Below are 72089 nucleotides of genomic sequence, written 5' to 3' on the forward strand. Positions count from 1 at the left end.
TTCAAAGACACCATACTTAAAGACGTAAAAATACTTGAATGCAAGCAATTGCATTCAGTATCACACGAAGGAGATAAAAAAGTTTATCGACTGTCTGACTCATTTCGAGTGACTTTCGCTGGGTCTGCGCTGCCCAACTATGTCATTATCGATAAGATTCGTCTCCCTGTTCGCCTTTTTATCCCTCGTGTAATGAATTGCCTTAATTGCAAACAGCTTGGCCACACAGCCACTTACTGTTCCAATAAAGCACGGTGTGGCAAATGTGGGGGTTCTCATCAAGAGGATACATGCAATGAAAATTCAGAAAAATGTTTAATGTGCGGAGAAAACTCACATGAGCTCTCTGCATGCCCCATTTATAAATTGCGTGAGGATAAAATTAAACGATCCTTGAAGGAGAGGTCTAAGCGCTCCTATGCAGAAATGTTGAAAAATGCTACCCCTAAACCCATCTTCTTAGAAAACACTTACACATCTCTATTTTCGGAACAGTCTGACTCTGACGGAGCGTGCGAAGGTACATCATTTGTTTTACCCGGAAATTCCAGAAAAAGAAAACAGTCTTCTTTTCCCAAGCTGCCAAGAAAGGGCCTTAAAATTTCTCCACCAATAGATAAACTGCGCGCAAAACCGAAAAATTCCGATTCAAAACCGAAATCAATTCCGCCCGGTTTTGGGAACGTACAATCCAAACAGAACACCATTACTGGCAATAATAAAATTTCGACTTCCTCTGAGCCTCAGCCAGGGGTAGGATTATTGAAATTTTCTGAAATTGTTGATTGGATTTTTAAAGCATTCAATATTTCTGAACCACTAAAGAGTATACTTTCAGCTTTCCTCCCAACAATTAGAACATTTTTAGAGCAGCTGATTGCTCAATGGCCCATCCTTGCAGCGATTGTATCTTTCAATGGGTAATTCACCTCCTCCAATGAAAGATTCCATCACTGTTTTACAGTGGAATTGCAGAAGTATCATACCTAAAATTGATTCCTTAAAAATTTTACTGCATAATTTAAAATGCGATGCTTTTGCTCTATGTGAAACATGGCTTACCTCAAACATTAATTTCAACTTAAATGATTTCAACATTATTCGCCTAGACCGAGACACCCCGTATGGAGGAGTGCTTCTAGGAATTAAAAAGTGCTATTCTTTCTATAGAATTAACATCCCCTTGTTTGCGGGCATCGAGGCTGTAGCTGTCCAAACGAACATTAAAGGCAAAGACATGTCTATCGCTTCTATATATATACCTCCCAAAGTTCAAATTGGACAACGTCAAATTTTTGAGGTAGTGGAATCCATGGCTGCTCCGCGTCTGATACTGGGAGACTTCAACTCGCACGGAGTATTGTGGGGTTCCCTCTACAATGATAATCGATCCTCTTTGATATACAATGTTTGTGACGAATTTAATATGACAGTTTTAAATACTGGCGAAACAACACGCATCCCCAGACCTCCTGCACGTCCAAGTGCATTAGATCTATCTCTGTGCTCGACATCACTTCGGTTAGATTGCACGTGGAAGGTTGTACCTGATCCTCACGGTAGCGATCATTTGCCAATCGTTGTTTCAATTAACAGTGAATTAGGCCTCACGAATTCAATCAATGTTCCTTATGACTTAACACGAAATATTGATTGGAAAACATACGAAACGTTAATTTCCACTTCTCTTGCTTCGACAGAAGAGCTACCCCCTACCGAAGAATATGAATTCTTAGCGGGTTTAATTATTGAAGCAGCAGAACAAGCCCAAACGAAATGCAATCCTAGAATGACAATAAATAGACGGCCCCCTAATCCTTGGTGGGACAAAGAGTGCTCTGATGCATATGAAGCTAAACAAGTTGCCTACAAAGAAATTATGAAACAGAAAGGGGGTATACGTGAGAACTTTGAAAATTATTTCATTTTGCAAAACAAATTTGACAGTATACGTCGTGCCAAAAAATCTAGTTATTGGAGAACCTTCGTTAATGGCTTGTCAAGAGAAACATCAATGAGTACTCTTTGGAACACAGCCAGAAGAATGAGGAATCGAAACGTGACTAATGAAAGCGAAGATTTTTCGAATCGTTGGATATTTAATTTTGCCAAGAAAATTTGTCCCGATTCTGCTCCTGCGCAGAAAATCACTCGCGATGCTCCCACAAGTAACGATTTTTATAGATTCGCCTTTGACAATGATGGAATTCTCAATTGCACTCCTCTCATGCAACAATAATGCTCCGGGACTAGACAGAATTAAATTCAACTTGGTGAAGAATCTGCCTGACCTAGCAAAAAGACGCTTGTTGAATTTATTCAATAAGCTTCTTGAGCAGAACATTGTCCCGCACGACTGGAGACAAGTGAGAGTTATCGCAATTCCAAAACCGGGAAAACCAGCCTCCGATCATAACTCGTATCGACCGATTGCAATGCTATCCTGCATCAGGAAATTGTTGGAAAAAATTATCCTACGACGTCTCGACAATTGGGTTGAGGCGAACGGCTTGCTATCAGATACCCTGTTTGGTTTTCGGAGGGGAAAGGGAACGAATGATTGTCTGGCGCTACTTTCGTCAGAAATCCAACTCGCTTACGCAAAAAAAGAACAAATGGCGTCTGTGTTCTTAGACATAAAAGGAGCATTCGACTCAGTCTCCATTGATGTTCTCTCGGAGAAGCTACATCAATGTGGTCTTTCACCGATATTAAATAATTATTTATACAATTTATTGTCAGAAAAGCACATGCATTTTTCATATGGCGATTTGGCGACACTCAGAATATGTTACATGGGCCTCCCACAAGGCTCTTGTCTAAGCCCCCTTCTCTATAATTTTTACGTGAATGACATTGATAATTGTATTGTCAGCCCATGCACTTTAAGACAACTTGCAGATGATGGCGTGGTTTCTGTTACAGGACCAAAAGCTATAAATTTACAACAACCATTGCAAGATAGCTTGGATAATTTATCAATTTGGGCTTTAAAGCTGGGCATCGATTTCTCTACGGAGAAAACAGAGTTGGTCGTTTTCTCAAGGAAGCGTGATCCAGCTCAGCTTCAGCTTCAGTTGGTTGGTAGAACGATAGCCCAAGTCATGACCTTTAAATATCTCGGAATTTGGTTCGATTCTAAAGGTACATGGGGAGGCCACATTAGGTATCTGATAAAGAAGTGCCAACAAAGGATAAATTTTCTGCGAACAATAACTGGATCATGGTGGGGTTCTCATCCAAGTGACATGATAAGATTGTATCAATCAACAATACTTTCAGTAATGGAATATGGGTGCTTCTGTTTCCGTTCAGCTGCGAACACTCACATTATTAAACTGGAACGGATACAGTATCGTTGTTTACGAATCGCCTTAGGTTGCATGCAGTCGACCCATACGATGAGTCTTGAAGTACTAGCGGGAGTTCTTCCTTTAAAAGACCGATTCTGGGATCTCTCTTCTCGTTTACTTATTCGATGTGAGGTTATGAATCCACTGGTAATTGAAAATTTTGAAAGACTTGTCGAGCTTCAACCCCAAACCAGATTCATGACAGTGTATTTCAATCACATGTCACAAGAAATAACGCCTGCTAGGTATGTTCACACATACGTCAATATACTAGATATTCCTGAATCCACTTTATTCTTCGACACGTCCATGCAAGCAGAGATTCGTGGAATTCCGGATCATCTACGCTCGCGGGAGATCCCTAAAATATTCACAAGTAAATATCAACACATAGACTGCCTTAAAATGTTTTACACTGATGGGTCACGAATCAGTGAGGCCACTGGTTTCGGTATTTTCAACAATAATTTTTCAATTTCTCTCAAACTTGCAGAACCCGCCTCTGTTTATATAGCGGAACTAGCAGCAGTTCACTATAGTTTTCAAATAATTAATAATTTACCCCCGAACCATTACTTTATCCTCACTGATAGTCTCAGCACAATTGCAGCTCTACGCTCAAAGAGGATTGATAACCACGATCCATTCTTTTTGGGGAAGATACGAGAATCTCTGAGTAACCTGACAAGAAAATGTTATAAATTTACCCTAGTGTGGCTCCCCGCCCATTGCTCTATTGCGGGCAATGAGAAAGCTGATAATTTAGCCAAGATTGGTGCACTAGATGGTGAAATATATGAAAGACCCATCGCTTACAATGAATTTTATAGCGCTTCTCGACAGAGGACACTTGCTAGTTGGCAAACATCTTGGGACAATGGAGATATGGGACGATGGCTACACTCAATTATCCCTAAAGTATCAACGAAGGCATGGTTCAAAGGATTGGATGTAAGTCGGGACTTCATCCGTGTGATGTCTAGGCTCATGTCCAATCATTATACTTTAGATGCGCATCTCCGTCGTATTGGGCTCGCTGAGGGTAATCATTGTGCTTGTGGAGAGGGTTACCATGACATTGAGCATGTTGTATGGACCTGCACTGAATATCGTGAAGCCAGATCACAATTAGTAGATTCTTTACAAGTCCGAGGAAGACCAATCCATGTTCCTGTTAGAGACATCCTGGCGTATCGCGATCCTCTATACATGGAACTTATCTATCATTTTTTAAAAACAGCGTCTGTCCAAATTTAATTAAATTCATCTCCTCATACTCTCATCCAAGGCTAATCATTCACCATTTAAAGTGTCCTAGAATATTTAGTTTTTAAATTTAGACAATAACAGAAAAAAAGTAAATAAATACACCCGAAAATATTAGATCATTATGAAATACAACAATGTAAGGAAAAAAGCAAACAATAAAGTGATTTCAGTGTTAGTTTTAGACAAAGTACTAGTATAGTTAAAATTAGTCTTAAGGATTTTTGTAACGTGCTATGTAAAAAAAGAAACTGGCGTAAAAAGCTTTTGCAAATGCCGTGTCAAATAAACGTATGGAAAAAAAAAACAGCAAGCATTTCTGCACCACTTCAGTCATGAAGCTCTGACCCTTCCATCAATGAACAAGAAATTTGTTTTTCTTGGTCGCAATGCAGGAGGAATGAAGAACGAAGAATCCTTAGCGAAGAATGGCTAGTGGCGATTATCACCTAAGCCATTCGTGTGCCGATCCGAACGATGCGTGAAGATGAACATTGCATGAATGGCTAAATTCAATAAACAACGATGCGAACAAGCAGCGAACAGCAGTCATCAGATTCGGATTTTTTGTTTGTTTGTATTATTCATTTTCGATGATTCTGTGCTTTCGTGTGACGAACGGCGCAGCGTTATTCGAGGCATGGGTGAATGACACGACGAATATCGCATCGATGATGAACGAATGAACTAGTTCGGCGAAGAATATTTGCAACATTGCTTCAGCGTCATTTGGAATACTTATTCCCAAAAAGAGGACAGATTAATATGTGCCAGTTCTATGATCAGACGACACGATTCTGAATACAATGCCCAGAAATCACTAAAAAACACATCTACGACAAACCATTACCTCAGACCCGTGCGCAGAAAATTCTCAAAGGGGGGGTTGATTTTTTAACGTTTATTTTAAAAGAAACGTATAGAAACCCTCAAACTTTGAAGATTTTTTCAGAGGCCAGGACCTAGTCTTGAGAACCAAACGACTCTACTCAACAAATTGGGTAAATGTTTGTTATCGAGAAGGAGTCATCAAAAGACACCGCTACATAGTGGTCGGAAACCCCAAAAACGTGAACTTAATTTCTAGTGAAAGGCCAAACCATCGAATATATTCACAGGGTATCTTTGGAAGAATTGTTCGTAAGTATATTCCCCACAACATTTTTAAAAATTAAAATTAGGCATGGCTTACTACGATCAAATTAAAAAATTAACTTTTTATGCTAACGAGGTAGAAAGTTCGACAAAGTTTTAGAGATGCTCGTAATAAAGAATTTTGTTGAACTAATTGAACTTGTAGGATTTAATGTTATCGATTTGTAAAGCGTTTTCTATGGCAACACTCTCAAATTTAGTTTTTTTTTTAAATAACTATTTCCACTGTAACTTTTCGTGCAATCCGTGCTCCAGACAAATGTGGAGGCATTAAAACCACATAATATTGTTGAAGTCTGTAAGAAAAATACCCAAATAAAAAAACATTACAAAATGAGCTTAAAACCTTCTTACCTTTATTATGCGTAGTCCGGACATTGAAAATAGTGCCTGCACGTCCATTTTGGTTTGCACTTTTCTCTCTTATACGCAGTTGAACTTGGTGTAGAAAAATTTAAAATTCTTCAATAACTCTAAAACGAACGACTATTTTTACAAGAGCTGTGGGCCGCGCCGCCGATTTCAGGTACAATTTTTATATGCAGTGTTCAATAATATTTGCACGAAAAGTCACAGCGAAAAAATCTAAATTTAAGTGTCCCTTTGAAAACGCTTTATAAATCGATAACATTAAGTCCTACAAGCTCAAGTTGTTCAACAAAATTCTTCATTATGAGTATTCCTAAAACTTTGTCGAAGACACCAACTTTCTACCTCGTCAGTATAAATAGTTAATATTTCTAGTTCAATCATAGTAAGCCATGCCTCAATTTAATTTTTATCAGATTGTGGGGAATATTCTTACGAACAATTCCTCCAAAGATACCCTATGAATATATTCAATGGTTTGGCCTCTAGTGACGTTTTTGGCATTTCCGACCACTGTGCGTTGCCTGGTGGCTCGTGGTGGATTCGGATTGGTTTGTAGTAGTTGTTAAGCCAACCGACTAAACATAAACCTCTTGTATCTCGTAATCCTCATCCATCCGGGGCAACCGTTGAGTACTGCTTTAGTAAGGATTGTGTTCTTCCTTATTTTGTTTTGTGTTAATCGTCATGTTTTTATCCATAGCTACTTTTCCTTACTTGCTGTCAAACCTTCGCGATATATCTCACCTGCTCAGGTCGGCTGCAAATATCGTATCCTGTTGAGACATGAACCGATCCGGGGATGTCGACCACCTTCGCCGGGTTTCTTATCCTTCTATATGCTAGTCGTTCCTATTTATCTAATAGCTGGTGCTGAGAACTTCTTGGCGGCAGTATTTCACCCTATACCGATGCCCATTTTCGCGATTCATTTCGCTGCCACTCTAACGTAATAATCATCGTCGGTAAAATTTCTCTAGACAACAATATCCCGATTTTCTCCAACTTCGTGTTTTTCCTCCTTAACTGCCGTTGTTAGCCTGCTGACCGACATCTGCTGTCTACTCACTACTTTTGCTAATATAGTAGCTTGCCGAAACGTTAACCGATCCTTCACAGTAGCCGTCCAACTTGACATACATCCCTTTCCAGCCACCCTCGCAAAGTTTCGTCCTTGGTTTCTTCATTGACTTGTTTCTAAAGTGACCGAACTTAAATGACATTTTATGTGTCCAAACGGTTTGCAGTATATTTTTTTCCTGGACAGGAAGATAATAAATTTTTAAAAGTAATTCAAAACGCTCATGGGGAGGGGGGTTTGAGACCCCCCCCCCCCGTGCGCACGGGCCTGCATTACCTGAACCACAAACGGTTGCCAAATTCAACAGCAGTTATCGTTGCTAACAACATTAAAGTCTGCGGCAGCAAGAGTTTCCCTGCCGCGAAATGAAGTCAACGTAATAAAGTTGATTACTCGAAATTTAGCGGATTTCCGGGAAGGTTGCTTTATTTTATTTTATTTTATTTTATTTTACTTTTTTATTTATCGCAAATATATAAAAGACCCACAGATGCGTTAAGCTAATGTAGTGCGCAATGTCAAATAAACGAATTAAATAAAACAAGGCAAGTTTTCCAAAATGAATAGCTTCCCTGCACTTCCAGTGTCATCAGCCCGTTTAAGGGTTACACCACTGTAGAACACGAAAAAATAGGCATACTTCAGGAATTTTTGTAGATGCAATAAAGAGATGAATCGAAATCTTGTCAAACAGGATTTATAATGCTAGTTATGAAGTACAAAAAAAAATTTCATGTGATTTTGTTACAAGATAGCGGCAGTGCAGCTTTTTCCTCGAAAATACCTCTTTTTAGGAAGGGTTCATGGCCGTAAACCTATCTCCCGCTTAATACTAAAGTTTTTTCGATCTCTTATAACAATATCGAGCGACGTGCGTAGGATTTTTTCGATATTTTGTTTTTCGCAAAATAGCGCTTTTTTAGTGAAAAAAAACTCAGCGTTGTCATCAAAATTGACTCAAAATTACTGATTAAAAAAAATTAATAAATAAAAAAATTAATATCCTACGCACGTCGCTGGAGAAATTAATTTTAAATATACTGTAAAAATTTCTCAACCCGCAAAAATCACTTGTTCGAGTTAGATTTTCGGCCAGCTCAAAAATGTGATTTCGAGAAAAACGCGGTTAAAGTTTTCAATACGCTCGGGGAATACATAAGAAGCGTTGCGGTTCAATTGAAAATTATTGTCGCCTGTGGTTTTTTGGTATATCAGTTTCAAGATCCTAAGCACATTTTAGATCAACAAAAAAACCTTCGATTTTTTTAAATTCTACATTCATTAATTATAGTTTCATAGTTTAGTTTTAGCTTAACTGAGCCGTGGGGATTTTATAAAGCAAAAGTGCCATGGGTTAAAATGTAAAAGTATGTGTTCGTTGGATCCAGTGCACGCACATGATGATCGTTTTAATAGCCATTGATCCCATTCAGCATTTCTTCACCATCTCCTTCGAATATGTCCATTTTGTTATCGCTGCTGTTGACTAAGTTCGTAGCCCTTTGGTTTTTACACATGCGTACTACGGTTAATTGTTTCATCTTCTTTTACATTTACTTTTTCGTTTCCGATGCTGGCTTGTACTTTGGAGGTGTACTAGGGCTTTCCATGGTAACGCTTACCTTAATAAAGTTAGACAAAGTACACTGATTTTTCAGCCACTTTTACAGCCACCTGGTGGTGGGTCCACCGACAAATTGTCAATAAGTATAAGCACACAGAAAAAAATACAGCTATTTTATTTTGATTTCACCGGCTCATGGGACACTTTGTGGGCAAATATATACGTTTGGCGGCAGACAGTAGTCAACAACAACCCACAATGGTTCAAGCATGTTGGAGATGGACGCGCGATCACCTTAATAGTTTAATTTTAGCGAAACTGGCATCAAGACGTGTCCAGCGCGAGTCTTGCAGCTTTTCATAGGGAACCGATCATTTCTAAAAACGACGTACTGATGTCCGAATCGCCGAATAGATTTGAGCATTCAGCCAGATTCTTAAACAATCAAGAAAAAAGAAAAAATTAGTCATTAATCCGCGTACATTTCGGTAGTACATAGGAATATTACTTTGAGCAGCGCTGCTGGAATGCGAGAAATCGTCAGGTACCGCAGGTTCATTAGCATTATTATACTCGCCTGAGATATCAAGCAGGAATCCCCATCTGCCAGCACCAGCCTCAGAGATAGGACGATTATAAAGAAGTAGGTTAGCGGAGGGCATGTCTGAGTCGGATTGCACGGGAGCTTCCTCAGTGCTTTTTATTAGTCCATACGGGTTCGTTGTATCATTCGCATTAGCTTTGGAGCAACATCGACTACCCAATTCAATAGAATCATTTTGTCGTTTACTGGACGAATACTACAGAATCAGTCCCTGTGGAATACGCATAAAATCTTCTGCTTATGGAACCATTGTTAACCTTAAAACAGCGAAATAATGAAGGTCATCTGATGCCATAGTTTTGACCTTGCTGTTAAAAACATGTACAGAAAAAAATAGTTCGAATTTCTGGGTCTTTCGTTGAATTCACGATATCATTCTGTACAGTTACTTAGTCCACTTGGTTTGCCGCATAACGCCCATTTGATATAAACAGCTGTTCGTTTTCAGCATTTTTGGGTCTTCTTCAGATTCCGCTTGACAAAGATAGAAAAAAAATGTTTTGCTTTCCGCGCCGCAGCTACAAATAGCCTGCCGAAATTTTTATCACAACTTCTAACAGCTTTCCCCTTCGGATTTCCGAAATTGAATTTCATCAAAATTGTCGTGTACAGACTTAGAGATAGTGTTTTGGCCATCTTATCTTATTTTTTATATTTATCAATTGATGGCTGAAAGTATCTATATTGGTAAAATGTTTTTTGATTAGTTCCATCGCTACACGGCTTTGAACGGCCCGATGTCCTGAGCGTTGACGGACGCTCAGAAACAAGTTCATCGCGCGCTCTAAACCAAGTTACTATACCGACTGTCCCGATGGTACCAGAGTTAGTCCACATTAATTCTAAAGATGGCAGTAGTGTTCATTGGTGTGTTTAAAAGCTTCCAGTATGGCCTTACCAACAAATTTAGTGATCTCGTGAAATCAGAGTATTATTAATGATTTTTTACAGCCAGCCAAAGTGGAAAAATCATGCGAAAAAACGTTACTTTATTTTCAAGTGGCCGCCATTTTGTTTCTATAACGAAATTTCTTCATGTTTTGCCTTTCTCATATAAAGAAAGGCTATGCAATCACTGTAAAAATCGACTTTTTAACCGAGGCCCGGAGGGCCGAGTGTTATACACTATTCGATTCAGTTCGTCGAGATCGGCAAATGTCTGTGTGTGTATGTATGTGTGTATGTGTGTGTGTCATTTAAACTCACACAATTTTCTCAGAGATGGCTTAACCGATTTTCGCAAACTTAGTTTCATCTAAAAGGTATAACGCTCCCATGAGCTGCTATTGAATTTTTAGTTGATCCGACTTCCGGTTCCGGAGTTACGGGTTGAAGAGTGCGGTCACACAGCAAATTCCCATATAAACTGGTACCACCATGATGTTAAAATGATGTAAAACATTAAAATTGATGTAACCTTACTCTAGTTTGCGGGTCTGGATCACTAATGATCAATTAAAGCAGCTTTGACCACATTGGCCACCTATGACGGTCCATGACACCCCCGGGGAACTCGCCATGTTCCTAAGCTAATACCACACCCATTCCCCAACGAATTCTCTACTGATTTTTACAAACTTGATTTCAAATGAAAGATACAGTAATACCATTGACTGCTGCTGAATTTCATTCGGTTCTGACTCTTGCTTCCGGAGTTACAGGAGTGTTAGTAAGGATACACTGGAATTTCCCATATAAATCGGTACAATCGTAATACCTCAGAGGCTAAAAACTATTGAAATGGTCACCAAATTACTTCTAATCGCTGATCTAGATCACTGATTGCCAATCAAACATTCTTTGAATATATTGTCCACTATCGACGATTCCGGAAGTCCGAAATTCCGGGCATATTCCACAATTAAAGTCACATCGGTTCATCGGTGATGACTGAACCGATTTTCTCAAACCAAGTCTCAAGTGGAAGGCAAAATATGCAGTTGAGTATTGCGTCGCCGCCCCCCCCCCCCCTCCCCGCCTTGCCCTTACACCTCTCTCCTTCATCACTCCCCTCCTCATGGACCACCCTCACGCCCGCATTTCCTTCATCCACCCCGTATACCGAAATAAGATGAAGGATTTCTGACGCATCCTCCACTCCCACTCTACTAACCCCCCATTCCCTACACGTTCAAACCCATTCCACCAACCTTTCCAAATTATAATCACATGAAGATAACATTGAACTCATGCTTATTAAACTAATTAAATATTATTCTTTTGCCTTTCTCATATAGAAAGGTTATGCAATTGCTCCAAAAACCGACTTTCTAACCGAGGCCCGGAGGGCCGAGTCTCATATAACATTCGACTCAGTTCGCCGAGATCGCAAAATATCTGTGTGTATGTACGTGTGTATGTATGTATGTATGTATGTATGTATGTATGTGTGTATGTGCGGATTTGTTAACAAAATGTACACGTCGGTTACTCGGAGATGGCTGAACCGATTTTTACAAAGTAAGATTCAAATGAAAGGTATAATATTCCCATAGGTTGCTATTGAATTTCATTTTCAACCGACATCTTGTTCCGGATTACGAGTTGAAGAGTATGGTTACAAAACAAAATTTGTTGATTTGTCCACATCGGTTTCTCGGAATTTTCTGAACCGATTTTGACAAACTTGATTTTAAATGAAAGGTCCATCAGCTGCTTTTGAATTTTGTGTGGATCCCGAGTTCTGGTTCCTTAATTACAGGGTGATACATACGATCACGCAGCAAATCCCGATTCTAACGAATTCTGCGATGAATGTAAAAAGGTGAATTTTTTTCCAAAATGTAAACACAACTGTTGAATTTGTAGATCTAGATCACCAACAGTCATTCAAGGTCTCTTTGGCCACACTGGCCACCATCGACGTATCCGGAAGCATCCAAATTCAGAATAACGGTTATATTGGTTTCTCGAAAATGGCTAGACCGATTTGATCAACTTAGTCTCAAATGAAAGGTGTTGCGTCCCCGGAAACTGATATTAAATTCCATCTCCATCCGACTTCCGGCTCCGGAGTTACGGGTTGTGGAGTGCGATCACATAGAAAACTCCGATTCAAACCGATATTTCAGTTCAATATTACCGTGGCTGTTTTTTCTTTTACAAAATTTTGGAACTCGAATAATGATTTATTTTCCTGTATATAGTTGTCATGTGATGTATAATAATAAAATGTAATATATGCATTTAAAAGCTGATTCATGATTGAGAAAGGCACGATTGCACCGCTAGGTGGATTAAAATAGGTTTTTCAATTAAATATTAATGTAGCTGTTTTTTCTTTTACAAAATTTTAGAACTCGAATAGTGATTTTTTTTCTTGTATATTTGTCATGTCATGTATAATAATAAAATGTAATATATTCATTTGAAAACTTTTAATGAATATAAACAACGCAAACATTCACGTGTTCATGATTGAGAACGGCACAATTGCACCGCTAGGTGGATTAAAACAGGTTTTTCTATTATCATCCTACCCATCTGAAGCCTTTGGTTAGAGCAGCGTCTGCCATCTTTGCTCAACGCATTTGCTCAAATTTTGTTGCGATAATTGGGTTACTCGATTAGAGTTTTTGCTGCACTCAAACAGAAGATTTTCACCATTCTCAAGACAATTTTGTTATTATATTGGCTTTTAATAAGAATCGAATGACCTTAAGGCTAAAACCTAAAAGCAAAGAAGCTGAAATAATAAAATTAATAATGAAATAATGTGGTACCTTCCCTAATAGGGCAAAAATAGGTACCTAACCCCATTCAATATGTATTGTGGTATTTATTAAATTGTTGTGATTAGATATTAGATATTGTTGCTACATATTACGCATCTCTCGCCTGATTTTTTTACGAACTCCCCAATTCTCTGTGCAATTATTTGAAAGCTGTCGTTATTATGGTTGAGGAACGTCAAATGTGGGATTCATGGTTGCTACGTATACTGTAGTAAACAATTACAGTTAAGTTTTTGTACGATGAAGCGTTCATTTTCGACAGTTTTTTTGTTATTTTATGGCAACAATGACTTCAATTGTTCTGGTGTGAATTTGGTTATTTTCAGTGGTGTGTATGAAACAATGCGAAGGGGATCAAATCTCCACGAATTTGAAGGGATCAAGTGAACCCATAGCATCTATTTTAGCAAACTTTAGCAAATATAGTTGAACAAAAAAATCAGCTCAATAATAACGTATTCATATAATTGACATTCTCCTGTAATTCTATATGCAAAAGTATAGTATGTAGTGGGTGACTTTATCAATTGTATAAAAGTTTGAAAATTTAGAAAATAAATCTTCTTCAGTTCTTCTGAGATTTTTTTCTTTAAATCGGTAAAAATTCGGTAACACATGTTTAATTTATTTTTTTTGTGTTAAAGAAACTTATGTTTAGATAAAACTACGCAACTTTCTAGTATATTCGATTAATGTATTCTGATCCGCCTTTGAGTTACAATGATGGGTTCAAGTCTCCCCGGGGATCAAGTGTCCTCAGTCTCCCCTACAGAAAAAATAGTTAGCTTAGCTTCCGGTTCATTGAATTCGAATTTCTGGGCCTTTCGTTGAATTCCCGATATCATTCTGTACAGTTACTTAATCTACTTGGTTTGCCGCAAAACGCCCATTTGATATAAACAGCGGCTCATTTTCAGCACTTTTAGGTCTTCTTCAAATTCCGCTTGACATTCATAGAAAAAAATGTTTTGCTATCCGCGCCGCAGCTACAAATAGCCTGCCGAAATGGATATTTTCATTGCAACGTCTGACAGCTTTCCCCTTCCGATTGCCGCAATTGAATTTCGTCAAAATTGTTGTGTACAGACGTCGAGATAGTGTTTTGGTTCATCTTATCTTTTTTTTATTTTATCAATTAATGGCTGAAAGTATCTATATTGGTAAAATGTTTTTTGATTTGTTCCGTCGCTACACGGCTTTGAACGGACCGATGTCCTGAGCGTTGACGGACGCTCAGAAACAAGTTACTAAACCGACCGTAGGTAACTCTGGTAGTCCACATTAATTCTAAAGATGGCAGTAGTGTTCATGGTGTGTTTACAAGTTGCCGGTATTGCCTTACCAACAAGTTTAGTGATCTCGTGAAAGCAGAGTATCATTAAAGATTTTTTACAGCCGGCCAAAGTGGAAAAATCATACGAAAAAACGTTACTTTATTTTCAAGTGGCCGCCATTTTGTTTCTATAATGAATTTTTTCCTGCTTTTTAGGTTGGGGCGCCTCTATGGAATGTAATCTTCAAGATCGTTTATGTGTTCTGCTTGTAGACTATGAATTGCGACCAGTATCGTGCCCTAAGATGAGGTCGGTTTCCAAAACACCTTTTGCTGAAGTCGCCATTTCTGACATTTTTAACACCTTACACTCGAAAATTTTGATTTTATAGATGAAACCTTTATAAACATTTTGCAGAATAGCGCACATGTCTAAGTCAATTAACATCTTCAAAAAAAATCAGTGGCATTCATAAATAGGCTTGGTACTATGTACCTACTAGCAGAATCAAAGTAGGATAGGATGAGTGGAAAAGAATCACGTGAAATCAATGAATTGATCGAACGTAAATAATAAACTTTCGTTGTGCTTTACATAGATTCGCGTAAATTTGTTGCTAAGAAAGTTTTCGTCTATGCGCAACGAAAGCACTGATTGCTATCATGCAGGCTACACATGCAACATTCGCCTCAAACATTGAACCCAATTGAACGATGTTCAGTTGTACAATGCTCGAATCAAACAACTGTGTGTACTCACACACATGTCCGCACACGAAAGGAAGGTCCACACAAAGCAAAATGAATCAACGCTGTTGATGATGATGGGTAGTACCGCGACGCTATGTTAACCTTGTTTGCACATGGTACTCAACTGTACGAGCGATTTTGTGTACCATTAATGCGTTTGATATTGTACATATAAGTGTGCTCGAGATTAGCACAACATAAAAGAAAGCATGGTGTTTGAACGGACAAGCTCAGTCGCGTGTTGAACGACTCTGCGTAGCGTACCTCCACAGCTAGCGCATCGGACTTTTCACGCAGCTACACTGGCTGCGCAAACACGTAGCGCAGTGATTAGCTGGCCAAACTGGTTCCTTAAATAGTCGATGACGACGTCATTCATAGAAGCATTGTGCGCAAGGCACATAGATCTGTCGTGCCAGACTTGGGAAGCGCAACCTTCTGTGTGCAAATGCGTGGTATTTTGACAATGTTATACATTATTTAAATTTTTAATGCCATGATATCGAAAATCTTTGGGTTTATCTATGGAATCTATTCTTAGAAGTATTTCGGGGTGATAGGTGCAAAAAATTTGACAATTTACTATGAGATTGCTGAATTATATGCGTTTAAAACCTGACCACTTTTCGTTACATATCGTTTTGTTGAATTTGCAAAGTGCACCCCCATATCGAAAATAAAGACGTAGTCCTACGTCAAAAAATTGAAGTAATTTAGTAAAGATTATAGGTTTGGTCAAATGCAACACAAAGTTGCGTTTGATCAATTTAATATCCCTCAAAATCTTGATTTATCGGAAGAATAAAACTGTATTTTTGGTACCTTCAGCACTATAAAATTTCTACACTGTCTCTTTCCAGTCGATTTTCTATCTTTCAATTGTTCTGGAAAGAAGAAGAATAAATCTTGACGGCGATGTGTTATGTTGTGTTGCTTTGTTGAAAAAACTGTGCGGTTTTAGGACAATAATATGAAAATAAGCATCATTTTGCGAATTTTTGATAAAAAAAATTGATTACTTAACATTTTCTTTATGAATCATCTTAACCCCAACAAAAAAATTAGAGAGAATATTTATTTCCGCATCTAACGACCTGTTTATCATCAAAATCAGTTGAAAAATTATGAATTTTTAATTTATTCTAAATTATAAACTTACTCGCATGAACTTTTGAGGGACGGTCTCATATAAAATTTACAAAAATTGATTTTTTTTTGCTCATTCACGTATACATTCAAAAGTATGTGTCTGAGCTTTGAACATGAAATTGGAAAAAAAATAACGGAAGATATAATTATAGAATCCTATAGAGCGAAACAGTACCTCACTAACCCCTTAAGAGTTCATACGAATAAGTTTTTGGTTGGCAAAAAAAAATTATGACTCCGCCATTTTTCAACCGATTTTGATGATAAGTCATTGGATGCGAAATTGAATGTTCTCTCTAAATTTTTATTGAGACATTGACATTCCTTTAGAACAATTTTCATAATTTTCATGGAAAAATTGCAAAATTATGGTATTTTTGAAATTGTTATCCCAAAACTGCAAAGTATGTTTGATAAAAGGATATAACATTAAAAAGGTCATTTCTTCTTCTTTCCAGAATACTTGAAAAATTAGAAAATCCGTTCAAAATTGACTGCGTAGCATTTTTTTTAAATGCCAAAAGTTCCAAAAAATCGTTCCTTTTGCTATAAATTAAGATTTTGCGGGTATATAACAAAATTTGGGGAGATATCATTCTATATTTATAATTTAAATAGATAATAATCAAATTGATCATTCTTTATTCCATGAGCTGTTCTTCAAGTCAAATATGTTCTTATTAGAAAATGGTAACATGCAAGTAATGAGCATGAGCATGATGACCGGACAATAGTTGCTACTCCGTGATTGACCAGAACTAGCTAAATTGCACACTGAATCAACGAATGGGGCCTGGGAGTGGCAATCCATCCTAAATGTGCACGTTTCGAGAGTTTTATACTTTTGAATGCCAATAACGGCTCCGGCCACAACCTTACAGTCATCGGGGAAGGGAAAGAATGAGTGTGTGAATAGAAAGGAAAGCAGACAGCCGAATAGAACAAATCGTTTGTCAATTGGCAAAAGATGTGAATGAATGGAGTGTGTTTGAAACCAATTTATGCGTCCGACGATGGCTGAAGCGTAGTAGGTCGAAACGTTACGTAACAAAAGGAATTTAATTTCTAATTTCACCGAGAAAATTCAACAAACTGAATACATAACACATAAAAAAAGAAAGAATGTTGGTGTAACAAACGTATTTGTTAGTAGAATGAGGTAAAGAGTACCACAAATCTGGATTCGCCTTGATGAGTGATACGACTACGCTACTCTCAGTAGTGTAATCATTTGTTTATTACTCTGGGCAGCCGTCTGCCGAGAATCCATGATAGATTTATCGTTAATTGAATTAATTTTGAAATGCTCGGTTTATAAAAAAAAGCAACTTCAGCTCCGGACAACCGACAGTCGGGAGTGTTGCATATGTTAAATAAATCAAACGGTAGGTGAACGATTTTATTATTCATTCCGGCGAAACAAGGCATTCCAAAAACAATACAATATAATGAAAATCGATTATAATACACGCATTATTTATGGTGTATAAATTTTGGTATCAATTTTAATGACAATTGTGTACTGGCTTCTTTCTACACAGACGATTGATGCTTATGTTATAATTATTCGCGCGCATTGTTATGCTATCTAAGGCACATTTTAATACCTAAAACGACCAACTTTGTACGACATGTGCGCGGTATTTTAAAAAACTAATTACTAGAACAAGATTGAAAACCATAATGAAAAAAGATGGTTAACGTGACAGTCATATAATGCATACACTACTCCAAAACATACGCAAGTACTCCATACAATAAGATCAAATAATATAATTTGTTGATGATTTAATGGACTAAAACTAAACCAATGAATATGACTATTAAACATTTGTTCTTCGTACCGATACGACAGCCGATAATTGGTAACAGGTTTTGGTTCTTCTTGCGAATTGTTAATTCTCAACCCTCATACATAATTAAAAAGCCATCATTCACTCAGACAAGACCATGCGTATTCCCCGCGCGCATTATATATCCAGTTGAGTAGTTTCTCTGTTGGTCAAATAATCACTCAACAAACAAAGAAATTAGTTTGCTCGGTCTAAGGAAATGTCAGCTCGATTGGCATCAACCGGCGGATACGTGTTTATTGGTTGCATAACCGAGGTGGAGTTTCTTAATCCGATGTGTTTGTTTCATTCATTCAAATAATGAAAATTTCTTCCATTTTATAGAGCAAGCTAATGAGTTGATCGAGTTTAGTTTGCTTAAAGCGCATTTCTACAAGATCAAAAAAGTGTAAAAATTCACTCTCCTAGCACTCGACGACATCGCCACAGAAAAATGATTTTCTTTTAGTTATACATCAACATGATAGTTTTGCCAAACATGCATTATGCCGTTCATCCATTATGCCTAACATTTGATTTATTCGAAACCCGAACCCGAGAATTCCAAATTTGAAATCCTGGAACCTGAACACGAACCTGAGAAATTTGAATTTACAGAACTTGGACCCGGGTCCGAGTTTCGTGTCCAAAAACGCGAACTCAATCATTTCTACTGGCAACACTGGATTCCGCTTGAAATATGCCTTATAAAATGGACAAAAAACGGTAATAACCATTGTTGTATGTGTATTTTGGTAGCATATGGTCTAACATTTAATGTTTTGAAATAATTTAGGATGAGCGTGACTATATTTTAAAAATCGCTTTCGGTCGGTCTAATTTTGATCAATGTTTTCAAACAAGCAGTCTTCAGTCACGTCTCGATGTTGCTCACATGTGATGTTGACAATGTCGGTGTATTCTAATTGTACTATTCCCTTTTCTAGTATTAACACAAAACTCGCGCCCTTAAAAGCAATTCTTTCTACCGAGACATCAAATGCAACACTCGTCAGCGGATTGCGTTTACTGTAACACCAAAATTACAGTGCTTATGAAGAAAGTGACAAAGTGAAGTGTTTCAGTGTAGCATCTCGTTGGAAGGTGACAACTTCAAACCGAGTAAGTACCCACAAGTACCCCCGCAAACGCAATTTTCCTGGAAATATTAAAGTTCATATCTCGCGCAAACCACTAAACTGGTTTAAATTTTGCCACAAAATCAGCAGCAGCAGCATCACCCGTCCCGTACTCGTTACTCGAAGGAAAAGTTCTATTTTTACGTCCATCCAAGGTGCAAGTGAGAAGAGCAAGGCATGGAAAAATAAGGCATGCAAAAGTACTACTCTCCGCGGAAGAAGACTCTTCCTCCACGGCTCGGGCAAGTGGCAAGTGCTGTATTCCATAATATACACCACCGCACGCCACTAACTCCGCTGGCCTGGCCTGGCCTGGCCCAGCCGGGTCTGGTCGCTGGTCCGGTCTGGAAGAGACGAGAGAGAAATATCATTCAAACCCCCTCTGGCGCTGCTGGCCTGACCGACCGACCGACCGGCCGTCGCGAATAGGAGCGAAAGAGAGTCTGGACGCGACGGCGACCGGTAGAACGAGATAGCACCGAAACCTATACACGGGAGGTGACCGCAGAAAACATTTACACGACGAAGGGGAGGGTAGAGATATTAGCTAAGCACTTATATACGAGACTATGTGTGCGGAGATAATCGAGTGGCTGATGTATATTGTCGCATCCATCCAGCACTTGCTGTGGCCACCAGAATCTGGACACAAAGAAGACGACAACAGGACACCACGATGCGAGTGTATGAGTGTATATAAGAGTGACAAAATCACACGCGCGCAGAAAAGGATCCACTCCCTCCAAAGCAGAATGTCACTCGGCTGGCTGGAATTTTGTCTCTTATGTGGATGTGGAGATAAATAAACATAAGGGAACTGTGGCTATGTACAGAGAAGAAAACGTATCGGTGTGAGTGTTTCACGCAATAATAGCTAACGACAGCCCACCGAATTGTCACTTGAATGTGTCCTTTCGCCTGCACAGTGGTGGTGACACAACTGGGAGGATGTCGCACAGCCAAGTGTCACCACGGGCTATGCTAGTATAGGTACCACCCCACCACAACCTACTGTCGCGTGGTTGTATACGTGTCGCTCAACCCAATAGGTTCGATTGCATCAATAGCTTCCCCCACCTCTTTTTTTTTTGGTTCGCTCGATACTCACCTTACGATCTTCGCAGTAGTTTCTGTCAACATTATTATGTTGTTTTTTATGCTTCACCTCTGTGCACGCTATTTACACACTCGCTCTCGGTCAAATCGTCTCTCATTCCCAGCCTTGTCTGGTAGTGCTACAGTTGCGCTAGAGCGAGAGTATGTGTGGGTGCTTCAGAACACACATAGCTCCCTCGCCTCCTCCGCGCTTATGCTCGCTTGCTCTCTCTCTCTGTGAACCACAGCGTGTCTCCGTCGCCGGTCCACCCGCCTCTGTCTGTGTGTGAGTGCCTGTGTCCGATTGTAGCATGGCTTATCGCACTTGTTTCTCTCGCTTGGTCGCGCGCTGGCTATGCCTGTGTGGGTTCGCATCCAGCGCACGACACCTGACTTGGCTCTCTTCGTCACATCCGAAAGTTCAACAGTATTATTGAACCCGTCTTACCAGTGAGACACACACGGGCCTTCTCTCCAGAGTCAGGCGGTTTGAGCGGTTCGGCTGAAGAAACAAACGGTTGTACAAACCACAGCACAGCAAGACCAGAAGGAACAAAAAAAATCACCATCAATCGCCGAAGAACGCCACACTACCCCACACGCTTATTCTCTCCGACACACCGGGATTCGCTCATCACACAACGCGAGGTGCAGCAGGGGTTGGCAGTGTGCTTCGGGCCGATATTAGTTTTATTGTGTATTTCGTTACTGTTGATTGTACACACGCGTACCGCAGCCAGCAGCCGTAGTGACCGCGGTAATAGAAAAGTAGGCGAAGTAGCCTTAGTGTACACACGGAGAGCGCCGCGGACGGAGTTTCTGAACTCGCGCAACGAGGACCGAGCAAGCGGCATCCCGAATTAAAAAAAAGTTGATCGATCGTAGTAGGCGGTGCGGCGAACAGCAACAACAACAAAAAAACACATCAAGTAACCAAATAGTGTCGCCAACAGTTTTTTATTTCTGTTCGGGTGTGTGTGCTCTACCGAATAAGGAGTTTTCGTTTTCTGTCTCTGACAAGCGTGATACATTGTGTGCATTTTGATCAGTTTTTTCCGAAGGTGCACCGAAAAGTGAAGCAAGACAACGACTCACTCTACAGCAGCTGGTGCAGCATTAGAAGCAGTGATAACGAAAAGTTCTGAATATTAATTCTGACCGATAACAGATACAGGAAGTTTGAGATTGTGTGGATACGGGCACTGTTTTGTGTTGCCAGAGAGTGGATGGGCGGCTCCTTCCGGCAGCTCCAAATGAATCGAAGTTCGAAACAAAAGAAGTAAAATAAATCAAAGTTTGGCGTGGTTCATTTCTTTTTTCGTTACGGGTGGAATCTGCAAGTGTTTGCGGTGTTCCGGAAGCAGTGCAGGGATTGAGTGAAACTAAGATACAGTCCGGACTGAGTTTGTTGTGTGTGGGAGAGGTGGAACGACGTGTGATCCGAGTGATCCGAGGTTGCCGAAAATTGCTGACACGGGAAGCTACCGAGTAGTCGAATTAACAACTAGGTAGGTGGATATTTTTTTTCTTATTGTGCAAAAATTACATCAGCGGCTGATCGTGTGACAAAGTGGATAGTTATGGGTCGTTGGTTTTAGCGGTCAGAACGGAGAGGGGTCACGCCAAGAAAGCAAGCCGGAAATAATATGTTAATCACTTGAGAGTCGAATGCAAAACGGACAAAGGAAACTAAAAATCATTTTAAATGAGCAAAGTATAGCTCAAATATAAAATTTTCAAAGCCAGCTAGAACGTGGAAGTTTTTCATGTTACTCAAATCATAAGTTTAACTAAGCATTTAATTGTATTAGGCTTACTATATTCAAAAATTGATTACAAGACAAATATTCCTCGATCCAGAACTTAGAACCAACAAAACTCTGACAAATTTCATTCAATTGAAATAGGAAATTGCAAGTTAAACTAGCTGGTGTGATTTCTTGAATAACAATCCTAAATCTTCATTAAATTGGATTTGTCTCGCTATGAACACTATTGTATTAAAGAAAACAAAAACCGCTAAGTAAAAGATTGTAAAAATCCGTGGTTTCAATTCAAGTAATGTTGGATATGCCATAAACAACACAAAAATAAAAGTTTGGTTTAGTGCTTCGGATTTTCCTCATCAGTAACTAACACCAACTAAATGCTAGGTTGATAAGTTCAAGCCAGCGCCAAGTTAGCGCCAGTTAGACACCAAAATCCAAAAAGTCGCACATCTTGCGTGAACTGCCAAGCAACTGGCTGGTACCGAGTGATGTCTCGGTAGTAAGCGCAGAAATTCTGGTTTGCTGATGAGGAATATTACTCTGAAACCGTCTTTTGGGTATGAGACCTAAAGCCTGGTACTATGCAAAAATTCACAAAAGCGTATTTTTTTGGGACTAAATTATGTACATGAGGACACAACACCTAACATAAAATTTTGGTTCTTTAATGTTTCGGCTTCTGCTCGTCAATAATTAACACCAACTTAATACTAGCTAGAAACCAAACTTATGTTAGGTATTATTTTCTCATTCACAAAATTTAGTATCATCCAAAAAAAATTCCCGTTTGGAAATTTTTGCATGACACAGAAATACCCTATAGACTGAAAAATTACCTATTTTGTATCCTAAAAACAATACTTCAATATCGCATGAAAAGTATGTCAAAAATATTTTTTTCTATTTCAAATTTGCTTTAAAGTGGATAAAAAATGCCTTATTTTAAAGTGGCACAAATCCCCGACTACATACGGGGAATGTGCCGTTTAAGCCAATATATTCTGATTTCTGAAGTATAAATGCGAAATAATTTTATAAATAGTCTTACTAGGCTTCATTGATATTGAGACGTTTGGACGTTTGAATGTGGAGAAAAACTAATAGTTATTAGAGCGTTGTTCGTGATCAAATAACAAATTCCTTAGAGGCTTAGAGAGATCTCAGTGCGCGTGAAAAACGTGATAACGCTGCTTCTGGGCGAAGCAGACTTTGTTGACAAAAAATTCAAACACCTGCATATTACTTTAATGCAAAAAGAAAAAGCACATCAAACAATCAATCCGCCTAAGCAAAATAAACAATCACAGGCTGGAATGTGGGAATTAAACTTTCATTGAATATTGAGTGTTTGTCAAAGTGTAAACCAATAGAAAACGTTACCAAAATCAACAAAAAATTAAATCGATCAGGCCTCTTTACGTTACTCTTTCGTTATACACAGAGCTAAAAGATACCCGGGCGTATTTAGTACAAAAAGGGTAAATCATCGCAGCATGCGTCAAAATTCATCCGAATTATGATTCACAATCCTACTTGATTTCTATCAGAACTTTCACTCAAAACTTACAATAATTGATTCCAAAACTGATTGCAGCCGAACTCGATGTTTACATTTGGGCTGAAATTATGCCAGAAATCAACCAGAATTCGGCATCATATTACGGATGGGTTTAAGTGAGGATGATTGCGTTGCCCTCAAAAAACATATTTTTCAAAGTTCTAGTGTTTTTACAGCAATGATCCTAACTTTATGCAACTTCATCGACCTTGAAATATGCAGTCTATTCAGGTATTAGTTTTGAGCAAGAGAGAGCAAATCTAGCCAAACATGTCAAATGGTCCTAAGTGCAAATGACAGTTTCTCTTTGTTTACTTTTTCTTTCGCTAATAACTCGGCGGTTCATACGTTTGTTACTCAACTCTTAGCAAAATAAGCTAGCTGAAACAGTAGGGCGATAATTGGGGCACTGGATTCCTGTATTCATTGCGCTCAAGCACGAGTATTTCACCATTTTCAGGCCATTTTTGTTATTATATTGATTCTTTAGAACAAAGCAAAGATATTGAAGTGCATTTATGCGCATTCCATCAATTATAGGCCGAGTGTTAAATGAAATAGTACGGAACGCTCCCTAATAGGACCAACATAGGCGCTTTACCCCTTATGGGGACGGTAAAGCGTTGCTCCCTGTAGTAGTTTTAGTTTCTTGCTTCGTCCACTTTAGGATGGTGTTTTAATTAGGATGGAAACAAATCAATAGTAATTCTTCAAAAGGGCTAATGAGACTTTTGTAAACAAACTTATTTCGCTCATTATTCCGCTACCGAGTTGAATTTGATGAAAAATATACATGAATCAAAATCTTTATCCTTGGTAGAATCAATTTCAAATGTTTTCTGTGTTGAAATGATAACAAATTAGGAGAAATCAGCAAAACAAAAGTTTGTTTACAAATCTTATTAGCCCTATTCAAATGTTGATATGGAAATTGTTTACACAGCGAATTTGGAGGAAAACAAATGACTTTTTAGTTGGACCTCCGCTAGTTGGACCATTGTCCAACTAAAAAGCAGGTCAATCTAACTAGCGAATCAAATTCGTTAGTTGAACAGAGTCTGTAACCCAGCCAGCATATCACGACTGTAAATACTTTAAGGTGACGTCACAAATGAACCCGAGTGGTTTTAATAAAATCTTTGAGCGAACGGACTCATAGAAGAATTTTTTTTAAGTATACGTAAACAAAACTCAAAAAAGTGAGGTTAACTGTGTCAGTAAAGAGACTAATAGCGGATTGAATTGTTCATAATTTTAAAAAGGCATAGAGCATTTGTGACCATCAGGATGCCTATCCCTATTTATTGGAGTTCCAGATACCAAATCCGCTGGTAGAAACTGTTCCGCAATATTTTAGTCAGCCCTCGGTGTAGAAGCCCTGCTAGATATTTACACATGTCTTGTTGGGCATGCCAAATGAAGTAAAAGCAATTTCCTTGGAAGAATTCTGACCGGAACCGACTAAAACTACTATGGGTATCGCAAAACCCTTCCTGGTAGAATTATATCGAGAATCAGATTCAGAATGGCAGAAGTCAAGCAAACACCTTGGCCGTACACTCCTGGCAGAACTCTGGCTAGAACTGAGCGGTACCGGTTAGTTGCACCGTTTCTTTCAAAAACGGTTATGGTCATTAAACTAATTTTCTAACAGAATTATATAATAATCCACACAGGATTCTGTCCAAAACAAATAATTTTTCTATAATAACAAAGTTATTGCTGAAATGCTTGACATTTTTTTATTTATTTGAAACAAGTAGTAGTCTTTTCAACCGAAGCCCAGAGAGCCGATTGTCATATACCATTCGATAAAGTTCACCGAGAATGTCTGTGCGTCAAATAATGTCACTCAATTTTCTCAGAGATGGCTGAACCGATTCGCATAGATTTAGTCAACGGTATAACACTTCCATAAGCTGCTATTGAATTTTTTGCTGATCGGATTCCCGGTTCCAAAGTTACGGGTTGATGAGTGCGGTCGCACAGCGAATTTGCATACAAACAGGCAACACCAAATGATATAATACATATTTAAATAGATGCAACACTACTTGAATTTACGGTCCAGAATTACTAAAAAACCATTCAAAGTAACTGACTAAATTGGCCACCTTTGACGATCCTTGATGCCCTCTGGAACTTCCAGTTCCAAGTTAAATTCACAGCTATTTCTCAGCGAACACTTGAACAATTTTCATACAACTCTCTCCAAATGAAAGTTACATTACCCCAATTGACTGCTATTGAATTTAATTCCAATCTGGTTCACAAGGTACAAATTCCGACAAAGGTTAAATTCCGACAAGTCCGGAAGTACGGGTTCCAGGCATATTCCAGAATTGTTTTCATACAGGTTCTTCTGTGACGACTGGACCGATTTTCCCAGTTCAATTCTTTAATTGAAGTTATAATGTGCGACTGGGTGTTGCTCTATCGAATAAAGCACTACAGCTTGTTAAACAATGCCTGAACTGGTTCTCCTAATATCTTATTAAACTAGTTGATTTCCAAGTCACTATGAATAGAGTCGCCTCCTTGATAACAGAATGCAGTTCAGTTAAAATTGTAAGCGAAACACTCCGTTTCTTTAAATCATACCGAAAGCAAACTCGGCAAACCTTGTATGCACATCCAACGGAAAGCCGTGGATATTACAATTTCTTTCTGAAATGTTTGGCTTCCTCTTTCAACAGACTTCGCAGCCGATGCTTAACATACAGGACATGGTACGGTGAGAATCGGCTGGCACGGGTATTCCTACTGACACAATATGCACTCATGCAGATTATGATCGAGTTTTATAGATTCTTTGATTTGATCAAAATGATAGCCTTCCTCGCAGTGATAGAGGCTGCTCAATAGAAACTTTCCGACGCTCATTAAAATTAGTTACAATTCATAACCTGTTAAAGGTTTTTTGCCCCTAACGCACAAAAATGGGTTTACCCAATTTTCTCCCTCCTTAGAAGAGAAATATTGGTTTTCGCATATTTTTTGCCTTTGTCAATATATTCCTCAACGAGAGGCATAGTGCACTCTCATAGGCTGAATACCTCATCGTAAATAAAGATAATCGACTAAACAACGATGTTTTTAAAAAATGTTATTTTTCGCCGATATCTAACACAGTCACTGGCAGCCCTGCTTGTATTGAACCGAATCAGACTAATTACAATAACTTCAAAACTATGGAGTATTCTGAAAAATATTGGTGCTTCAATGAAAGGTAACAGCCTCAATTATACCACCGATAGCTGACATCCCAGTCAAGCTTTCAATGTGCATAAGAAATGCAACTGTCGTTTTTAAATAACATCACGAGGTGGCAACTTACCGCTAGCCGGGGCTTCGATCGACCCGTAGATTTTCATCCATCGGTATATGCGGACCTTGCGTGCAAACTTGGATACAATGTTTATTCCAGAATGCGAGTAATTGAAGAATTGAGTGCTAAAGTATTTGTATTCGGTTTATACAGGTTTTCCGGAAAAATGTTCCAGCTTATATGTCTATTGCTATTATAAACTTTACAAGTTTTGTAAGAAAAACTTGCATTATCCTAGAGTTATATAAGAGGAAGTTGTTAAAAGGAGGAAGATAAAAATGTCCAAAATCAACCATTACATTCACCAAGTCCCTACTGACCAATCGGCGATTCTACGTTGAAAACGTTCACAGTTAGCGCTAGAAGTAAAGTGTTGCTGATTTCATTTTGTTCTGTCATAGTGGATATATTTTCTGTAAACATTGGTAAAAAAATTACTTTTAAACAACATATTACCTCTTAATTTGTTGATAATTGCTTACCAAAACGAAGGAAAACTACCATTTTATAAGATGGTGAGTAAACATCTTGCGAAAATGGTGTAAAACATTGTAATTTCTGAAATGATCCGCAGAGCTACATGAGGGCGATTCCAACATGTAATTCGTGGAGCACCGCAACATCATTTCCCGTTCCTCCTAAGTCGAGCAAAGCCATTATGAGGTGGTGTAAATTCAAGAAACTCTCCGAATCACTAGATTAAAAAATAAGTCGAGTTCAATGGGAATTTACAGTATCAGTGGGAAGGAGAATAGTTGGTGTTTTTGAATAGCAAAGCTCAGTATTTTCTTACCAGAATCTCTTGCGTAGTCCAAAATATCAGGGAACTTAACATTGGTATTGATTGGATCTCACCTTCCAGTTGAAGTTTCAATTTTTGTAAAATATTTTTAAAATTACATAATACCACGAATACGTTTCGAATAAATGTATAAGCCAAATGATTTTAAATGGTTGAAACTCCGAATAATTTCAAATAAAGCAAAACTTACTGACTTATTCCTGACTTTGGCAGTTCATGAGCTGATGTGTCGCATGACCAAATTGAGTTTTGCGGCAAATCACCAATCGCCTATACAGTACGCTCCCGTCTGCCGTTTACCTAATGTAGCGGTCATGGGTACCAATAGTTTTTTGTTCAGAGAAAATTGAACATTTTTCAATAAACTGACAAAAACAGGATTCTCAATCGTGAAGAAAAAGCTTCTTCAATATGAAAATGTTCAGATATATAAAAAGATGACACACAAAAATTATCTTAAATCACATTATATGCTAACTCTGTACTATATGCAATATCTTTTTCTAACGTGTATTGAAATATGATATCTTTTTCTAACGTGTATTGAAATATGAAAAACGGTTACTGGAAAGCAATTTAATTGAACGTGGTTATATAAAAAACCAAAGAATTGTTCCCAAGGTAGTATATTGTTTCGACAATTTTATTTATTTTATATGGTAACTCGAAGAATTACACATTTGTCTGTTTGACTGGATCACGTAAAAAAAACTGACAGAATTTAGTTTAAACTGGAATGTTGGCATCGCTGTGTGCAGTTTACAGTAAAATTTGCATTTTGCTTTGTGCCGAGCTTCCCACTGCTAGATGAGTGATTCTACGATGCGCATTGTTGGTTTGGAAAACGTATTGAACTAACAAAAGCATTTTCCACTTTTCATGTATGTCATAAACACTTCAGAATTTAAATTCAAATAATAGAGTGAGTACCCAATTTTATCAGCTGTTTGAGCAGTCGAACCAAGTTGGTTTCGAGTAAATCCTCTTGAGCATATTTTTCTTGTCTTAGAGATCCAAAATATGCAAAAAAAAATATTTTTTTTTAAATTTTGCGCTGTTAGACCCCCTTAAGGGAAATTTAAACTATATAATCAACGAGCTATTCATTAGGGCATTGCAAAAAAATTTTTTTTTGAATTCTCAAAGGTCCCCCTCTCATATTGTGACATATGTCAAAGTAAGCTCAGATGCTAAATTTCACATCATTTGGACAATTCTAGACCCCCGCCCACTTCGCTTGAAATTTTTGAAATTAGTGCTATGGGAAAATGTGGAGGAAAATACATTAAATGCTATAACTTTTGAAGTAGTTATCAGAAAATTACAATTTTCGAGAATTCAAAAAAAAATATTTTTTTGCAATGCCCTACTATTCATGTCTAGTTTGAAACATCCCACCAGATGCGCGTTAAGTTCCATCAAATTGATAGTTCATCAGAGAGACAATTACAAATGACGCTCAGATGTTATCAGGTAAAAACGCTCCACCACCGATGAAAAAATCTGCGGTAAATTGCGTGCGGAGAATTCGATGAACACTCGAAAATATGCTATTAAATATTATAAATAAATAAAAGACCCACGACTACGTTAAGCTCACGCATCGACCTGTATCAAACAAATGTAAAAAAGAGATATAATTCGAATGGACCGACATCACAGTCCTTCTAGTTTGTGAAGTACATACTGGTTTAACGACGCGAATTTTTCACCGGTCTTGGTTAAAATTTTGACAGCACTGTTATAAGTATATCTGTTGGACCACGAAAATCTCTCAATCTCGACCTTTCAAAATATTTCTAAAAACCTTAGCAGCAGCCATTACTGCTAGTTTTTAGACGTTAGAAAACTTAAATTAAAACTACAACACATCATCAAATCCACGTGTTACTTCCGCTCTTGAAACTCTTGTCAGCAAACTTAGACTTTGACCGTGCAGCTCTGGAAACTCCAGCACAAATAAATTAACGAAAAAATAAGTTTTATAGGAAGCTTAATTCCTAGTGAGTAAGTTAAAAAACTGTTACTAATATCTGTTCAAGAAGGTCACATAACAAGAGTCACAAGTCCTAATTGCTACAGGTTGTGCTTTTTAACTACTAGATTGTGCCGAGGATTCGATTAGCCGCTTTATCATACGGTTCCTCACAATTAGCCAGATAACCTGTTAGTAGCAGCATGCCTTTGAAATAATAATTTTAACATGCCTTTACTACGATTCTAACCCGAACTATTGTTAGGGATTTTGAAGCACTTATCGAATGGAGTAGTACAATAACAACTGGACTGATTTGTTGATAGATTCTAGGAACGAATGCCTCAATTTTTTATAAGCATTTCAACCTATTTTAATGCAAACTGAATCAAGTACCATTTTTTCTAGCTAAAAGTCATTTCTTGATCACAAACCTTCTAACTAGAAAGATGAGGATTTACACTTATTTTTTTCGATTCCCAGGTGAGTTCCCAACAATTATAAGAAGATGTCATTCATCCCAAAATGTTTGGTCCTCCTTGGCTTAACATAAACCGTATGTAGTGGAAAGCTACCATAAGTTCATAATATACTGTAGGCTTACAATAGATGAAATTCTTTTTTACCATTAGGGCAAACTTCGCCACTTCTAGCACCTTTCAGTTCATTTGTTGCTACGTCAAAAGATTGAGATGGTTTATAAGAAAAGCTTTCATGTTGTTGCTGTTAACGTGGGGTCTATATAAAGTTGCGGACCCGTGAACATTTGTGTGCTTCTCGTGAGAATGATGTATACCGATTGTTTCACGAAAAGCAACGAAAGAAAGGAGTAAATTAAAAGTGGTGCAGTGTAGCTTCAAGCTTGCAAAGAGCGGGCTTAAGGTTTAACTAATCCCAGAAATCAATGTTGATATATTCGATTTCTCAGGAAGCAGGGGCAGGAAATCAAACCTGGAATGTAAAATACTTAGCCAGTAGAGATGGACCTTCCTACTTCGCTGGTTTGATTTCACAGCTGGATTATTATCAGTGCACAGAAGTCAAATAAAATAGTTGAGATAGGCGTAATTTTGACAAAACTCAAATATAACTATAACTTACGTTAAAATCGCTGAAATTTGATTCTGCCAGAAGTATCCGTCGGGAAAAATTATCCAGATTCCAAATTCAAAAAAATTACATGCTGAATATGCCGAAAAACTTTGGTCAAGACACCAAATCTGTATGACGTCTCAATTCGAAGCTGTCTTTATTGTAGATTCTTTCTCCCGTACTAACGTGACGAATGAATAACCAATTTAAAGTCACGTAAATAAAACAAACAACAACAAATTTCTCCCGTACTAAAATATTGAAGAGAACAACGGTTTATTGAAGATTTCTCCGTAAAAAAAAATTCTTTCACGCTGACTATTTTATAGAAAAATTGCTCAGCTTTCAAATGATACACATTTAATTAGATCGCTGCTTGCGATCCCCCAGGAAAAATACGACTTCAATGACAAAGTCGAAATGGCGGCAAAATCCAATATAGCTGTTCCAAAATGGTGTTGATTTAAATGAAAGGTCTACTTTTTCTTTTTCACCGACGTAAATTATAAATGTAAATGTAATGTAAATTACCAGAGAGTATAGGATGAGAGAGTTTAAAGCCAAGAATACCTTACTGAGTTAGTCAATCTTTCAATAATGAGTAGAACGAATTTAAACTTTTGTCCGACTGGATACATCAGTGACATAGCATTTTAAAATCAGACCACCTGAGATATATTTGAACAAAAACGTCATAGCTCCAAGAAAACTTAGAGAATATTTTGCAATCGCAAACCAAGTTCCTTCATTTCTCTACATAATGAAACTAGTTGTGCTAAAATTGAATCAAAACGAAAAGAGTAACATGAACATGAAGTTCACATATAAATTGTGATTTCGGAAAAGAGAATCCTTTAACGTATCTTGACATAGCTACGTTTAAGGTTGCACAGAGAATGCGCAAAATTCGCAAACGAAAAAAGCAGTTTTTTTCCACACCGTATGTCAGATGTTCATAAAAATCAATCAGCGTATGTAGAATGTTGTTACAGTACTGCTGATTAATTTTTATGAAGATCTGAGATACGGTGTGGAAAAAACTGCTTTTTTCGTATGCGAATTTTGCGCATTCTCTGTGCAACCTTAAACTGCTGTTAAACATCATGTTTTCATCCAATGTATCATTTAATACTTGAGAGATTTAGGCAAAATATGAAATATTAATATTTAAAACTTTTTGAGGTTATGTCCGACCTCCTGCCACTGTGTGCCGGTTAGTTGTTTCTAGCTGATGGCATTTATAGTACGTTCAGACTACGAATTTTAACACTACCTTGAACCTTAAAAAATGGCCTTCATTGGAAAACAAAATACAGCTTTTCATCAGCAATTCTCCATCAGCAACTTTTTATTATCACTCTACCAATGCTTTCAATACACTCATCCATTTAATGAAAAATTAGATAATAGAAGCGGGAAACTACGCTCTTTGCATTTGCAAAGATGGCCGACATCAAAAATGGTAAAATGCGAACGAATGACGAACGGAGTTTTGGTTCAGCATTTCTGCATGTATGTTTTTTTCGATATTCCTATAAAATTCAGCACCGCGGGGATGTGTCAAAAATGTGACGCCTTTTAAGTAGAAAATTTTTTATCAGAAAAATGTAACCAAAAAGATGGATGTCATTTCACTTAAAATTATCTAAATGCATAAGATTTTCGCTCCTCATAACAGAGACTAAAGAACTTCCCTTAAATACATAGCGCAAAAAACAGACATATAAGCTAGAACAAACTTTACCGAAAACCCTGTGTAAACATTTGGATTAAAATACGTTGCAAAGCACCATCGCACACAGGTTTGCATGCGTGAATCGCCATTGTATCCAAGTTTACATACAAGGCTCGTATAGCGCAATTACTAGCCGATCGTAGCGCCGGACAGTGACAAGTTGCTACTTGCCAATGAGATTTCAAAGTTTAATTTCTTACACACATTGAAAACTTGTCTTCGAAGTCAGTTCTCAGTGTACATTGCATTTATTCTCCTCTCATATTATGTCGTTTTATTTCTCAAAAAAAGCGGCTAGATCCGGAAATCGGTTAGGTACATTAGCAAAAAAGCAGTCTTAAAACAGACGCACTGTAATTTGCGGTACTGCAGTTGAAAGTAAATTTTCAATCAGAACAAACCAAATTTTCTAAGAAATAAAATGAATCGAAGAATTGAATGCCAATATACAGGGTGTTTGGTTCATGATTAAGAACTTCTGGAGCGGTGATTGACTGTCACATTTGGAGAAAAAATCGTTCTACACATACCATCAAATCTCAACCGTTACAGAGTTATTGAACTTTTTGTGTTAAAAACTTAGTTGTCTTAAAATAGCTCTAACTCAAAAAGTATACTTTGTATTTCACATCTTTAAGATCCATTGGATAGGTGAGAAAATTTCCCATTGAATGAGGTCCTCACATGTTTCAGCTAACTAGGTTAAGTAACCTTTTCACAGTAATTTATTTAAAATTTAACAATTTTGATCGATTTTTCGTTCATTTCGCAAAAAGCTTAATAGCTAACATCACCATTTTTATAATTCAGATTGTTAGCCTTGAAAAGTTGCATAATTTGTTCTTTGACATGATACACTTATCTTTTCTTGTTTTCATGTGTTTGGGTTATTGAACTTGGATATTTTTATCTCATTTTCACTAATACAAGCTCTTATTGAAAAAGTATGGCACTTATTGTACCTTTTCTTATTTTTATTCGAAAGTCAGGAAAATTTTACAGAGAAAAATGTATTAATACCTTTCAGTTAAGTGAATTTAGTATTCTTTTAGAAGTTAATTAGTTTAAAGTTAGTGGTATTATTAGCATTTTCGTTTTTCTCTTAAAGCAGTAAATTATAAACATCTCTGTTATTATCATGGAATTAATGCATCTCAGTAAGTTCTACAATTTTTTGACTCCATTCAATTATCTCTTTTAGTTTCGAAGTAAAATCATTTTGATCGCCTCGTTTCATATACAAAAACAACGATTTCGAACCCACTACATTTTAAGCTATGTTAACTATGAAATAGCAGCGAAATGATAAGCGATAAGGATAAAGTGTCAAATAACAAGTCATAGAGAATTTTAAGGGGAACCAAATAAACAATAGTATCTATAAATGTAATTGATTAATAATTAGACTAATTACAAAACTCTAAAACACGCTAATTTTGAGTTATTTTACTAGTAAAGAGTCATTTAGTACACTTAACTAAAAGATATTTGTACATACATCGAAAGGAAATTTTATCAACTTTCCAATGTAGCCTTGGGAATAACGATATAAAGCATATTTTTAGATTAGAATCTTTAAAGCACCTGCAAGTCGATTACAGGAAAAGTTTAGTAATGAAATTACAAGGAAACGACAAGAGATAGGAAATTGATGTTGAAGAACAAATTATGAATCGTCCTAAAACCCAACTTTTGGATAATAGATATTGATTATCCAAAAGTTCGGTTTGGGTTATTCATTATTTTGAGAAAATCAACAAAAACCTCATCAAAAACTCCAACTTTTAACTACTTTACAACTGAAAGATAATTAAAACACTAATTAACTGAAAAATATAAGAACACCATTTAATAGGAAATTTTCTCACCTTTCCAATGGAACTAAAAGATTTAAAATACAAAATATACTTTTTGAGAGAAAGATTCGAAAGCCAGAAAATGATCCGACAGGCGGCCTGTCTGGGATTTTGCTCCAACGGGTCTAGGGCAAGATTCAACTCTTTTATTTGGGTAGGAATTTGGCCTGAAACTTGCTTAAAATTTAATCCAAATTCTGCCGAAAACTGTTGTCTACGCGGAATTATATTCTATTTCATTCGTGATTGCAGTTATTGGATCCCCACCGCTTCAGGGCCCAATCAAACCGATCCCAAACAAATCCAGGTCGTTCAGCATGATAAGGAGAACTCCTCCCACAAAAAAAATCCAACTTCCTCGCCACATCACGACCAAACGACGTGTTTGTACTATCCCAGCCGACAAATGCCGCTGCCAAGTGTGTGATGTCCGCGGAGCATTCAAAGAAACCCCGTCCGAACGATTATCAATGGGGGAGATGTGTGTTTGCAAAAAGTGTCAATTCCCATTGATTGACATATCAAGGTTCGAGCAGCACACAGCACACCGCCGCAAGTTACACGAACAACAAACCAAGCCGTTCTGTAGACAACGCGGAGCGATACGGAGCGTCACATGGTTGAACATGGACTCAATCCGGGGCGGCGAGGGGCAAACTGGCCATCACTAACTCGTCAAGCCGCACTCACAATAATAACAATCAGCGCAAATGGACAAAACACTCATCGAGCAACAAATTGACAAAAGGAGAGCGACAAATCGCCGCCCGGTGCCACTTCTTCTTCGGATAGGTTAAGCTAATGTCAAGCAGCCCCATCAGCCGATGCCAATGCACACCAATGTTCGGGCTAATCGGGGCCGGCTGATCGGTCGATGATGGATGATGGCACCCAGGCGCATATGTCGCTTTTACTGCTGGTTTAATTGCACCAACAAACGATTCCAATATTATGGAAACAAGCCGCTGCGGCCGCGGCGGCTAATCGCTGATAAAGCGCGAAAAAAGATGAATGTGTGTTTTGCACAAACAGAGCTGTCAAATTGAAAGTTTATCAGTGGCTCGGTGCACAGCAAAACAAGCCAACAGGCAGTTAATATACTTGTTATATTAGTTGTCAATCGCTCCGGTCCCCGGATCTTGTTACGCGGCCCTCCTCCTCCTCCTTTCATTTACATGGCAGCCCACACCACACGGTAACAGGCAAACCCCGGTATCAAGAGGCCGCCCGAGAGTGACATATTTGTTTCAGCGGATTTTTTTTTCAGTCCGTATTATGAGGCGATAAGCGCTGACGCCTCTTTTCAGCTAAAGGGCATCTCTACAGAAATGACTTATCGCGCTAGATTCGTTCCGACTGAATGGGAACATAAAAATTAAATTAGGTTCAACGATTATCAACTAACTGTCCGATCGACGAACGACACGACGACGATGACGGTTCGGGTGGTGACAGTTCGGATCCGCGAACAGACACATATCACTGTTCTGGCCGGAGTCAACAAGGCGGTTATCTGTTTCATTCCCTTGCCAGTAGTATCCCCGCTGAAAGCAATCGATTGTTCGGTCATTTCGATTTGCCGCAATATCGCCGCTGATCTAGATCACAGGCCTGACGTGCCGTGTATGTGGAGTGCCGGAAACCAATCAAAGCAAGCGCCCTGGGCCAATGTGCGATCTCAATGACACTTGAGCTAGATACGATCGGCGGTGGTGGCGGCGGCGGCGTTGACGGCGACAGCAACGGCAACTGCGATCAATATTGTCATTGTCCAAGTAGGCGCGCGGTCATAATTACAGACTCGCGCCCATGGTTGGAGTTGTTGATCACACCTCTCCCGAACCTGCGCGATTGCGACCTTGCATTGTTGCGTCAATTAGTGCGCGTTCCTTTTGGCCGCGAATGGACACTCGGCGCGGTCGTGTGAGGGTGTGACACTCGCGGAAAAATTGAATTACCGACCGAATTGAAGCGCTTGGAGGGGGGTCCGAACTGACAGCGCTGACGTTTGACGATTCGTGCGTGCGACGGGTCTGGATTTAATCCCTCCCCACTTGAGGCGCGTTTGATGAACGAGTTCAAGTGACGGACGGTCCGTCCGGTGGTCACGATATCTTCAGCCACAAGAGCGGATTTACCTTAAACCGTTGGTTCGCATATGACAACACACCCGCGCACGAGAAGAGCCAAAAAAAACGAGGCGACAGCCCGAAATGGGGTCTGTCAAGAGTGTGACGGGGATACGAGAAGAAAAAAAAAATGATGTAACGTTGTTTTGATTTGTCACCAAACTGTGTGCGAGTGTGTTTCATTGTGTTTATTTATTCTTCGACTTTTGTTTGACTCTTCCATCCAAGTTGGTGAAGCGGATGATGGTTGCTAGAGTTCCCGGAGGTTGTGCGACAACGCAGACCAGCGTGTCTATTCCAAGCTGATTTGTTATTGTTATTACTGCTGATTTGTTATTGTTAGGGATTTTTTTCCCTTCTCTCTCTGTCTGTGTATGTGTCACTGTCTGTCTTTTGTACATATCGTTTCCAGCGGAGACGTTCTGTCAAGTGCGGGCAAAGCGTTAGTTGGTCTGTGAGGGGAGGAATTCGGGGTAAAGAATGTGTAATGTCATTTTGTTGCCAGGGCCTGCTTGTGCTCGATGAAACGACGATTTGTCGAGGTAGCGAGCTTAATCGGTTCGGTTGTTTCGGGGGACGCTGCTGCTGATGACGGTGGCGGCTGGCAGGTACTCGTGGGTGCGTTTGGTGGTTAGGTTTTTGAGAGTCAGTTTGCTTCGATAAAACGTTCAAAACATTGGCCGAAAAAGACACAAGTAAAAGATCGATTCGTCGTCTTTCAAAGAATCTTGTAGGAAACTCACAGAATATGATGCTCCCGACTTATTTCACGTCGCCCAAGAGTGTTTCTCAAGCATAGTTAGGCATAAATCAAACCACCGAACGCACCTCGCCTCCAAAGACGAAACGCTCCGATTTTTCCCTGTGTCATCCAGCTTCCATCTATTTCTAGGAATCGATCGGTATAAGACACTGTCGTCGATTCGTTCCCAGTGCGACAAAATATGATTTGTCATCGTATGCGGTCGAAAGGGTCTCTCGTGCGATGACATTTAATGAAATATCAACCATCATTAGGAAACGTGTCCGAGCGGTTTCCCACCGTCGTCGCCATCGATTGCCATTGCCGCCAGTTCGAGGAGATCGAAGATCTATTCGCGATCAAGTCGGGCGGTGGACCTCCGCGGCTGTTTTAACGACAAACGATCCCAGACTGACAATCTGTCGCTTAGGTTTTTGTGTTTCTTCTGCGTCACTGTTGTTGTTGTTATTTTTTCACCGCATTTACGATCCAGCGTCTTCGCGCCGCATTTGGACAAACTGTGAAATAAAATTAAACGAAACTACCGTGTTTTTCGGTTGTGATGTCTCTTGCCTCTTTGCCCGCTTCCACCGACGAGCGGGTGTCAAATGACACCCGCAGTAGCGAGACGACCTTGAACGAGTGAATTCCTCCTCGGGCCCCTTCACCAGCTCAGCTCAAAGAGCAGACCAAACGTTGCGTAATTAAGACAGAGTGCAGGGTCTCACCAGTGCCCATCAAATTGACATTAAACGACGAATAATTTGTTGATCGTTTTTTCCATTGTCGTTCATTCGTCCGAGATTGGTACGATCGCGATCATAGCTATCTAATTTCGGGAACTGGCAAAGCAGATCGAAGATCTTCCATGTGAGGTGCCGCAAGTGGTCGGGACACAACAAGGAAGTCAAAGTGACACGATTACACTGCGTCACCCTCATCACCCAAGAAAAAGAAAAGAAAAAACATCCGCAGCAAAACGAGTGAAGGTTATTAATATTTTATTGAACGACTCGACGCGATCGATCGACGATCGTCACCGTTCTGAACTCATCTCATCGGCGTTTTTTTATTAGCCACCTCAGAGCCGCAGAGCTGAAGCTGAGAGAATGACGACCCGAAAACCTGAGAATGTCGTTTCATTTTTAAGCCTTTTATGACAGTTCCTCCATTGTACCGAGGAGGAAAAAACAGACGATTCATCATGAGCCCAAGGTTCCCAAAGTTTGCACCGCGACGGTCGCCGTGTTGTCGTTGTCCCCGGGGATTGGTGACCAATCATAAAACGAAGCACGGCGAAGGAAGAAAAATAAATGATTATAACAAAACGTCGGAATTTTTAATTTATAACACACACCCCCCGCCACCGCCCCGGGGAGGCCACTGTATGGGTGTGTGTGACACTGCCCGGGACTAACAACCGACGGCCAACGGCAGCAGGTTCTCAGCTTCTGGTACCCCGCACTCGGTAGTAGAATAAAGAACAATTCTTAATTCCTGTGCGACTTGTTCTGCTCTGCTGAGCGGCGGTGGTGACTGTAACGGCGGCTGTGGCGGCAGCAGGGGCCATAAAAAGTGATTTTTATTCCTTTATGGTTGCGGTCTCTTCCGTGCGACAACCGGGCCCGGGCCAAAATTGCCGGGCGACAAAGTTGCGCGACAAAGAACGACCCCTTCGCGCGAAAGAAACCTGCGGAAAGAAAGTGTCCGAAAGGATCGGCAATCAGCCAGATTGTTACCGAAGCGTCTGGGAACTAACAGGGCGCAAAAAAAAACAAAGTCATCGTCATTTTACAGCACACCCGGTAATAAGCATCATTTTTATTGTTTATTACAACTAATTCCAGCGGCGGGAAAGACAGTTTTTTTCGCCGAAGGCCCGCTCGGCGTCATTATTTTCGGCAAGATGGCGGCGGCCACGATTTGTCATTCTCGTCGGTCAACGACGCGCCACCCGGAGACAAAATTCGTAATCCTCTGCTTATCGCGCGGATTCAATCGAACGCGAACGGCTTGTCAGACTGACAACACGACAATTAATCTTGTGTGTGAGAACGAGTTTGGTTCGTCCGCATTTGAAAAAGGGAGGAGGAGGTGATTGTCACGTTCGGTTGTGCGGCGGCCATGTTCGCGCTCTGACAACCGCCTCGGGTTCTACGACTTGTAGAACTCCAATCGTACACGGGCGAAGAACGACGTGAAAAGACAGAAAAAAAGTCTTGATTAGTTGTCCGGTTACGGCGATTAGACAATTTATCAAATAATTAAGGCTGACCCATCTGTGATGTTCTGAAACGGATGGAGACGGTCACGACACCGAAACCGAAACACAGAAAAGACCTGGCCCCTTTCGATTAAAAAATCGTCTATTTTGACACTGCTACGGCACTGGAGGCACGTTCGGTGACACACGAAAGCGCTCAATCTTCCGCATCTAGACACAATGCCATCTTAGGAGAGTGCCCGTCCAACGTTGATTGGCGACAAGATCTTCCTCGATCGACAACACCACAAGTGCGCGGTTTATTAAATTAACTCCATAATGGCACGCTTCATAAATCTTGAATTAATCAACCGCGTCGGTGGCGGCTGGTTTACCATCCAACCGTTCCGAAATCGAAAAACGACATCGAAAAATCGAGATGTGTGAAGAAAGACTAGCTTCCACCTCCCAAGAGCGGCGAAAATCTACAGCTAATTGAATTTCCTCATTTGATTTTTAATAGCGACAGCAGCCACAACATCGACGACACGATCACATTTTAATCATTTCATGACTTAATCGAGCAGAACGAATGGGAAAACGACGCCCGTCAAAGTGACACAGCCGCGGTTCCTTTCTAACGCCGGCCAGCTATTTATTGTCCCTATCGGCCAGGCTTTGGCACAAACCTGACGTTCGCATAAATATCCTATTAATTATTTTTTTCTCTCCTACTTCGTCCTCTCTGAGCTGTTCCATCGTCGATTGCCTGTTCGGACATTGTTTGATTACACCTCTGAAAGCGGCTCATTTGTCATAAAACAGAACCGGCTCGTAATTCATTTTTTTCTCCTCTTCCTCTTCTTTCGCGAGAGCTCCTTCGCTCGCTCGTTTGCTCCGGAATAGGATTAAGTCAACACTGATTGGAATCGTTTACCCCAGTTCGGAACAAAGTTATGACGCTAAGCCCCAGACACCGGACGGGCGAGGGACACTTTTTTTCGTGATTTATTCCCCGGGTTCATTCTTCCGAGAACCGATAAAAAAAAATTGGTAGAGGCATCCCCGAAGGCAGGTTTGGAAATCGAAAGTCCAGTCGGCGGGCAGTGCACAGGCCCGCAGTCACCGTACGGATATCCGCGATCGCGACACCGATAGTGCTCCCGAGCTGGATCGTAAAAAAAACGAACGTTCGAAATTGATCGAGTTTTAGTGTCTTTGGCTGCAGCGATCCTTGGTAGTTAATTTTTACTGGGTGGTTCCCTTGCGCTGATGATGTCTGGGAAGCTTAATTGTAGTCCCTCGAGGAACTGGATCTGTTCGGAGGAGGAATGCTCGTAAATTCAGTTCATCGCAATTTGGTGTTTAGTTGATTGCAGGCTACATAAATCACAGTTCGGGCAGGTATTTGCGTGCAAATACTTACGTTTTGTTGTCGTGTCAATATGACGTAACTATCCTCTTGTTCTTTCGAATGCTATTTCATTTTTTATAACGCGTCTCTATGAGCCACAATTCACTTACACTTCACTACACTGGTTTACATAAACTGTCCTTTTGTTTAGAAATCAGCCTTTAACTTCACTTAACCGTTTCAACAAATTATCCACCAACTGTCAAGCTGGACATTGTACTACCCAATCATGTCAAGCATGCTTATCCGCGACAACTCGACCTGCGCCCGGACAGCACACTTTGGTTGACTCCAGCAGCAGCGCGCTCCACTCCAACTTCGCACCGTTGATCACTTGAAGAATCACTTCACCGTGACGCCAGCAGGACCAAACGCCCCAGCAAAAACTCCACAAATTCTACCAGCTCATCTCTCAGCAGCCGGGTCCCAAGCGCCATCGACGAAAAACAACAGATGTTTCAATCGCGGATGATGACGATGATGGAGCGGGTTGACGATCTGCAAAAATAGCCAAACCACACGGAGCTGCAAATAGAAGAAACAAAAAAAAAGCGCGCTACGGTGAGAAACGGTAAAAACTACCAGCCGGGCCACACGGGCTACAACAAATTGATCCCCAAACAGTCAAACGCTAATGACAAATGATTGATTTGTCCCTCAACTGACTCGTCGCTGCCGCCACCACCACGAACACACACACGCACTCGCACTCATCGATTGGGCCAGAGTTCGCCAGCCCGCACGCTATGATGAGTATCATTCGGCAACCGTAAGTGAAGCAATGACTATTTAAATTAATTAAGCTCCGAATTTGGCAAAGTACTCCTCGGGTTGCCATAGCGAACAAGCAACTCGCGCTAATGTCACGTTCAGACCGAAAATTACCAACCATCAAATCTGACCGCGATCTCATTTCGGCTGACCCGCGCGCTACCACTCGTACTACTGTCAAATGTCACTGCCATTTCGAAGCATGGTAATCAAGTTTAATTTGCCATTTTCTGGCAGCCAAGTTTGGTGGGTAGTCTTTTTTCGAAAACGCATCTCTCACAGCGAACCTTTTTTGGGTACGATCTAATTTCTTTTCAAAACGTCGATAAGTTCGTCAGCGTACAGGCGAAAAACGCTAACAGTTATGGCCAACAATAGTGCACCAAATGTTGAGCGCGATTCACAATTAGTAGGCGCACACTAGCCGAAGTAGAAAAAAAAATATGACGGTGAATGATAGATTTTAATAAATGATCATAAATTACGGACGCGCTCGTGCGCCGCTGATATACACTCACTCACACGCCGGAGCCGAAGCGTCCATTTTTCTTGCCAACACCACAAACCAACCCGATCGAACTTGTGGAGTTGCTCTTTTTTTCTTCCACCATACCGCGCGGTCACTAATCGTAATCATAACGATCGGCCCCGTCCGGACAAGCCTGATCGGTGCACTCTTTCAGCCGAAGCCAGCCAGCCCCGGCCCCGAAAGGAAGGGTAAAATTTATCATTTATCTAATATGTGAAATTAGTTTTTCCCTTTTGCCACATGCATACGGTACGGTAGACGAACCGACTCAAGACGTATCATTTCGAGCTAAATACGACGCGCAGAAAAAAGCGCGTTCGAGCGCGAAAGAAATCTCGCTCACAGAGCCTGCCAGTAGACAGACCGACAGACAGAAAGCGTCCACAAACGCAAACAGTAATCACGACATCTGTTATTGAAAGTTATGCTCTATCTCCTTCCCCCGTGTGCTCACCGTTTCACAGTCCGTCTTCGAGCAGACAGCCCCCGTCCCAGTCCGGAGGAGGTAAACTTAATTGTTACTCATCATTGGAGGCGCTGGTGCGGTTGCTTTCTTTGCTAATTGTTTAGCGTGATTTTGGCTGTCCCTGTCTCTCTCCGCCACACACACCCGCTGCGCTAAGCCATAAGGCAACCCGAACACACAGGAGTGTAAACAAAACAATTTTCGACTCTTGTCACTAGTAAGAAGTAGCACCGCTCGGATGCCTCAGCAGCACAAATTAAAAGCCTTATTAAGTACAAATTACCCATAATTGGAATCCTCCAGACGGTCGGTCCATCAGTGGCCAGAATTTCGTCACTCACACGGCTTCTAGCTAGTTCGCTAGCGTGATACGAATATATTTCTTCCAAAGCCCATTTGTTTTTTCACTTTTTTTCACACACACACACACAGACTGGCACTCTGCTTTGATTAAACTTGAAAAATGCTGCTGGCGAACTAAAAACAACAACAGAAAAAAGCGAAGCGTCGCCTACTGTCAAACTGACGAACGCGAAAGCGCACGAGGGGTGCCTCGCTCCACAGCCTCGCGTTCCAATTGGAATACAATCATCAACCGTCCAAAACGAAGGGTGAGCCAGGGATGGAACAGAATCGCTTTATAATGAGCTTGCATGTGAAGTGCTTTTTAATAAACTTAATACCTGTTTAGATTTTCTCCCCGGTTTTGTTTCCCAAGTTTCTTTTCTTTTTTTTCTGTTTTGGGAACTACTATCTGTCTGGCCGGAGTTTCCTGGAATTGGTCGAATTCGCACGCAAACCTGTGAAAACGAAAACGGAAAAGCCGAACACCAAGGGCAAATTTCCGCCGATTGAATTTGCATATCAAAGTGATTGTGTATGGAGGGGCCTGGGGGTCCTCCAAGCGGTCCAAATTGCCGTCGGGACGTGGAGACGATTTACATCGCTAATGAAGTGTGTACGAATCGATTTGGGTTCTGCGTGGCGTCGGATAAATCATGCTCATAAATTGACACATGTGCCGGTGCGGGGAAGCAGGAATCGCGTCTGTCATCGATTCTAATGGTGCGGTCCCGTCCGGAGAGTAATGAAAAAACAAAAGGAACAAAAACTCTACCGGAAATGAGTAGAAATAAATCCCATTCGTCGAGGTGCAGAGCTTGTTTCGGTAGGGTTAAGTACATCACATTAAGGCAATTATCCCACTGCTGCTGCTGTTGCTGTAAGCACAGCGAGCACAATCGCCGTAATTGTCTCTAATCTTGAAAACAAAGTGAGCCCCAGACAGCGACACATCTGTTTTCTGTTTCCCATCACACCGAATTTAACTGCCGCGTATGGACAGGTTAGACAGACGACGGGGACGACAAATTTTTACTCAGATTAAGGCAATCAAATTATACGTAATTTTCCTTTTTTTTAAACACAAATCAAAGGTCTGGGAGTCTGGTTTTTGTCTCCCTCATCGAGACAGAAAAAAAGACATAACCTCGAATATGTAAGGTGATTTTCCCCTAACTCGTTTGGGGGGTAGAGGAAGACGCACATTTGTACAAGATTATCACCGGCTCACATGGAACAGAACCAGCGATGATCTGATTTATGAGAGAAGATGACACTTAATGAGAGGTTCGCGACCGGCCATCAAGACGCCGACTTAGGCAGCTGTCAAGTGTCATCGGAGGAATTGGAACCAGAAGGAAAACAAGATAGTAAAAATGGCGAAATCCTATCACCCCGCGTACCGTTCCGACTGTCAATGGTTGATTTATGTCAGCTTGGGTGAGGGTTATTGTGCCCGAAAACCGAAACGCTGATCTATATTTATATTTGAAGTTTTTTTTTCATGAATTTGCCGCTTTCAAAGAGACCGGGTGGCTGTGCATGAAGGGTTAGGAAAATTATTAAAAAGCCATTTCATTTTACTGTTATTAGAAAATATGCTTCGTCGTCGTCGATGGCGGCACGGTTGACGATGAAGTTTGCCACTGTCAGAGACAGAGCAAAACAATCGCACAGCTGTCAACAAATTGGCAAAAGAAGAAACGAAGAAAAGTGTCGAAAATTAATAAATTAGAAACTTCCACCTTTAGTGTCTCCTTCTGCTCCCGAAACAATCTCCCCAGAACTTTCAGTTTTACCACTTTCCGCTGTTTCTACTGTCGTTTACCTTCACGTGTAGAAGCTTGTCCAACAAGGTGCTGCGTCTGACGTTTCCACAAAGTGCCAAAATGACAGTCTCGCTGAGAACGAGCACAAAACTAAAAAAAAGGTTAACAATAAAATAGCACAGAATAATTATGTTATGTAATACTTCGATTTGTTGATTTACGGTGCCGCGTCCAACCCTGAAAGATGAACTGTCAAACGAAGGGCGCGTGAAAGCGCAACATCTATCGCATCCAAAGAGAAATACATTAAAATAATTTTTAGAAAAACCCATTGATATGTTGATTAAGCATGCTTAAGTGAGAGTTTATGACAGCATTTCAGGTTTCCGACTTATCGCCCAGGTTTGACACTTTTTAACTTCTGGCTGGCGCAGGACAGCGCAGAAGCGCGAGATCAGCTTTTATTGATTTCTTCGTTCGCCGCCGTTTCGCATCACCCGTCTGTTTCGTGGGGCCTATTCGGGCTGGCTATTGAAGCCCCGGAGGCTAAACATACTCTCAACAGCCATAAAACGGTTTCCAGAGGGAGGCAGCAGAAAAAACCCAGTGATTGATACTTTTCACTGCTTCTTTTCCTGGTTCCGAGTTGCGTCGATTAGGATTAGGCTTCTGCAGTGTGCCGTCGGCGGCTGCCGACGACCTGCTCGCTATCAGTAATAATCGAAGATCGTCACTTGGCTTCTGCGAGTTTGGAAGCATTAAAGCTGTCAAAATAGATCCAATTACAATAAACGTCAACTCGGTGGAAGAGAGGTCCGTTCTTTTTCCCTATTCGTGATCTGTCAATCCGGGAAGGGAGTTGAAATTCATTAGCGAAGTTCGCCTTTTATTGCTTTATGGCGTTGAATTTTTGAACTGTCCATCACGGTGCGTCACGCGTGACCATGACCGTCTCAATCTCCTGACGCAGAGCCAGTCAGTGGGTGAGGCAAGATGTGATGTGCTCGGGGTTCGATCGGTCCGTCGATCGATCAAAACGGTGTTGCGCACTCATACGAAACCGTACACACGCACACAACGGATAATGAGCGAGCATGAAGTAATGATCCGCCGGCTCACGGATTAAAAGAGCAAATAAAAGTGTACACCCGGTCCGAAACAGGTTTCGCTGGATGGCTAACCCCCCGAAGCCTGATTTTTATGAGCTTCGAGGAAACTTATGCTCTGCTCCGTGCACTTGAGAGTGAGCAATAACAAATAATGATCATCATTCGGAATCACCATGCACCGATGCGCACGGAACGAAAAAGTTGCAATTCCAGCTTGTTCTGTGTGCTACCCCTCACACCTGTCACTGCCACCGCGTGCGCTGACAGCAAATCGGGTGCAGCGACATCTCTGGAGCGGCGGGCGCGTAGGCCGACTACCAGCAATTGTACGCGAATCTGCGGTCCATTCGCGCGTGTCACGCATGAGAACCACTGTCGTTACTGCGGCGCAGCATCGAACTGGTTTCCGTAATTACAGACCATCAACCATTCCACTCAATACCGATGACATGCGACACATTGGCGCTCAAGACGAAGAAGACTTACGTGTCAACCTCCGCCGCTTTCAGCCCCACTCTCTCGGCCATTGCAAAACGCGGAAAAGCAGTCACATCATTTTTATTAATAGCCACTCAATCAGCGGTGCCATTTCTTGCGGGCGATCCATTTGTACCTCGCCGAGACGTCCGCTGACCCTGTGTGGGTTCGTGTTCTGAAGCCATTTCAGAACGCTCCGGCACGTCTCTGCGTGCGTCTCCTCCGCCCTTGTCCAGAGGTGGTTTTGCAATTATGATTACCGCTCCGCTAAGACGTACCATTCTTCACCCCGACCTGTCTACAAAAGAATGAATTACTTTTAAATGTCATTACACGTCATCGGGATTCCTGTTTGTTTATTTCTTCCGCGATGTCACGTCTCCTGTGTCTACCATCGCGGATTAAGGTTAATCTCGAAATAATTGACAATCACATTTGTACTTTCCCGCTTGTTTTTTCCCGCATCGAACTGAACTGTCACTGCCAAACACAACCATCAAACAAATGGACAGATCGACAAACAAAAGCCGAATGTCAAAGCCAGCTGCGGTGCACCCGGTTTGATTTCATGATGTCAGGCTTTATAAATGTAGGAAATTATCATTATTATTATCCGAGCAGGCTGGCACAGGCGAATATCGCGATTGTTTGTGTATGTGCAAATAATCACTTGCCATTTCATCGACGGCAGCGTCGCGGTACGGCTCGGTTCAATTATCCGTTTGACATATTTATCACTCCCACTTTAGCGGTATTCTCTTCCTCCTGATCGTGCCTACGGTGCTCGACTTGCAGCCGGCGCAGAGTTTGTGACAAATGAGATTTCAATCAATTGGAAGTCTAGTATAAATAAGTGAAAAAGCAACCGTAGCGTTAGCGTTTTCCACACTAATATGACAGTTCGGTGATCCGGTCATGCACTAACAGGCGCCATCAATGGTATGTATCTTCACCTTTGAACCGACTATCGTATCACCCCTTGCAAGCACACACAGCACTCATCAAAGCCTCTCACGAGAGGTGCACAATAATAAATATGAGATGCTAATAGATATTAACTATGTGTGACTTTTTTTCGAGATGATTGCACCCGACGCCATTGTTCTCCGGCGCTAGCGCCAGAGTGGAGCTGTGAGAGGAAGGTTTGGAAACAATAAAAGCGATCCCACGTATGATGATGATGGTGATGATCGCATCAGATTGAAAAGTGTAGTGAATAAACGATGGTTAAACAATTATCGATGAGGTGAATAAGCGCTAATCAGCGCCGGATGAATGGAGAAAGATGGCGACGATTGACAGACAGGTCGCTGCTCCGACTGATGGGGCGTTCCGGCGGGCTGCTGTCTTCCGAGGTTAAGAGTACTGTAAACACTAACATTTGACAGCTCCACCCCGATCGAACAGACTCCACTCCGAACAGCATCGTTTCCTAATCACCCGTTCAGCAGGCGTACGAAAGCTGCTCATGATATCAAAACAAAGCATGCCACTACGATGTTTACTCACTTGCTTAAACGGGTTATAGGAGCGCCGTATCCTTGCCGACGGGCAAATGCAATTATTTCTCATTACTTATTCGCCTTCTACAAACATCACGCTCATGCTGCTGCCGTCTCGCTTCCAGAAAGTACGCCGTAGAGCCGGCTGGAAGAGAGCGCTCCCGCAAGAGGAAGAAAAAGGCCGATTTCGTGTGCCGGAGCCGCCTCTGATCGATTACACTCATTTTCGTTTTAATTTTGCTACTCGGCCCAACTCACCATCGCACCATGGGCCACAAATCGATTTTTTTGGTCGAAAATCCAGAACTTATAAACCGTTAGTACTAGACTTTCAGTGTCTTTGGAACAAATTCTCTACAATAAGTGCTCTTCATTCTAGGGGAAACAAAATTAGGGTGGCTCTCTCGATTTTTGAAATAAAAAAATTATCTCCTGAATGGAAAAAGATAGGAGAATATGATCTTCCAAAGAAATGTAGAGAAAACAATTTTGAGTAACTTTACTGAAAACGTTGAAACGCTATCTTCAGTGGTTTTTATTATACAGCGATTTCTCTTGTTCCGTTTAGGGTGGCTCTTAAAAATTCAGTTTTTTAAATATAACTTCTTTGAAGTTGATTTCTCGTGAATGTCGACTTCAGACAAAAGTTAGCTCTTACAAATGCGCACATTTCTTCTTCAGAGACCAACTCATTAACTTTTATATAAACAGAGTTATTGACGATTTTATGCTCAAAATTCGACATTTTCTAAGCTAAATAACTCCGAAGGTGGCAAAAAGTGGCAATCAATGTTTTGACCATCAGATAGCACTTTAAAAACACTACAAAATAAGGGGTGCATGGTTTGTCTCCTAGCTACTGTTCATGTGAAATGTTTGCTTATAAACTACCTCTGTTCCATGGGCCAAAAATCTATATTTTGTTGAAAATCCAGTTCTTATATCCCGTAAGTGCTAGACATTCAGTGTCTTCAGAAGAATTTTTTCACCATAAGTGCGCTTCATTTCGGTGTAAAAAACTGGGTGGTCTCCTTGATTTTTGGAATGAAAATAATTTCTCCTGAACAATAACAATAGAAGTATAAAGCCCTACTTAAAATTAAAAAATAATCATGGTTGAGTAACTTTGTTACTCAATTCCTTAAATATCGTCGGAGGCTTTTATTTTACGGCATATTCCATTATTTGGTTTGGCCTGACCTTTAAAAAAATAGTGTTTCAATAAAATACTTTTGGAGTAAATTTTCCAAAAATTTTGAAGTTTTGTTCTGATAAATGCCTATTTTTTCTTTGGAGACCAAGTTATTAGTTTAAAAAACTAATATATTGATTTTTTTCGGTGGTAAATTGTTTTCTCTGCGTTTCAACAATTTCTACACTGATGCGTAGAAAACTGCCCATTTTGAATAAAAGTGGAATAACCCACTTAATGGGTATAGAGCTTGTACGTCAACCTGGTTACGTTTTACCTATTATTTCTCGTGGAAAACTTACAACGAAATGCGTAAAAAATACCCATTAATGAAAATCGTCCCAGAATGAAAAATACTGATAATAGTTTTTTTCTGAATTTAAAAAAAAATGTACAACACCAGTTTTACATTATTTCCCTCGGTTAAAAGTATAAGAATCCTGATAGAATCTCTATCCTAAAGCCTAAAATCAACATAAAAACTGTCACTTGACAGAATCCCTGAATCTTCCAGGGCAGTCTAAATTGTTGAATTATCGCATATTTGCACCATCCTAAATAGTCTAAACTGCCGCTTTTAATAAGTAGGTTATCTCGCTTGAAGTAATTCACTATTAGCATCAATATATACATTGGCGTAACTTCATTGAGTTATTATGAAATGGATTAGAAGTACTCATTGTTAGAATCAAAAAAGTACCCATAGTTGACAGCTTGAATAACTGACATCATTGATAAAGTTTTTTGCCGCGTTTGGAAAATAACTTCGAAGGGGGAGACTGCTAATCTATCCGTTGGATAATAATAAAAAATACTATTAATGAGAGCTGAACAGCTTGTCCCCCAACGTACATTCACGTGGATTTTTTTGTTAATTTCCAAAGGCAAAAAATGGTATTTTGGAAAACTATTAGGCTAAATTACAGTGAGCTGAAGCAGAGGAGGTAATATAATTAATAAAAGACAAATAAATCATTAATGCTAAACAAAAGGTGCTCCTTTACGGTAAACCTGAGCTTTCAATATATTGTAATATATTCATAAGAATTTCTTTTTTGCCATGCGAATAAAACGTATGCCATGCAAATACTCCAAACATTCATTTTATAAACCGTAGTCCGAAAACCACATGTTTTATGTACAATTTCACTCCACGAAACAAGTTTAGAATAACATCTTCCGAGTGTACCGATTTGCATCAGAGATCCGGATATGTGTGTATATAAGAACGGCGACTATGTATGATAAATATATATTTTAAGTACGAATTTAGATGAATACCGCCTACATTCTCTATAACAGAGGGAGTTTATAAGCAAACATTTCACATGAACAGTAGCTAGGAGACAAACCATGAACCCCTTATTTTGTAGTGTTTTTAAAGTGCTATCTGATGGTCATAACATTGATTGTCACTTTTTGCCACCTTCGGAGTTATTTAGCTTAGAAAATGTCGAATTTTGAGCATAAAATCGTCAATAACTCTGTTTATATAAAAGTTAATGAGTTGGTCTCTGAAGAAGAAATGTGCGCATTTGTAAGAGCTAACTTTTGTCTGAAGTCGACATTCACGAAAAATCAACTTCAAAGAAGTTATATTAAAAAAACTGAATTTTTAAGAGCCACCCTAAACGGAACAAGAGAAATCGCTGTAAAATAAAAACCACTGAAGATAGCGTTTCAACGTTTTCAGTAAAGTTACTCAAAATTGTTTTCTCTACATTTCTTTGGAAGATCATATTCTCCTATCTTTTTCCATTCAGGAGATAATTTTTTTATTTCAAAAATCGAGAGAGCCACCCTAATTTTGTTTCCCCTAGAATGAAGAGCACTTATTGTAGAGAATTTGTTCCAAAGACACTGAAAGTCTAGTACTAACGGTTTATAAGTTCTGGATTTTCGACCAAAAAAATCGATTTGTGGCCCATGGTGCATCGGCTCAAGCGGAACCCGCCACCCCAACACGACGGGCAAAATCGAATAAATATTTAATATAATCTCATTTCTCTTCATTTACCTTGTTCTCGTTTGCTCCCAGCCCAGCGGACCTTAATAGTTTCATTCAATTAGATCCTTACGTACACGAAGCCAGCTCCCGTGAGACGAACCCTTTTCCTAGCTTAATTTACGACGTCCACTGGCGAGCAGCTAAATCAATAGCCTCCAGAAATTCTAACCCAGATTACAAGATTCTACCGGAAAAGACAAACGTTATCAATTATTCACCACTGTGTGTATGTGCCTGTGTTTCGTAGCGACATCCAGCGGACACTCTTCTGGGCAAACCAAACTGACAGCATCGTCCGCCACAGCATGCTTTGTTTACACGAACACCAACGGAAGCTCGCCATAAACATAACCTCATTCTGTCCTGCTTCGAAAATCGCTCGTACCCATCACCATCGCCGACGACGATTGCGACGACGGTGATGATCCGTTTTAAAACAAACAGTCGCCGGTAGCAAGAATGACAATCCATTTACGCTCCTGGTGCGGGTCCGGGCCCGGATTCGGGACCGGGACATCTAAATCACATTAACGCTTCAATCAATCAAATTTCCGGCCATCCGTAGACGTGGACGTGTGGCACCCTCATCCTCACATCGGAGGAAAGGCGCTGTTTATTGTTATTGAAAATATCAATTTAATTTGTCTTATCTTTATTGAACTGCCGCAAAAGTCACCATAAACAGAATCCATTTCCGTCTTTCTATAAGTAGTAAATGCGCACACAAAGAGCGGTGAAAAAAAGGAAAAGATGACACTCTAAAATGTTTCGTTTACTGCTTGCTTCCTTTTTCCCAACCGAAACCGACGGCTGTTTTTTTATTATTTCGGTCATGAGTTTGACATGCACATGCCTACCTTTCTATCTGTCCGCATTATGCAGCCACAAAACACAGCCCGGTCCCTGGGAAACCCACTGCGAAAGTCAAATATTTGATCAAAAACCGAACAATTAATCGGAAAAATAAATCGAATCACGAAACGCAAACATGTGTCTGATGTGCACAGCCTGTCTGCCAGTAAATTTCACCTCCCGTCAAAAAACTGAGATGAATATTCACACACAAGAAAACAGCAACTCATCCCTTATGGTGCCCACTCGACACACGATCAGCAGATTTATACCGTGGCTCCGTGCACGTACCCGAAAAACCAAAATCGATATCCACTTTTAATCTAACCACACTCTTTTCCACTCTCTCTCTCCCCCTTGTTTTACAGACTGATTGAGCAACCCCTCGCCCCGAACCATCGAGAAAATGACACCTACCATCGCCGGCCAGCTGTTGCACGGCTGATAATCCGTCATCGCGTGAGACCCTAGTGAGTGCTAGCGAACCGAAGCGATCCGATCAATCAACGCCGCGCCGAATCATCGCCAAAAACATCGACCCAAATGGTTATGTCGCCAAGCAGACGACTATCATCGCCAGGAATCGCCACGCATCCCATGAATATGCATTTGAGCTCGCTGCAACACTCCCAGCTGCAATTGTCCTCTCAAATGCATCAGAAGTTGGCAGCCGGACTGACGCCGAACCATATGAGTGGATTTTTCAAGAGTCCATCGACCTCTCCGGGCAGCGCCAATGCTAATATGAGCAACAATAACAACACCAATAACAACAACAACAATAACCACAGCAGCAGCAAAAGTCATCACAACAGCAATCACAGCACACCAAGCAGCATGCCGTCGGCAACCGAACTGTCCACGCATCCGCTGAACCGTCTCCAATCGATGCAACCGTTCGATTTCCGCAAACTGAGCGCAGCCGCTGCTGGACTGAGTGCATTTACAGCTGGTCTGCCACCGCCGAGGCTAAGTCCGGAGGTTGCCGCAGCACAGCATCACTTCAACCAACAGCATGCTGCAGCCGCTGCTGCGTACTCTCAGGCTACGGCCAAGCGCCGTGACTCGCAAGCTTCCGATTCATCGCCAAGCTCGCGCGATCATGCAGCTGCGGCCGCCAACTTCATGAATCTGTCGATGGCTGGTCATGGACTGCCGTTCTCGATCCCGCCGCCACCACCACCGACCTCGGTTGCCATGTCGCTTGCCAACTCCCTGAACCATTCGGCAGCTGCAATGGCGGCGGCCGTATCCGGCAATCCACTGGCGGCAAGCTTCGTTGCACAGTCCTTCCCCAACTTGTTGGCTGCTTCCGCAGCTCGTGAACAAGCTCGCAGTAAGTCACCTCTTTCCTCGCATCACAAGATGTCACTAAAACCGGACAAACCATCCGACAAATCCGACATGGACAAGAATCATCACAGCAGCAGTGAAAATGTGCTGAACCTCAGCCGAGACTTGGCAGCGGCCGCCGCCGCCAATCAACACCTAGCTCGGCAAGGTCTTCCCGGTCACGTGAGCCGTATCGCGGCCGGTCTCCCACCCGGTGTCCATCTCAAGAAACCACAATCCCCCAGCAAACGTCAATGGGGAGCGCTTCCACCGAACCTGGGAACCCAGTTCGTGAATCCGGCGACCGGCAAGAAACGAGTCCAGTGCAACGTCTGCTTCAAAACATTTTGTGATAAAGGCGCCCTCAAAATCCACTTCTCCGCCGTCCATCTGCGCGAAATGCACAAGTGCACCGTCGAAGGTTGCAGCATGATGTTTAGTTCGCGACGTTCGCGCAACCGTCACAGCGCCAATCCGAACCCAAAACTTCACTCGCCCCACCTCCGTCGGAAGATCTCTCCGCACGATGGTCGCAGCGCTCAGCCACATCCCATCCTGTTACCATCAGCCGGGATGCCACTCCCCAATGGACTCAATCCGCTGCATCCATTCGCTCCGTTCCCATTCCCGGGAGACATGCGACATCCTTCTCTTTCCGCCCTCGAGTTCAAAGCCAACATGGAAGCTAGCATGCATCGCCGCCTGCAGGAACAGGAGAAACACCGCGAAAACCAGCGGCATTCGCTTAGTCCGGAGAACTATCGCTACCGTAGTCCGCTGGGCGATAACCCGGATAAGTATCTTTCGCCGGGACAGCACCTCGGCGGTGGAAGTTCCATCGGAAGCCACCTGGATGATGATGATGACGATGATGATGATCCGAATGGAATCGTTATCGATGGAAACGATGACGACGATGATGTGCATGGTTTCGATATGTCGCTCAGCTCGGAATCCGAAGACGTCAAGTCATATCGTCACTCCGGTACTCCGGATCCGGACTACGACGAAGAGCAGGTGAATCACCGACGGGACGAACCGATGAGCCACGGTGAGAACGAACCGCAGGACTTTAGTTTATCCAAAATGAAGTCGGAGAAACTATCGTTATCATCCGACGGAGATGAGATTGCAAGCAATGTCGACAGTAACGAGGATTCTTCGGTTAACGATTCCCAGACGGCTCGCGATGAGATGAATGCCTTCCTCTCGATCAACAAACGTAAGCGAAAGAGTCTGAATCCGATCAAGTGTGCGATCCCGTCGGAGCGAATGTCTGCCGGGTCGGGACATTTGTCGGACGAGAATGACGAGAAAGATGGTGAAGAGGAACGAGCGGAACCGTTGATGAAGAAGATTAAGCTGGAACAACAGCAACAGCAGAGTGAAGCGTTGGCGCTGGTTCACGAGAAACGTGATCGAATAATTTCGCCAAAACCTAACGGAGATAATAATCACCTGGACGAGGATGCACCGATGAAGATCAAATCCGAACCTAGTGATCACCAGGATGAGGCAGAAAACCTGTCGCTCGATCTGTCGAAAAAACGCTCAACGCCGGATGTTAACGCAAACGACGCAAAATTCACCAAATACTCGATTGACGTGAAACCGGCCTCCGAACTGATGGAAAATCCGATGTCGCTTGTTCGTCCTAAAAAGGAAACCGAAGTGGAGCACGAGGCTGAAGATTTGAGACGACCGGGTTCGGCTGATAGTAAAAAGAGCGGCGAAAGCTTGGATTCGGCCAACACTCTGAGGCGACTCGAGAACCTCTCACACGGACCGCTGAACGAGATGATGATGCAACGAGGTGGCCTGCCACAGTTTCCTCCATTGAGCTACCTTATGAATGCTGCCCCACCGAGTCCAGCACGGTCACGAAGCTCCTCGCCGAATCCGGAGACAAGTCCCCAGCAGGACATTGACTCGGATGACAACGTAGACTACTGCGAGGAAGGCAACTGCTTCAGTGATCCCAACGTACCTCTTGACAAAGATAACCCAAAGAAATGTTCCGCCTGCGGTCGGATGTTCCAGAATCACTTCGCCGTTAAGACCCACTACCAGAACGTGCACCTGAAGTTGCTGCACAAGTGCAATATCGATGGCTGCAATGCGGCTTTCCCGTCGAAACGTAGCCGCGATCGGCATGCTTCGAATTTGAACCTGCACCGGAAGCTGCTCTCCACCAGTTCCGATAGTAACGATACCGTACTTACAATGGAGAAACAGTTCCACGGATTCCCCGGACCTCTGCAGACGGAATTCCTCGCCAGACTGTACGCCGATTCCCAGAAGTTTCCGATGAACTTGGAAGCTTTCAAAAACCACTTTCCGAACGCGGGAGCCTACGCTGACCACTTCCTGAATGGAGCTGGTCAACGATTCCCACCAGCAGCCGCCAATCCATTCCTCTTCCCTCCGCTGGGAGGACTAGCCGGATTCCCCGGCCTATCGCAGTTTTCCCATTTGCTACCGCATCCGCTGAACGGGATCTCATCCCACCTAGCCGGCGGTCGAATGTCCCGCTCCGATTCACCCATCTCGGCGTGTTCACCACCATCAAACATCAACATTCCATCTCCAATGTCCCAGCATCAGGATCACGACCAGGACCGGCATTCGGCGGCGGCAGCGGCAGCACTACTGAGTCACAGCCGCTCTCCAGCGGCCACTCCGTCCGAGGAAGCCCGCAAGAGCCAAAAAACACCGGATTCACTCTCGTGACCACCACCACCACCACCAGTGGCCTCGTTCGTAGCAGAATCCACCATCTGGTAAATCCAGCTCCGGTGCGTGTTCCGCTGCTTTTCCTCTCGTTTCCATCGAAGCAACAGTCTTTCCATCCGAGCGAGTCGCCCGCCGCCGGGCTCATCATAGTAGGCTTAATTGAACAGCGCGGTATCGTGCATCGAGTGCGGGCGCGCAAAGCAATGTTATCTCAGCAATGAAGCTATTCGAGAAAAAAATAAATAAACCACACAAACACACAGATAGAAAGTAATTCAATTTAGGAACGATTGATGGGTAGACACAAAGAGGAAGTCTCTCTTCTAAAAAAAACGTGATCTCGTTTGACTCTCTTTTTTATTTTGTAATTAACGCTAATCGTAAATTAGGTTCTGCTTATCTGGAATTCGGAAGCAGATGGGAAAAAAACAGTTCGTAAATATCAAACAAAAAAAGAAGCTTCTCTACTGATAGTGGCAAATTGAGGTTAGGCATAAATCACACTTTACTAAAGTGCCCAGTGATATAACTTTAATTATCTTCTTTTGGACATTCAAAAGTATTTGTCTGTAAGCTGCATCGCGAGTGCGCAGAGCAGTTCTTTCGGTGCGTGGGAGAAGTGGGACAAAAATTGATTTCTAATTATATACAAATACAAGTTTAGACATTTCAGTAGCAAACGAATGAATTAACAATGAATCAAGTAGCGTCGATAAGGCCGTAAGTGTAAGCTTCTCCAGTTCCTAAAACTCTGCTCCTAGTAAGCTATTGTTTAATTTACTTGTGACTTTATGAATCCCAAAAATATAAATACAAACAGATCAACGAAATTGATATTGATTTTATTCTGACACAAGTACCTTTTTTCTGTTTAATCGCAACACTTTCAATGAGCTGTCACCAACACCAAAATCTTCCACGGAAATAAGACTAGCTGTAAGAGAAAAAAAAGATCGAACAAAGCAACGACAGAAATCCTAGCGAACAAAGCAACCCTATCGAAATGGAGCAAAACTTTAGTCTGAGTGCTGTCAGCAATGAAGTGAAGAAGTAAACAGTGAAACAAACTTTCATTTTTGTGTACCTTTACTATTAAAAACAAAACAACCTATTCGTTTAAGTTGTGCAAAACACTAGTGGAAGCATGAACCATGAGAGATGATGCGAAAGAATCAATAAGAAATGTGCAATATTTTCGTCCTCTTTTGTGCTCTAGATAAATGATAGTCTTTTAGGGTAAATATTAAACGCATAGTTACAATACTTTCACATTTCTAGCTATTAAGAACAACAAAACAAAATAGTAGATTTAATCAGTATAAGCAAAAACGTAAACAATATGAAAATTATGATTAACAACATTTTACTCTCTAGGCAAAATGATCAAAAAAGAAACACATACAAAAACAACTGTAAATATGCTATACATATTGATCTATAAAACCGTAGATAATTACAACAATTGATATTAATGGTTAAACAGCTTCATTTTAAATGAAGATATCGCATCACGTCACAAACCAGTTGCAGTAATATAAAAAAAATAGCAGGAAACAAACTTATCCATACAAAGAGAAAATTCAAGTTAAAATATCAAAAATATCAATACTTAAACGTCGAAAAGCAGATATCGGTAAGACAACACTCCCCACTCTAAAGTTTAAACAGCCCTCTGAACTACTCGGTAATTCTCCTCCTTTCGGAACACCACCACACTTTGTTGACAACCAGCGCGCCGGACAGCGCAAGCTGTCAATTAAACGCGATAATTCTATCAGTTTTTATGATAACAAAAATCATTTATATTTATTTTTAATGTGTTTCCCCTACGCTCGAGCTTGCGAGCGAGAAAACCCTCCCGTAAAAAAAAAGTATGTGAAAATAAATTATTTTTATTATTACAAAAAAAAATACTTGTTTTCTTCCCGACAACCTTGGCACAGGATGACAAATATTCTCCTCACACTTGCCCCCGCTCTCAGCAACCGTCGGACTCAACCGAACTCTGCGTTATTCTGTTTTTTTTTTCTGCCTACAGTTTTCGCACCATATTCTCACACAGCAGGCCACCACCACCACGCGGACGATTGTTCGCCCGAACACTGCTGTCCACCTTTACTGGGTTGCTTTGATCCGCGTCGTTTTGTCACGTTTTGTTCCGCGCACTCGATCAGTGAATATTTTTTCTTTTTTCTCTGCTGTCTCTCCCTCTTCGCTGGAGCTGTCAACCTCGTCAAGGCCAACTGAGTGAACAACCGAATCTGTCACGTTACTCTGCACTTTTTTGTTTCTTGCTTTTTTGTGTGTTGTTTTTGGAGCATTGTTGTTGCCTGGTTGCGGTACTTTTGCACGCCTGCTGTTGCTGAAAACGCGACGCGATCCAGGAAGCAGAAAGCACAAAACAAAATCCTACACCTCTTGGTAATAACTCATTTCAATCGAAGCGGAAACTATTCTGCTCCCGACCGAGTCGAGTGTCATTCCGTGCAGTACATTCCTCAAACGTCAATTGTAAATATTACAAATGGATTTTTTTTTTCAAATTTCCTCCTTCCAGTCCAGCTAGCAATCGAATCGGCATGACACTTGACAGCTCTCAACGACGACGACGATGATGATGATGAGGACAGTCTTCCTCGCTTCGTATCGAACTACTGTGTCTTCGTTCGATGGAGGAAAGGAAGAAACCAACCAACAAAGGGTTGAGACTGTACGTTCATTGGTACAAACGAATCAAAAACTAAAGGATTGATTTGCAGTCGTGGCTGTCACTTGAAGGAGTGTTCCTTTATTTGATCCGTTTTTTTTTCGTTTCTGTTCATTGTTATTTGCCTCTAATGAACGAAATGGTTCAGATTGAATGGGAGTGACAGTTGTCGGGGAAAAAAATCGAAGGCAATATGGCGTGCCACTTGATGTGTTACAAGGATTCGTCAAGTCGTGCTGTAGATTTCTGGAAACGGTACTAAATTGAAGCTAATCGATGGATGGATGGAAGGAATTATTTCCGGTAGCCGGCAACATTGTAAAAACACTCCTGTTCGGTTCATATTAGCCTGTTTGTCAAGTTATGCAAGAAGGTTGATACTGTTTTGAACGATTGAAAATTATAATCGGACTTGCGGAGCTGGAGATATGAGCAGTTAGTTGTGATCTCGTGTTATTTTGTGAAGTTGTTATGGTTACCTTCACGTCCACAGTTCGTATTCCGAACGATGCTTCTTGAAGTCACAATTTAGCTTGCCTTTTGAGGGTTAATGTAGAATGAATTTTTTTGCGATAATTTGAGTTATTACACTGCAAAACACGAACCCCTTTCAGTGATTGCCCTAACCACACATTATTCGATTCTTAATAAATTATAAGTGTATTTCTAAAGCAAAATATTCAAATTTTTAAGAAACTTTAAACTGTCTTATAAAACAAAGGTATAGAAACCATTGAAGAGCTTATCAGAGGCCCAGAGGGCCGAATTTTATATACCAATCGACTCAGCTCAATGAATTGGGACATTGTCTCTATGTGTGTTTTCTTATAGTATAGCATGGAGGGAGTGTATTAGCATTGTGTGAGACTCACTTTCGTGCCCAGCCACAAAAACTCTCCTTACTCTTCTTTCTTTCTTTTCCCCTTGGAACTCCATCAAAGTAAAGGGTGTACGGAATTAAATTGTATCACAAGCAAAGTTTCGTCCAAATTCACCCACTCAACCGTTCGTTTTCAAACATGCAGGGAATGAAATACAACATTGTTAAACGTTTTGTTCAATTTAATAGCCATATCCAAATGCACATACCTTCCTCTGGACACTGCTCAAAAGGTCTTGTACAACGTTCGGGCGAACTTGTTTTTGTGTGGAATTCTATTTTTTCCTACTTTCCGCTTCCGATTTTTCTTCCTAAAGATGCTTCAGAAATGCCTTATCCATGATGGCCCAGTGTTTCTCAATTGTCTGGTGCGTTCAGGAATTTAAGATCCTTTGATACAAAAATTACCTCCACAGGCTTGTTCCACTCCAGAACATCTTTCGCTTAATGGCAAAAAGCTGAATCCGGTCAGATAAGCGTAGGGCTACCGTGCACCCTTAAAAAGTGAAAGTAGAAGCTTTTGTAGGTATTCTTTTAAGTTTTTTTTGTCCTTCCGCTTATCACGAACGGGAGGTTCCGCTTTCCACATGACTAAATTGCCTGCCAAATCATGTATCTTTTTGGAAATTTTAGGCTGATTTCTAATTCCCTCGAAGACGTTAGACTTAGAATGAGCAGTGAGGAAAAAAAGCCCAGGAAGCTGCCGGAACTGCGCTTTAACGTAAGTCACGTCAACAGCTGAATGTAGAGCTTCCGCGTACGCGATTTCTCCGCTATGTACTGCTATTCATCGCGATTCGGCACCTTCTGGGCCATGTCCCTGTATAGTCCTTTGCATATCTTGCACAAACATTTTACTTAATCGCAGTTTTTTCGTCACGCCTCTCACTGAAATATTTCACTTGAAAGCTTCCACTACCCGCTTGTGATCCTTCACACTACACGGAGTTACATTTTAGCCACTTTTTTCCTTTCTATCGAGAGTCAGCCGTTCATTACACCGTTTTAAAACAGGCTTATCGTAGATTGGACCATTCTCAGATTCTTGATAATGAAAGGGTGAAAGACATACGGAATTTCTAAGCTGATGTTCTTCGACTCCTTTTTCATAACAAATTTCTGAGTAAAACACAAGTTTCACTCAAAATTTCAATAGAAAATACTCTATTGGCAAAAAAGTTACAATTTGAAAGTGACACAATTTGATTCTATATACCCTTCAATGTACTTTTTTATCGGACTTCTTCCATTCAGTGACGCTTCCTTTGAGCCATTTAGCCTACGGCTTTCCTTTTGCATTCCATCATTTTCAACATGCATTAGACCGTTTAGAACCTAGCTGCGAGCTTGAACCTTTTAGCTCAAAACATATTCTCGGGTAGTCCCCGACAATGAATTTTCGTGTGCCATTTAGCACGCGTTTCCTTTAGCCATTGAGCTCCCGTCTCAGTGAGTCATTTTACTTTCAGTTTAGACGCGATCTACTCGGATATTCCCTGGCAGATAATCTAGCATACTCTGACTGAGAGTTCCTCGTCGGCAGAATTCCTCCCGACACTGATGTACGTTTCCGTAGATCATTTAGCTCCCACTTTTGTTACAATCTACTCGAGTAGTTCCCGGTGGTAGACCTAACCTACTTAAACAGTAGGTTCCGAGACCGGTCTGGCAATTTCGAAGGGACAGTTGCCTCTGCTTCACCGGCGCTTCGATGCGACCTACTTGATTTAGTTCGCGGCGATGGATTTAGCCTACTCTACGTGGCAACCGGTAGGGTGTGCGCATTCGAACTGTCAACTCAAGTCGCTACTTCGTCGATCTCTTCTCCATTTCCTTTGTAGCTCCACTAGTATCTGCGCCACAGACATGAAAGTTTATATCTCTGTGCGTTCTATCTAGTAGGCTGTCGTCATCCTTCTCACACCTCTCTTTCTCTTCCGTTGATAACACTCGATGGCGCATACTGCCTTCCACGACATGGTACTGTACGCGCAAACGACTCACATGACCATAAGCAGGAGCGCGCTGTTCAGATTATCTCACTCCAGCAAGAAGACGCCTGCTCCTTGAACGTCCAGTGTTCGGCATAATTCGAATTACCGCTTTGGTAAGCTTCACCGACTTCTCACTACATGCACCTCTCATTACTTCCAACTGTTTCAGTACACGTTTCGATTCTATTGTTATGCCTCCGACGGTGATAGGAGCCCGCTGAAGCGCTTTGCTAGGATGGCTAGCACCACCTCTGTTTTGTGGTGGGCTAGCTATAACTTAACACCATTCGTCCAGTTTTCGATTGTGTTGGTAACCTCCAGGGCCGGCGGAACACTTTTGTCCCGAATGGGTAGTGGAATTCGGAGTTCTAATGTCCTTGGTTACGAAAGTGACCCCGTTGGTTTCGTACCACTCCACACTCCGAAAAGAAATCGTATTAATTAACTTCTCCTGACCCTGACGAGCATAAAAAATGACTGAGTTTTAGTTTTGATTTTAATTTTACATGTCACTGATAGCGTTTGTTTTGAATTTCAGTAAGTGTAATTTTATGTCATTGACTATTGAGCGTGTAAAGTATATGTTTCATGAAAAACGGAATGTTCCATCATTTCGTGAATTACGGTTTGTTAAATTGTGTCATGTTTGCAACTACGTCAACGATAAAATTCGTATTTTTTTCTTGGTGTGCAGGACAACTTTTGAATAGTGGCACGAAGCTAGATCCGACCAGAAGATCGTGGGCCCTAGTGCAGCTTCAACGAGGAAGCAGACGCTGCTTTAGACACTCCTTGAGGTAGATCTCCCCGTTTACAGTCCCAGTAGTCACGAACGGCACACTATGTTTGCCACATGAGCAGATCGCCTGCCAAATCATGTATTTATAGGCAAACTTTGAAAGTTTCTGCTTTCTTACTTTCTCATGAGTATCACTCTTGTGCTGAGCGGTGAAGAACAGTAGCCCTGGAAACTGCCGGAATGAGGCTTCATTGGCATCTGGGTGTACAGTTTCCGGACCCGTGATTTTCTAACCGTATTTTGCCGTTCATTACGATTTGGACTGCACTTTATACGTATGCAGTCCCACCCGGTTCTGGGCTCTCTGAACGAAAGACACATTCAACTTTTTGGCCACATCCCTGACCAAAGCATTGGGATTCCGCTTAAACGGTTTCACTACACGCCTGTGATCCTGATCACTAATAGAACATCCATTCTGGCTGCAGTTCTCCTTCCGTTTGATGTTCAGAGTTTGGTAGTAACGACTCACCGGTGACTGCACGATTCCGAGTTGTTCCCGATGAGAGAATTGAAGATTTTCCAGGTGCTTACGCATAATTAATTCGCGACGTTGCTTTTCGAATGACGCCATTTTTTCCGATTCTAGAAAAACTGACAGCGATAAAAACACAATGTAAACAATACACTCTAAACTACTTCTACCAAACCTTCAAGAGAAAATATCCAAGGGGTTATTTTCTCCTGCCTTTCTTTCCTTTTTCTTACCATAAAACCTCAATTGTTACTACGGTGTATCTTTCCGTGCTTTCTGTTCGCTCACAAGCACATTGGTTATTAGACGGTGGGTTCCGTTATCAGAGTCAACCCAATCTTGGCCATCGAGTTAGCTCTCGTCATCCTCTACGCACCTCTCGTTCCCCTCCGTTGATAACATTCGATATCCTCGGATAAAGTGAAACCGATTGGGATCATTTCAACGATGGTCATGAGGCGGAACACGATGTTCAGCTAATTTTGATTTTTCTTGATGTTAAGCGCTTGCAGACTGGAACACCGTAAATAGAAGACGCTACACCAGACAGTAGGCACCTCCTATTGCTTTCGGAACCACCACTATTCGATATCAGTCTTCCCAAATGTACATCGAACACCATGTTCGCTTTAGTTCTGTGCCCATCTTATACCCACATTTCGTGTGCAAACTCGAACGCGCTAATGCGTATCAAAACACGTGTACATGTTCGTCTGCACATCCGAACCCCATGTACGTACACGGTGTTCGTACACACAGGATCTTGACACTAGTTTGTCTTTCTCACACTCATCATCACTAGCGTTAACTGATTCTGTTTAGTGTGTGCCTTTCTTGTGTACGCACACCGCGTACACGGTGTTTAAACCTAAGTTTGCACATCGTTCGTTTGGGTTCGGTGTTCGATGCAAACCTGTACACAAAGGCAAATCATGTTTAAGGTTGAACGCGTGCACGAAATTTCGTACACGGGTACAAACTTGTCGATGTTCATGGGAAGACTGTTCGATATTATTATAGTCGCCTTTCACAGGCATAATCGACGTGGGTATTAAAGTTTAATCGATCATCGATCATTACTACCAGTTAGTTCAGTACACCTTTCAGAACAATTGTTCAGTTTTTCATGATGATCTGAGCCCTCAGAAGCGCTTGGCAATTGTTAACAAACACCACCTCCTTTTTGTGATGGACTACTAGCTGAGACTTGACTCCATTCATCCAGTCTTCGATTGTGTCGGTGGTCTCCATTGTCAGCATTTCAACCTCTTTCAGCGTCTCACCTGTTATCGTTCATGCGACTTCATCCGCGAATGCTACAATTTCGACTCCTGGTGTACCAAAGCGTTGATCCAAGTATAGAGCTTGTGTCACTTTCGCCACAATCCTCGTCGACTTCTGTCCCAAATTTGTTTCGTAGACCAGCCTTACAGAATGTTGTATTGGGGGACCGGCATTTTGTGCAACGATACTGCTACGGACGGGCGATCTTGAACGCATTCGTGACGTCTATCGTTACCACTGCGGAGTACTGCTTACCCTAGCTCTTTTGCTTGCACTCCTATGACTGCCCGGATTGCTTCCACTGACGATGTCTGTTTGACAGACCGCTTTCACACTCTGTATGTCGTCATACTGTCCAGGATAGTCCTTTACAAGAGCTTCCCACTAGGGGCTTCAGCAGCTGAGTATCCAGCAGGTATATCGGTTTGCATGATGCTGAATTTCCTAGTGGTTTCCCCGGAATAAACAACAGCACTAGCTCCGTCAGTGTAGAAAAAGATCGGTAGGTAATGTCAGAGACATAACCGAAGTGAAGTAGAATACTCTTAGGCTGGTAATTCGAATGTTGCAGATTTTGCTATCATCTACATGGTTACATTAAAATCAGTTATCAGGTATTTCTGGTGGAAATCCCGATAAAATGGTATACGTAAATTGGAAAGGAAAATAATCAAACATCTATGCCTTTCTTAAAGATTGTAGAAGGAATCTAGCATAAGTTACAACCATATGATTTGCTTACGATTATTGACAGGGACGGTGGCACACTTTTAACAAGAATGGATAGTAAGATAAGCATAGCATGATGGATTTATTATTGGGAATATGTCGCCATTCTCAATACATACGCTCGTATTACATTCACATAAATCACTTGCGATGCGTTTGTTCAAATAGAATCGTGATTCTGCCTTGAAAATTTCAAACATGTGTATTGTGTACCCATACACATGCGTGACAAAATTCTAAAGCTAAAAGCCAGTGGAAGGGCATTTGCGCGTGGAATGTCAGCATTAGAGTTGAAGCGAGTGCCCTGTAAATAATAACATGTTCAAACCTTAACCAACCAGGTTTCTTAGTGTGGAATTTTCACAATAACCCTGCAAGTGTCACGTATGATAATAACCGACAACGAATGCAGCACCAGGACATTACTTTTCACGGAGTATTTCACTTATTGAGCAACGAAATTCGTAAACAAAATAAGTAAAATGAACATTGAATCATTTAGTTGAACATAAAATAAACCGGTCTTAATGTGGATGTACAAATCCCGTCATACATGCACATGTTATACAATTAATCTGGTTCTACGGTGCTTATAGCGGCATATACAATATCCACTCCATCACATAACGCTACATCCAGTACTAATCATATCGTCAATCGCTCCCGAACTACAGCTTGCCAGAAAAAGATTAACCAAAGAGCACACTTCAATGTACACCCCACTATATACACCCTCCGCTTTGCACTCAGGAGCGCGCGCTGTGGTGAATTTGTCTGAGCGGTCTGAGCAAGCTACACATAAATGAAAGAGCAAGAGAGCGGGGTCTCTAGCACCCAACCACCCCATCGTCTCAAGCCCTCAACACTTGAAATCCGTTTATTTAGCTCCGAAAGAAAGAGGGTTCTACTTTTCCTGTGGTGTGTGGCCAGGCGTGGTTTATCAAACATGTTCGTTGGACCAGACCCATTTCTAGGTATAGCTACCCTAGAACTTTCACTTTGGGCAAGGGACCAACTACTAAACGACTGGCGTAACGTAAAAGGCGCTCGACAAGCTAAGAAATTCATACATCCAGATACAACGAGAGCCAAAAAACTAATGGATCTAAAACGGAAAGATTTACGTATAATCAAAGGTATATTTACGGGACATTGTCCTGCTAAGTATCATCTGAAAAAATAGCCAAAAGTCAAGATGACAATTGTCGATTCTGTAACTACGAGCCCGAGAGCTCGGAACATATTCTCTGCCATTGTGCAGTACTATTTCTTCGAAGGGAGCGATACTTCGGAAGGCATCTTATGACGCGTCACGAGCAGAGTTAAAAATAATCGAAGCTCTTTTTTGACGGCTGAAAATGAACCTGATGTGACTCGCGGTGGAAAGAAAAAAAATATTCATTCAAATATCCATGTTATTCATTCGTACAATATATTCATTTCACTAATTATGTAGAAAAATGTTTTCAAATACTGGTAAAGCATATGAAACAACAATCATCATCGCTTACATTGTGCCAGGGCCTACTTTGATGCGTTTGATTCGTTGCTGCACGGACGCTTCGTGTAATAATCAGAGACAAATGAAAATTTGCCTCGATGAATGGGCGGTTTGTTCGATTGACGTTTTCAGCTGCGTCACTGAATATTGAAAATGAATGCGGCTGAATATGATCAATTTTCATTCAATGAATTTTAATATTTTTAACTCTGCTCGAGAGGTATGGCATACCTATCCCAAACAAAGGATCCTTAGCTGCATTATTAATTTACTACCCGGTTGGAACGACACATGTGGACAAACAAACAACTCGCTTCCAACTACATTGGATTCGGGTAATTTGTAATATGTAGAGCAAACACAGGCATCCACAAAAGATAATCTGAATAGTGGTCGCAGTGGCAAAGTTTCTTCAAACAAAAAAAAATGGCGTCATTATATTTTTAACTTCATCGGAATTGTAGCCATTAGCATACGGATCACAATAAATATCAATTTTGTTTATAGATTGAACCTCACTTTTTTAAACATCTCTAACACAATTAAAAACAGGCACAAAAATATTGAATTCTCGAAACGAATTAATAAATACTATAAATGTTTAAGCAATTGTTCCAAGGCGCGTTGAGTGTTTCGAAGTTTTATATTGCATAGAATCGAACAACTGATCATGGCATAAACTGTTTCCCAATTATAAACTAAAAAGCCTGCCAACTTATATTATCAAGTTTTATTCACATCCATTTTGTCGAAGGACTGTCGTATAATGAGAAGATTTTTTCGCAAACATATTATTTTTAGCTACAAACAAGTCTTCTATCTAACGAAACAGTTTTATAGCGCACTAGAAGTGTTCTTGTAGAAGAAAACGTAAAACTGTAAATACTTATGGTAGTTTAATCGTAACTTAAACACCATAATTGGAGTGTGTCGATAAAACCGAAAAGTTTTAGGAGAACCTTGCAAAGTACTATTCAGAACCTTCTTAAGTTTGGGTCCTTTACGTTTTAAGAGGAGTTTATGGTTGTCTTGGAACAGTTTTGAAGAGCAATTGCTTTTATGAAACCAGTCTTGAGAATATCTTCAAGTGTATCAAAAACTGTGTTTGTTACCTGTGTTGTACATATAGAGACTGTGTTGTACGTATATGTGTTGCACGTATCAAAGATGGCGACTTCCGGTTTAGCGAAATTCGCTATAACCCAATCAATATGGGTATTTTCGGAATGGTCTTGAAGAGTAGGTGCCAGAAATTGATTTTGACGCCAATTTGCAATCCAAGATGGCGACTTCCGGTTTAGCGAAATTCGCTGTAACCCAATCAATATGGGTATTTTCGGAATGATCTTGAGGAGTAGGTGCCAGAAATAAATAAATCTGCACCTTCCCCGCAAGGTTTTCCATGAAAATTGATTTTTGGCGCCATTTTCAAATCCCAAATGGCCAAAGGCTTCCGGTTTCACGAGATTCTCTACAACTCAATCAACATGAGTATTTTCGGAATGGTTTTGACGAGTAGCAGACAAACGTCGATGTTTGCCGTCATTTTAAAATTCTAGATGGCGACTTCCGGTTTACCGAAATTCTAAATCTAAATCACCCTCAAATATAAGATCTAATCATAAACCAGCAAAATGCAAAATATTTTTATGTGTTTATCCAGGAAAGTGCGGTGAGAATGGAAGAGAGAGAAGAAAGAGACGTATGTGGTGTGAGTTGGGGGTTTGAATTTATTCAAATTAAACATATTGCTTAAATTTAAGTGAATTCAACTGTTCAATTAAAACTATTTGTACTACAACTTCAACTTCGAAAAATACCAATATTGATTGGGTTATAACGAATTTCGCGAAATCGGAAATCGCCATCTTGGATTTAAAAATGGCGTCAAAAATTAATTTTTGGAACCTGCTCGTTAAGATCATTCCAAAAACACTCATATTGACTGGTTTATAGTGAATGTGGCTAACCCGGAAGTCCCCATCTTGGAATTCAAAATGACGTCAAACATCGATCTTTGTATACTACTCGTCAAGACCATTCCGAAAGTACCCATATTGATTGGGTTATAGCGAATTTCGCTACACCGGAAGTCGCCACCTTGGATTTCAAAATGGCACCAAACATAAATTTCTGGTACCTACTCTTCAAGACCATTCCGACAATACCCATATTGCATGGGTTGTAGGGAAATTCCGCTAAACCGGATGTCGCCATCTTGGATTTCAAAATGACGTCAAACATAGATTTCTAGCACCTACTTATCAATACCATTCCGAAAATACCCATATTAATTGGGTTATAGCGAATTTCACTAAACCGAAAGTCGCCATTTTTGATTTCGAAATGGCGTCAAAAATCAATTTCTGGAACCTACTCTTCAAGACCATTCCGAAAATACCTATATTGTTGGGGTGCGGGCCATAAGGAATCTTCCAGACCCATCTCATCCATCTTTCCGAAAATCTTCTAAATCTTTTCCATTTAAAAGGATTTATTTTTTGCAAAAACCGTGTTAATGGCGAAATCAGCGCAAAATAAAAACTGCCAAAATTCTTCTAAATTCTTTGCATTTAAAAGAACTTCGAAATTTTTTTCAGAAAAAAGTCTCTTTTGCATTCAATAGGACTTAGAATATTTTTGGAAAAACCGCGTTAATTGGAAAATCCGCGCAAAAAAAATCCGCGTAAAAAAAGCCTGGGTGTATTCCCGTACTCAGATAATTCAGTTCAAGACAAAACATACGATTTCGGATATGACATTCTTTCGTTTTATAACTAAAAAAATACAGCTTCAAAATGGTAAAACTGACGAATAATGCTCCAAGCCAGCCACAATTAATTGACTGTATATTTTTCCAGTATTGTGAGAATTTAAATGTATGATACAACCCTAAACACTTCACGAAATACGAAGAAATTTTTCTGGAGTGGATATCGTTCACATGGTAGACGGTGAACCTGGCCCACTTCATCATTCCTTGCCAAGTTACTCTTCATTCTCAAACAACGGCATGCAACTATGAAGATCAGATTACCGCGTCCTAATTCTGTTAACTAATTGTTAAATGAGGATGGAATTATGCAATTTTGGTAAGAGAATCTCAGCAGTTATTCATTTTTATCATTAGTTACTCTACATCATGGATACTCCCAAGTTTTTAAATTATTTTTTAAGAATCTCGTACATCACGAAGTTACTTGCCCCCCCCCCCCATGTCACACTGAGACTCTGCTTTACTTTTGTACCAAATCGATAAACATTTGTCCATTTCTAAAGCGGCTTAAAATTTGTATGTAACTAAATACAAGAAGGGATTATAACTGCTAATCGTTGAGTTGCGATGGATTAGAAAGATAATTGTAATTTCTTCTTGTACTTGAGATGGATTTGTGCATTCGTGTGTTTGGTCTTATGTCACTATTAATCGGATCAAACTTCTAAAAAAATCTTGCTCGCACCCTCTCTAAGGCGAAATGTGAAACTGAAATTTTCCAACAAAATAATGACTCATATTGTTACTAAATTTCTTCAAAATACACTGTTCAGTTAAACTCAACCATTATTTCGCAAAATTATAAAGTTCGTGGGAATTGAGTACTTATACACCACCATGCGCATTTAGTCCTCATGCAAAACTGACACTATACCTTGAACAAGATTTAAAATAGGCAAACCATTCTTCAAAACCATATAAATGTTCTTGTTCCGGTCCCAAGCAGTAGTTACATTCAAGTCGCCGAGCCGAGTACTGATAAGTGATAACTTGTATAAAAATTCTTATATCCGAGAAAAAAATGTTATTGAAAAACAACTAAAAGCATTCACATTGTACACCTTACACTGGAATAACAACGTCCCATCCAACCCATTCCCAACCGCACTCAACGCAACCACGCCGACTTCGAGTCATCGCGTTTCTCACAAGTCACGACACCCGGCCGAGCACTTGCCTGTTGTATATTGTATACGATACCACCCGGTGACGTGTGCACATAATTCCAGCGTAAAATATTGTCGCTAGTATATTAATTTTGCCCCGCCTCAGAAAAAAGAGCAACCGTTCCTACAACAACAACAACAACAACAACAACAAACAACCGCGAGTGTCCAACGAAAGGTCGTCGTTTATTGGCTTCAGCTATGCCGTTGCTGTTGCTGTTGTTTGTCGTATCGTTAGCTTTTTTTACTGCGGTTTCTTTCAGTTTCTTCCTGCTTCCTTTCCCCGCCGCACGGCTACTTTCCCGTGTATGTGACAGTTCTGTTTTGTCATATCGCCACATAACCAAGTTGGGTTTTCATGTGGAGAACGTTTTCATGCGAAAATGGATACCACAGATACGCATACGACCATAACAGAAAGAAATTACGATACTAAACCATTGCGAATATGAACGAATACGTTGCTAGAAGATTGGTAAGCCGCATGGAAAAGAGCACTACTGGCAGATAGGAAAGAAGTTAGTAGCACCGTGTGTGTGTAACGGCGATAAGATCCGAACCAGTAACAAGGGAAAATGGGCTGAATTTATATTTCCACGATCAGAGAAGAGGGAATTAATGACACTGTCACGACTGGTATCGCTCGCTCATTCGTCAGGCGGCGCCGAGTGAGGAATGCGACAAAACATTGACTGCCATCTAAGCAAGCGCTGCGTGCTGGGGAATGACAAGAGTAGCGTATCAACCATGCAAAAAGACAACGTATTGAAATGGTAACTAAATGAAGGTTTATACGTTCCGCAGAAAAAAAAAAGATTTCCCATACCGGGAATCGAACCCGGGCCTACCGGGTGAGAGCCGGATATCCTAACCACTAGACAATATGGGATTGGTACCGAGACCGGAATTGGGCGGAAAGCATCACTGCCTGTTTAATTGGCCAATTTTCACGTTAAGATGTGCGACTTGATGTCTACCGAATCCTCACCGATTGGAGTAATTTCGTCGAATAATAATAACGTTTTTCGCTCGTACACCTTTCAGCTGGTTCGTGGACACATTACTCCACGAGGAATTTTCGGGAACTAATTATACGGTCCGCGAACGATGCGATGTGCGATGATTGGCAAGAGATGAATTCCGGACCGCAATTGAAGATGAATTGGGCAACCTCAACGACTGAAACGATAGCGGGTTGCGTAAGATTGTCGATGCGATGTCAATACATTTTGCCCCTTGTTAAGTGAACCATGTGGTCGTCAAACGCAATGCATTCGCACAGCTGCAATAAAACCGTCCTCATTGGAAAGTATTGTTTTATGGCGCAAAGTGTGATGGAAGGTGCCACTTTCAAAACGGTAATTGGGGCAATTGCGTTGCGATAACTACCGTGAGCATAATTTAGAGAGCCAATTTATTTCTGTCCCATTTTCCGTTACACGATGGTTTCGAAATGTATAACTAAAATGCTTTATTTTCAACAATCACAAAAGCAAATCGATTAATCGAAATTCGTCTTATTGAAGATCGAGAAGCCGTCAAAGAATGGTCGAACAAAAAATAAACAAACCAATAATGTACTGAATTAAAACCACTAGCCCAACGACCGGATGCGGCACGTAGCGCGATTGCTTTAGTGCTGTTCGCACAAAAACACCTACCAAAGTTTAGGGTGAAAAGTGATACGAAAACAAAATGATGTTGGTTGCTTGGGTGATGTAGCTAAGTC

General features: G+C 40.8%; 1 protein-coding gene and 1 non-coding gene across 2 annotated transcripts; one reads left to right on the top strand and one right to left on the bottom strand.

Annotated features, from left to right (window-relative positions):
- Nucleotides 1-20808: 20808 nt before the first annotated feature.
- LOC131685241 (uncharacterized) lies at nucleotides 20809-57921 on the top strand. Its single transcript, XM_058968830.1, has 2 exons — nucleotides 20809-21872; nucleotides 52353-57921. Exon 2 carries the CDS (start codon nucleotides 52528-52530, stop codon nucleotides 56044-56046), a length of 3519 nt encoding a protein of 1172 aa, XP_058824813.1. The 5' UTR covers nucleotides 20809-21872; nucleotides 52353-52527; the 3' UTR covers nucleotides 56047-57921.
- Nucleotides 57922-71177: 13256 nt separating this feature from the next.
- Trnae-cuc (transfer RNA glutamic acid (anticodon CUC)) lies at nucleotides 71178-71249 on the bottom strand. The gene has a single exon. It is a non-coding gene; the product is annotated as a tRNA-Glu (tRNA).
- Between the last annotated feature and the right edge of the window lie 840 nt (nucleotides 71250-72089).

Source organism: Topomyia yanbarensis, chromosome 2 (genome assembly GCF_030247195.1).
Source record: "Topomyia yanbarensis strain Yona2022 chromosome 2, ASM3024719v1, whole genome shotgun sequence".
Taxonomy (NCBI): Eukaryota; Metazoa; Arthropoda; class Insecta; order Diptera; family Culicidae; genus Topomyia; species Topomyia yanbarensis.

Bases quoted from the DNA above. Each gene is read 5' to 3' on its own strand.
- LOC131685241 (XM_058968830.1), top strand. From the start codon at position 52,528: ATGGTTATGTCGCCAAGCAGACGACTATCATCGCCAGGAATCGCCACG.